Source organism: Vipera berus (assembly GCF_964194415.1).
Source record: "Vipera berus genome assembly, chromosome: Z".
NCBI lineage: Eukaryota > Metazoa > Chordata > Lepidosauria > Squamata > Viperidae > Vipera > Vipera berus.
The window spans coordinates 27,820,618-27,892,706 of NC_138205.1; the positions used below are offsets into that span (position 1 = coordinate 27,820,618).

The window sequence follows — 72,089 nt, forward strand, 5'->3', positions numbered from 1 at the left end:
AATACACTATTGATTCATGATCCTGCAATAGGCTGGAAACAAACTCTATGCTTAATTATTATTATATAATGCAATGGCTTTCAGTTCTGCTTACTTTCCTGAGAGATTCCCATTGAGGTCTAATTTGATGTGTGTCTACTTCAGGTTTTTGTGTTGTTGTTTTTTTCAAATCAGCCAGATCATTTACTTCAGAAAATACCTTTTTTTGAAAAATTTGGTCCATATTTTGAATATTGACTTAAGTTTTCACAAATCATATTTACCAATGGATTGAGGTGCTGTTTTCTTCCCATTTCTCCCTGTAGGAAAATCATGACCTTATTTGCAGTAGAAAGGCAGAATTAGAAGTTGCTAGCTTCATTTAACAGCTTTGCCTCCAAGTTGTGTTATACACAGAAGTGAGAATTTGGGAAGCAATTTATTTCATACCACATATTATAAATTAAAATCAAAAGATGAGCTTCAGGACCCTTAACTGGAAATACTGGGGATCTGCAATTCAGAAGCCCACAGTCCACATTATGAACTTGATGGGTGTTTGGCAGAATCAATATTGCTATTATCCAGAAAAGGTTTGAGGTTGAAAATTCTGGGAATTGTTGATCTAGCAAATAAGAAATGCCACTTTGGTGAATATTTGAACCTAATAAATTGTGACATAGCACTCTTCCCTGAAATCGCTCTTCCCTGAAATTTAAAAATATTAGCTGAATACCAGATGGGCCAAAATTGCATCACATGGTGAGATAAATAGCTTTTCTTCCTTATTCTTATATGCATGCTTGATTTGAATCCAATCCACTCACACATTCCAGTCTGTTTAGAAATGTGATTTGAAGAATTTCAGCTGTTCCATTCCCAAGACATCCAGAAAGTTCCGAGTTGGGGAAGAGTGACCTAGAACAAGACACCAGACTGTCTCCTAAATCTATGTATCCCAGTAATATCTGTTGTTAGTAACACATGTTTTCTGCCTTTGCTGTATTCCCAATAAAAGTAATGTGGAATTTGAAATTATTGTTTTGTGACCAGTTAATTGTTTTTTTGGACTGAATGAATGTCAATGGTTTCATATGAATCATAGGAAATGTGTTGACGATTGCAACAAAGAAATGGGCAAGGAAGAAAAAGGATAAAAAATAAAATAGTTGAGGGCAGAAGTATCCAGACTTTTCTTCTAACAATACATTTTCTTTTTTAAAATTTTCCCTACTTATGTTCTCACATTTCTTTCTAATATGTTCCATAGCACTTCTATTCTCCATTTGAATATTTAGTACTTCAATGGCAATTTTCTTTTAAGAAAACAAGATAAGTTAATATTGGTTCATTAAGTTTGTCAAATACTTATGAAAATGCATTTTAAAAATTTAGAATCTGAATTAAGAAGACTCAATAACACTTTAAATCCAAATTCAGTCTCTGCTAAATATATTTAACAGAGAATGAATTTTGAATTTAAAAATATGGCTAGCCAATAGCATAAACAGGAATAACAGTCCAACAGTATGGTACGTAATTATTTCTGTAGAAGCTTTCAATTTTCTCTCACCATGATCATCAAATTTTCTATAAAATCTTATCTTGATATCTAGATTTAATTCATGACTAATCTTAATATAAGAACTTACTAAAATAAAATCTAACTGACTGCATAAAAAAACCCCTAACTTAGCATTTATCCTGTATGAAAGGACACAGTCCCTGCTATAAAAATTTATATTATCCCAGAGGAAGAGAACCAGTCTTTGGATGATAATGGCCAGGGGAAATCTGAAAACTCCCAGATATTTAAAACTTCTCTCTATATACAATTGCTACTTTAAAGACTAAAAAAAATGTCAATAATGCTCTTTAAGTATAGGAGTGTATATGTGCATGTCATCAAGTGATGCTGAAGTCCTGAAGTTTTTTGGTAAGATTTTGGAAGTGATTTGCCATTGTCTTTTTCCTTAATATTTCATGTAATATTTCATCTCCTACTCTTTCCTATTATTAAGTAAACTGACTTAAATGTTAGGAATTAAATTCTATCTCTAATATATACATTGCATAGTGTGTGTGTGTGTGTGTGTGTGTGTGTGTGTGTGTGTGTGTGTGTGTGAATAGATGTGAAATCAACTGGTACCTACCTGATTGCAACACCTAATGTGAGGTGAAGCTGGTGTTGGGGAAAGAGTTGGATGGTATAACAGAACACCATCAAATTTTATAAGTGTGGGGCTAGTCTACCCCCTATGGTGCACTCTGGATAGCTCATGGGTGTGAACAGAAGGGACTGGCAAATGTCAGCAGCCAAATAACTACTTTGTAAATTACATCTTGAAGAGAAGTTCTATTTCACTTTTAAACACAAGGATTTAACTAATAGGATTATAACTGAAAAAACAATTGCAATGACAACATACTGAGAGAGAATCATTACTATTTGGTATTTCCCCATTTTCTCTAATGGTCAAAAGAGCTCACAGGTGCAAAGCGATGGTCCACCTTCTCTTTTTATTGCCTTGGTTACTCCTTACACCAATCTTCTTTTGAAGTAGTGCAACCAATTTCAGGGGAGTGCCTTAGTTAGTTTATCAGACAGTTCTAATCCCCAAACAACTGGAAACATCAGCTTATGGAACAGCATTGATAGTTTGATAATAAGTAGAGGGCAGAATGATTGGGTAATGACAAAAATAAAAAAATGAAGATTTGCTTCTCTTACTTTTTTAGGAGGATTGGAGATAGAACATGAATATCTCTGTCAATTAAAACAGTGATGTTGCTATTAAAAATTTTATCATTATTTCTAATGCTTTATAGCTAATATTGCATATCTGTGATTATCCATATTAGTAATTATCACAGGGTGACACATAGAATCATAAAAATAGCTATATAATTTATCAAATAGATATTCTTGCCTATCTCATAAGCTATGACTCTGGGTGAAATATATTAAATAAATGTATTATTTATTAAATAAATAAAAAAAACAAATATGTAAACCAAAAATGAAATCAGAAGGCACAAGATGAATTAGACCAAAAAGCATATTTCCAAGTAAATAACATTTAATATTTTTAAATGAAAAATTGTCAACAATGGAAAGTTTTTATAAAGGATAGCCTCTACTAGTCATGATCAATTACCTCAATAAAAGCAGCTTTAGGACTGGTATGAAATTCCCTACTGCTCCTCCCAAACTTCTCCTTGTAAAAGTCAGATATTTAATGGGGAAGGGTCAAACCTCAGCACTGTCAAAGTCACCAGCAATACTACCTCTGCTTCCACCTCTTTGAAGCAGCCATGAATGTATTTACTAAGAATCAAGTGGTTAATCCAGAGAGAAAAAGGCTTTCTGTGAAATTATTTTTTCTTCTGGATTTCAAGCTGCCCCTTTAAAAATAATGAATACATCTCATCAGAATGAACGCTAACAAAATTCACTTAGGTATGCCATTCACCCTGCTTTGGCTGCCTCAGGTGAGGAGGACATAAGCATGGCAGAATTCTTTAATGTCCCTAATACAGTTTTAGAGAAATCCATCGATGTGATTATATTCTCGAGAAGCCCAAATCTTCATTTCAGTGAGGAATAATATAACATGAAAAAAATGTTTGTGCTAATTATGGTGGTACATTCTTCCAATTGTACACAATTTAGCAACCACTTTTATAAGGGCCTCTTTCACCTCCCTGTTTCGTAAGCTGTATATCAGGGGATTGAACAAAGGGGTCAGGACTGTATAAAACAGAGACAACACTTTGTTAATATTACGCAGGCCATCTGTTTTGGGCAAAATGTAGACAATCATTAAGGTGCTATAGAAAATAGACACCACCATGAGGTGTGAGGAGCAGGTTGAGAAAGCCTTTTTCCTCCCACTCATAGATGACATTCTCATTATAGTGGAAATAATGAAGATATAAGATGCCAAAGTCAAAAAGAAAGGAAGCAAGATACACATAGCAGATATGAAAAAAGTTACTACTTCAATAATGTGAGTGTCATTGCATGCTAGCTTTAATATTGGATTCAGTTCACAAAAGAAATGATTGATTTCACTGGGGCCACAGAACTTCAATTGACGCATCAGATATAAAACTATGCTCATAACAAATAAGCCATTGATCCATGATCCAATTATAAACTGGAGACAAATTCTGCCATTCATAAGTATTGTGTAATGCAGAGGCTTACAAATTGCTACACACCTATCATATGACATTGCCCCTAGTAGACAACATTCAGCAACTCCTAAAATAGCAAAAAAGTAATATTGCATCATGCAACCAGTTACAGAAATGTACCTTTTCCTACCATATAAGAGATTATCCAGCATCATTGGAAGGATGTTAGAACTGTAACAGATTTCCAGGCAAGAGAGATTGCTCAGGAAGAAATACATGGGAGTGTGAAGATGGGAATCAATACTAACAAGCAAAATGATCAGGATATTCCCCACCATGGTAATAATGTAGATAATTAAGAAAAGCCAAAAGAGTAGAACCTGTAGATTTCCAAGTCCAACAAATCCCAGCAGATGGAAAGCTATAATATCTGTTTGGTTCTCTTGTTCTGTTTTTGTCATGCCAGCAGGTATGATGCAAAAATTATTTGAGCTGCTTAGAAATTACTTAATGCAGTTCTTAAAAGCCACAGTCACAGCTATGAAGCAGTTTTTCTTTTTTACAATTCCGTAGTTACAAGCCACAGCAGCACAACATATGAGGACCTGAAAAACAAGTCATTTGAGAACAAACAGGTGAACATCATGAGGTCAGGAAAACTAAGTCAGATATTGTAGTAGAAAACAGAAGCTTGTTGGGTTTTCATTTTTATTTGGGGAACATTTCACTTCAACCTTCAGTGAAGGTTAAGTCAATAAAATAACTTTCATCTGAAGATGAACAAAAGTCTCTTGCAATCCATTCATTTTTTCATTAAACCTAGTGCAAATCAGAGGAAATTAGTTTTTTTTTACTAAAGACCTTCCATCTGAAATCCAAGTAACAAGTAGCTTTGCTTACTTTTTTCAGATCAACCAAGTTTAACTTGGTGTTATCACTTAGCTCAGTGAAAATATGTTACATACTTTTTTTATTCCTGATTTAAGCTTCCACAAATATTATGTTTACAGATAAATTGAGGCTGTGTTTCCTTTCTCTCTGTGTTTTAAATAGGAAAATATTTGCTAGATTGCAAAAGAAAAAATTAAATTAGAACTTTCTGGCTCCATTTCAGTTTTTCTTGCACATTACTTTACAAATTGAAATTTCCAGAGGCATTATTTATTTATTTATTTATTTAGTTACATTTATATACCGCCCTATTCCCTGAGGACTCAGGGCGGTTTACAGGAAATTAAAAAATCCACCATACAAAAGTTAAAAAAAACCAAATTAAAAAATATTAAATTGACCCTGTATACTTAAAACCCCAATTAAAATTTCTCCTCAGCCTGGGCCCGAGAGCTCAAAGAGCCAGGTCTTCAGGCCCCGGCGGAATGATCGGAGGTCGGGGGCAGTCCTCAGCTCCACCGGCAGCTGGTTCCAGAGGGCAGGCGCTCCCACTGAGAAGGCCCTATCCCTGGGTGTCACCCGCCGGCAATCTCTCACCGGCGGCACCCTGAGCAGACCCTCCCTGTGGGAGCGCACTGGGCGAAGGGCGTTTGATGCCGGCAGCAGGTGTTCCCTCAAATAGCCCGGACCCAGGCCATGTAGGGCTTTATAGGTAATAACCAGCACCTTGAATTTCACCCGGAGGGCAACCGGATGCCAATGCAGCTCGCGGAGTAGAGGTGTTACATGGGAGTATCGGGAGACCCCCATTACAACTCGCGCGGCCGCATTCTGCACCAGTTGAAGCCTCCGAGTGGTCTTCAAGGGCAGCCCCATGTAGAGAGCGTTACAGTAGTCCAGACGGGAGGTAACAAGCGCATGAGTAACTGTGCGTAGGGCGTCTCGGTCCAGATAGGGACGCAACTGGCGCACCAGGCGAACCTGTGCAAAAGCCCCCCTGGTCACGGCTCCTATGTGGTCTTCAAAATTGAGCCGTGAGTCCAGGAGGACGCCCAGGTTGCGAGCCCTATCAACAGGGGGTAACACCTCACCCCCCATCGTTAGAGGTGGAATAAGTTGGTTAACCCGAGATGCTGATATGCATAGCCACTCAGTCTTGGCGGGATTGAGACGAAGCCTGTTTCTCCCCATCCAGACCTGAACCGCCTCCAGGCACCGGGACATCACGGAGAGGGCATCGCTGGGTTGGTTCGGGGTGGAAAGAAAAAGTTGGGTATCATCAGCGTACTGGTGATACCCCACCCCGAAACCACGAATGATCTCGCCCAGCGGCTTCATATAGATGTTGAACAGGAGAGGCGAGAGGACCGACCCCTGAGGAACTCCACAAATGAGAGACCTCGGGGCGGATCTCTGCCCTCCTGTCAACACCGACTGCGAGCGGCCCTGGAGGTAGGAGGAGAACCACCGTAGAACGGTGCCTCCCACTCCCAACCCCCTGAGACGCCGCAGTAGGATACCATGGTCGATGGTATCGAAAGCCGCTGAGAGATCTAATAGGACCAGGACAGAGGAGCAACCCCTGTCCCTAGCCCTCCAGAGATCATTCACCAGCGCGACCAATGCCGTCTCCGTGCTGTGTCCGGGCCTGAAGCCCGATTGGTACGGGTCCAGATAATCAGTTTCCTCCAGGAACAGAGGGAGCTGATGCGCCACCATACTCTCAACAACCTTCGCCAGAAAGCGAAGGTTGGAGACTGGACGATAGTTGTTTAAAACAGCCGGGTCCAAAGCAGGCTTCTTGAGAAGGGGCCTCACCACCGCCTCCTTCAAGGCGGCAGGGAAGACACCCTCCTTCAAAGAAGCAGTTATTACTGCATGGAACCAGCCTCGTGTTCCCTCCCGAGCCGCATAAGCTAGCCAGGAGGGGCACGGATCCAACAAACAGGTGGTGGTGCTCAGTCTCCCCATGATCCTGTCCACATCATCAGGGGAAACAGGGTCGAACTCAGTCCAGATAACATGCTCAAGACCGCCTGATTCCTCCACGTCAGACTCTGCCCAGTCAGAGTCCAGACCGGTCCGGATCCGAGCGATTTTGTCCGCCAGATGATGACTAAACTCCTCGGCTCGTCCCTGCAAGGGATCCTCTCTCACCTCCTGGTTAAGGAGGGAGCGAGTCACCCTAAACAGGGCGGCCGGGCGATTATCTGCGGACGCGATAAGGGCGGCAAAGTAGTTAGACTTCGCCGTCCTTATCGCCGCAAGATAAGACCTTATAAAGGTTCTTAACTGCAATCGGTCGGATTCGGATCGGCTGGATCTCCAACCGCTCTCTAGACCTCGTCTCCGACGCTTCATCTCCCGGAGCTCCACAGAGAACCATGGGGCCCAACGGGATCTGCGCCGGGTCAGAGGTCGCATGGGTACAACGCAGTCAAGTGCCCTGGTGGCAGCCGTTTCCCAGGCCTCCACCAGAGCATCGACTGGGCTGTGGGTAAGGGTGATAGGTATAGGCCCAAGCGCCCTCTGGAACTGATCCGGGTCCATTAGGCGCCTGGGGCGGAACCACCTGGACGGTTCCGCCACCCAGCGGCGGGGGGTGGCATGACGGAAAACCAGCCTCAGGAGGTGGTGATCTGACCATGACAGAGGGGTGATGGACGGGGAACCCCCTCCCAGATCGTCCAACCACTGTCCAGACAGGAACACCAGGTCGAGAGTATGATCCCCCTCATGAGTCGGGCCCTCAATAACCTGGGTCAGGCCCATGGCTGTCATGGAAGCCATGAACTCCCGAGCCAACTCCGACGACCCTCCCAGTGACGGCAGGTTGAAGTCACCCAGGACTATAAGCCTGGGGAACTCCACTGCCAACCCTGAGAGGGCGTCGAGCAGCTCAGGCAGGGCTGTTGCCACACAGCTGGGCGCCAGGTATGTAAGCAACAAGCCCAACTGAACCCGAGGACCACATCTCAAGAGGAGGGATTCACTCCCGGCCATCTGGACAATGGTGGCCTCCCGGGGACACAAAGTCTCCCGAATAACCACTGCCACTCCACCACCCCTGCCCTGAGCCCGCGGCTGGTGCAGCACCCGGAAACCCGGCGGGCATAACTCGGTGAGAGGCACCCCTCCCTCCGAGCCCAGCCAAGTTTCCGTGATGCACGCTAGATCCGCACATTCCTCCTCGATCAGGTCACGGATGAGGGGAGCTTTGTTGACTACGGATCTAGCGTTAAAATAGACCAACCTGAGCTCAGGGGCCTGATCACCCTCATCCCCGGGTAAGAGGGTGCTAACCGGAAGGTCGGAGCGCGCCACCGCTCGGAGATAGCGGGGGCGCGATCCCAGGTGTTGATATGGCCCTCCGCGCAAACACCTGCTGCCTTTCCCTATCGCCGTGGGGATTTGAAGCCCCACCCCCACATTCCCAGAACCAGCAGCCACCTCCTCCGACCCCGTCCCGTCGGGACCTCTAACAGGTCCAGACTGAGTGCCGGTTAAAGATTCCCTCCCTCCCCTCCCCTCCCTCCCCCTCCCTAACCTTTTAAAATAACCGGCTAAAAATTTTATCAGGGGCCTCTTAGTACGTCTCCACTCGAGGCCCCTAGTTAAGCCCATTCAATCCATTAGATTGAATGGATTAAAGACAACTATTCATTTTTGCAGTTTTTTTAAAGTTACTGTGCTATAGTTTCAAGAATTTCTACCCAAAGAAATAAGATATGAACCATTGCTATATATTAATATTTCATCTATTGTCTCACTGTCTCTTCTATATTTCAGTGACAGTTTTCTTTGCATGGATTAAAGAGAACTATTCATTTTTGTAGTTTTTTAAAGCTACTGTGCTATAGTTCCAAGAATTTCTACCCAAAGAAATAATTTATGAACCATTACAATATATTAATATATTGTCTCACTGTTTCTTCTATATTTCAGTAACAGCTTTCTTTTATCAAAACAGAATAATCAATGCTAGTTCAAAAATTTTGTAAAATGATAATAAAAATATAACTTTTCAAAAAATTTAAAATGAACCTCAGAAAGACTCAAAAGAATCTAAATAAAGTTTCATTTTGTACTAGTAATAATGATATTAAATGGACCGGATCACTGTGAAAAAAGGCCTAGTTGGTCAGAATTAGAAATAGGAAGATGCAATGCTGCAGCATAGTGTTCCCTGTCATGTTGAAGAAGAAAACTGAAGAAAAGCTGTGACATGAAAAGTTTTTGTTTGGAAATGTAAAACACCTTTCTTGTGGTTCTCTAAGTCAGAGGCCCCCAACCTTTTGGGCATCAGAGACCAGTTCCATGGAGAAAGGTTTTTCCACACACCAGAAGGGGTGTGGTTTTGTGTGCTGCCTGCATCCCGTGGATGGGGCTTTGCTTGTTTATACAGCCTGATTTCTCGCGTGCTGCAGCCTGGTACCAGTCCATGGACCAGAGGTTGGGGACCCCTGCTCTAAATAGATGTGGAAAAAATTGAATTAGCTTTACAGGAGTCTGTTATTCAGTAAGAAGGTACTGTATAAGAAGGTATAAGAAAATAAACTTTTCACACCATTAGTGCCAGGTTGTCTATGGAATCTTACCTTGATATCTAGATTTGGCTCAGGACTGATGTAAATAAAAGGAGTAATGGAAGGAAACCTAATTAAACACTGCCTTCAAAAAAGACATCTTCCAGCTTTAAATTAGTTTTATATGAAAGCCCACAGTCCCTGCTGTGCAAATTAACTCAGTTTATCCTAAAGGGGAAAAAAACAGGTCTCTAGATGGTGTTGCATGTGGGAATCCAAAAACTTTCAAACACAGCTCCTAGGAAAATACTAGTGCTACAGATGAAGAGTAGGAAAAATTCCAAAAATGCTCCTTAAGACTACAAGAATGAAAACAAGTATGGTATGTTTATGATAGCCTTCCATAACTTATGAAAACATATAAAAACAAGGAAAGTAGGATCATGATTTTGGTATGGTAACATCATTGCTATTTCTTGTGCAAAGTTTCATTGTTGAAACACATTAGAGAAAAATGTGCAAGGCACAAGGAAATTTGAGACTACTGGTTTTGAACTGGATCCAAAATGCTCCCTCAAATCATTTCTGGCAACCTGTCATCCCAGCTGGTCTTCAATTTTCAGCAAAATTCAAAGGAAAAAAAGAGCTTGAGAAAAATGAGTAGGGAGAAATCAAGTTCTGGAAGAGAAGGGGACAGGCTTAAATTTAAAAAAACCCCAAAGGATATGTTTTTATTAGCCATACCTTAAGCATTAATCTATTTCTGGTCAACCAACTCCTGTCTCTTTTGATTACATTCATTTTCCTTTTTCTTCTAACAAGTTTCAACGTTTCATATGACATGCATTATATCCTTGAAAAATGAACACAGCGGGGCATTCCTTAACTATCCATGAACCATTCAAATATAATAATTTCAAATTCTACTTTACTTTTATTGGATATACACAAGAAGCAGAATATTTGGCAATTTTCTCTCACACTAACAGCAAGAAGCACTAGAATACATATATCAGGTCATAGTCTAGCTCAGACATGTCAAACACAAGGCCTGGGGACCGGATGCGGCCCGCGAAGTGGTTTCATGCGGCCCATGAAGGCATCCTGGAAACAGTGAGGGAACGGCCCCCACTGCCTTGGCCCTGGCCCAGAGACCCTCCTCCTGCCAGAGACCCTCAGATCTGTCCCACTCCTGCCCAGGCCCCCATAGGCACCCTTGATGCGAACGATGTAGAGCTGGCCATGCCCACCCAGTAGGCCATACACACTCTAGCCATGCCCACCCAGTAGGCCACGCCCACCCTGACCATACCCACCCGGCCCCCTGAGGGCAACCGCAATGCTGATGTGGCCCTCAATGAAATTGAGTTTGACACCCCTGGTCTAGCTTCACTATCAGGTCTAATCCTGCCTGAGCAGGGGGTTGAACTACTAGAAGATCTCCAAGGTCTCTTCCTATTATTATTATTATTATTATTATTATTATTATTATTATTATTATTATTATTATTATTATTATTATTATTATTTACATAAACATAAATACGAAACGCTATAGGCTCTTCGCCTCTTTAGACTTGCAAGATTCTGTAACAAGGCTATTACAATAAAAGTAGTACTAATTTACATAGCACTGACTTCTTAGTCTGATCTATCTTATAAGACAAACATCCAATAGATGAATAATTAATGGCACAATAACAATGGCCTCGGATCATAATCTGGATTTTCCAGAATAGGGTTCAATGCATATAACTTGTCTTGGCCTTATAGGTTTGTGCACTGTGGAAGAAATATTTTACTAAACTGCTTGTGATAGGCCATCATTTAAAAAACAGTTTCTTCTGACTTTATCAGAAGAAAATCTAAAATCTTTTAGAAGAGTTTTAGAAGTATCCCCACAACTTAAAAACAATTAAAATAAACATTGCAAATTAAAATTTATAGAGAATTCCTCAATACCTATTAAAAAGACAAGTACATCTAAAGTACTGAAGCTTCCGTGAACTGACATGTGATGTACTGAATGAAGGGAACCATCATAAAGACATTATTACTAAAATTGGTATGTATTTGACTATGAGTATATGTATGAATAAATGTATTTAAAAGTATTTAAAAGAAGATAGAACTTAAAACCAAACTTCCTTTGATAGAAACTTGAAGGTTATAAGTTCTTATCCTAGCTGAGTGATTTTGGGCCAATTACTTTCTCTCAGTTCTAGATAAGAGGCAATGGTAAACCATTCTGAAAAACCTTGCCAAGAAAACTGCAGACTTTGAGAACTGGACACAATTGAAAGGAAGAAAATGATAACACTTAACTCATCAACTCATGAAAAAGAATGATTGATATTCCTTTAATACTTAACCACTATGTTGCCCCCACTTCTTTCTCCACAGGAAGAAGATTATACTTTTACATTACATAAGCAGAAATCAAGTTTCTGTCAAGCAGCTAAGAAATTTATATATGTGTTTATGGAGGCAAAACAGAGAATTGGTGTGCACTTAAATTGTCAGGAATGTAGGGGAGAGGCAGGAACAGAATCCTAAATGAGAGATGAGGAACTATGGGGAAATTTCAAAGTAGTAAAAACTATGACAAAATAGAAAGATTTTGCCAGAAGACAGTAGGTGACTAATATCTTTCACTATCCATCTGAATCATCCATGAGAGTAGCTCTCCACATTCTCCTAAATGCATTTTCATTGGTTCGTTTTTCCATAGATGTCCAGTTTACCAAGTCAATTTTTAAAATTATAATAAAAGTTTATGTACAATTTGATGCAGCTTTCAGTTTTTCAAATCATAAACATGTGTCACTTGTTTCTTATAATTTGCATTTCAAGTAGTCTTCAAACAGAAGAAGATCCATAAGGTGGATGCCACAGCAGCCTGACAAAATGAGTTCCCTAACAGACAGGACCCACATCAAGTTTCTTCTGCTAGATGAGATGGATAGCTGTAATCAGGCAGTCCTAACTAGGCTGTATGCTATGAAGAGGATTAAAAGTCTAAAACAGCACTTGAATTTTTGTGGAAAATGATTTTCCTATACTGCAATATTATGGTTTTTTTTTAATTTATGCACATATCTTCTGATTCTGAAAACAGTTTAATATATTTAGTGGCTAAATAAATGCAAAGTAGCAAAAGACTGACAAAAACTGTGATTTGTTTTGTTTTTGTTGGGGTGTAGTCAGAGTTTGCACTTGACTATGCAATTGTAAGAAAACAACTGTTTTGTACATTCTAATTAGTGGTTTAAATGTTAAGAAATTATGACAATTGCCTATAACTAGTTATGTTGAGCATAATGGTTGCAAAGGGACTTATTTTATTTTTCCTCGTAGGAATTTTGACAGTCCAAATGCGAATCAAAGCAAATAAATGAAAGCTAGACCATTGGTTCAGAAATTAGGCTGTTTTGTAAAGTCCTTAAAAAACAAAAGCATAAAACTTTGTTCATAAGCCACCTTTGTCTGCAGATGAAAAAAAAATTGTCATAGGAATCCTCCAGGACAGGAAATCTTGTCAGTATCATTAAGATCCTTCTTTACATCATCCACATCCACAGTATTTCCAGCAGTAAAGGCTGCAATATTTGAAAGAGTTAGGATATAACTACAATTGTGAAATAATAATAATAATAATAATAATAATAATAATAATAATAATAATAATAATAATAATAATAATAATAATAATAATAATAATAATAATAATAATAATATAAAGTTGGAAGGGACCTTGGAGGTCATCTAGTCCAACCCCCTGCTCAGGCAGGAAACCCTATACCATTTCAGGCAAATGGCTGTCCAGTCTCTTCTTAAAAACCTCCAGTGTTGGAGCATTCACCACCTCTGGAGGCAGGTTGTTCCACCGGTTAATTGTTCTAACTGTCAGGAAGTTTCTCCTTAGTTCTAGGTTGCTTCTCTCCTTGACTAGTTTCCATCCGTTGCTTCTTGTCCTGCTTTCAGGTGCTTTGGAGAATAGCTTGACTCCCTCTTCTTTGTGGTAGCCCCTGAGATACTGGAACACTGCTATCATGTCCCCCCTCGCCCTTCTCTTCATTAAACTACACATACCCAATTCCAGCAACCGTTCCCTATATGTTTTAGCCTCCAGCCCCCTAATCATCTTGGTTGCTCTTCTCTGTACCCTTTCTAGAGTCTCGACATCTTTTTTACATCGTGGTGACCAAAACTGGATGCAGTATTCCAGGTGTGGCCTTACCAAAGCATTGTAAAGTGGTATTAGTACTTCACTTGATCTTGATTCCATCCCTCTGTTAATGCAGCCTAACACTGTGTTGGCTTTTTTGGCAGCTGCAGCACACTGCTGGCTCATATTGAAGTGATTGTCTACTAAGACTCCGAGATCCCTCTCACAGTTACTACTATTGAGCAAGGTACCACCTATACTATACCTATGCATTTGATTTTTCCTGCCTAAATGTAGAACCTTACTTTTTTCACCATTGAATTTCATTTTGTTAGATAGTGCCCAGTGTTCGAGTCTGTCCAGATCCTTCTGTATCTTAAGCCTATCTTCTGGAGTATTGGCTATTCCTGCCAGCTTGGTGTCGTCTGCAAATTTGATGAGTTCCCCATCTATCCCCTCATCCAAATCATTAATGAAGATATTGAAGAGCACTGGGCCCAGAACAGAGCCCTGGGGCACCCCACTACACACTTCCTTCCATGTAGATGCGGTTCCATTGAGGACCACACGCTGAGTACGGCCTGTCAGCCAGCTACAAATCCATCTGGTGGTAATGCTATCTAACCCACATTTTTCTATCTTATCAAGTAGTAGGTTGTGATCTACTTTATCAAATGCCTTACTGAAGTCCAAGTAAATTATATCTACAGCGTTCCTCTGGTCCACTAATTTTGTCACTTGGTCAAAGAATGTAATAAGATTTGTCTGGCATGATCTGTTTTTGACAAACCCATGTTGACTTTTAGTGATGACTTTGTTTGCATCAAGGTGTTCGCTGATTTGTTGTTTGATTATCTTTTCCAGAATCTTCCCAGGTATTGAGGTCAGGCTGATAGGTCTGTAGTTTCCTGGATCTATTTTTTTCCCTTTTTTGAAGATGGGAACTACATCAGCTCTCCTCCAGTCCTCTGGTAGTTCCCCAGTGCTCCAGGATCTTTGAAAAATATAGTTCAGTGGTTCTGAGATCACGTCTGCCAGTTCCTTGAGAACCTTGGGGTGTAATCCATCTGGTCCTGGTGATTTGAACTCGTCTAGGCTGGACAGGTGCTCACTTACCATTTTCTTGCCTATCTTAACTTGCGTTTCTATTCTGTTTTTTATGGCACTGGTTTGGGTAGGTTGGACTGTTTTTTCCCTTTGTGTAAAGACAGATGCAAAAAACGAATTAAATAGTTCTGCTTTCTCCCTATTGCTTGTCACCTTCTTGCCACTTTCCCCCACTAATGGACCAATCATTTCCTTAACTTTTTTCTTGTTTTTTATATGTTGAAAGAAGCTTTTTTTGTTATTTTTTGACTTTGGTCGCAAGCCTTAGTTCATTTTGAGCCTTAGCTTTCCTCACTTCATCTTTGCAGGCACGGGCTATTTGCTGATATTCTGACTTAGTTATGTGCCCCTCTTTCCAATTCTTATACTTGTCCTTTTTATCTTTCAATTTATCAGACAGTTCTTTATGCAGCCATGCTGGTTTCTTTTGAGAGCTGTTATTTTTCTTCTTTGTTGGTATTGTACTAGACTGGGCCTTTATTATCTCACTTTTCAAAATTTCCCAAGCTTCTTGAGTTGTTTTCCCCTTTAGGATTCTCATCCATGGAATTCTTCCCATGGTCTCTCTAAGTTTATTGAAATTAGCTCTTTTAAAGTCCAAGACTCTAGTTTGGCTGTGTTCTATTGCTTGTGCCTCCAGAATGCTGAATTCCAATATTGCATGATCACTTCCCCCCAAGGTTCCTGTGGCTTCGACACCTTCTATCATTTCATCTCTGTTAGTGAGAATTAAATCCAATATGGCTAATCCCCTAGTTCCCTTCTCTACTTTTTGGGAGAGAAAGTTGTCTGCTAGGTTTGACAGGAATCTGTTTGATCTTCCACTTGGTGCAGAGTTTGTCTCCCAGTTGATATCAGGGTAATTAAAGTCCCCCATTACTATTGTGATGTGCTTCTTACATACCTTAAGTTAGCTGACTAGCAAAAAGTTCATCTATTTCCTCTGCTTGGTTGGGCGGCCTATAGTATACACCTATGGCAATGTCGTTTTTTTCCCCTTTTATATTGACCCAAATGCTTTCAGGTTTACAGTTTTCGTCATTGTTGTGCTCTATTTCTGTAGAGATAAGGTTATTTCTTATATAGAGAGCAACTCCTCCTCCTCTTTTGTTTAGTCTGTTTCTTTTAAATAGTTTAAATCCCTCTAGCTGTGTGTTCCATTGGTAGGTTTCGTCCCACCATGTTTCCGTAATGGCAACAATATCATATCTGCCCTCATTTACCTGAATTTCTAGCTCACCCTGCTTACTGTTCATACTCTGCGCATTAGTGTATAGACATTTGAGTCCTTTATGACTGACGCTGTTTTTACTTGCTGCATAACTTGTGTGGTGCCTGGCTTCCCCTATTTTCTTAGATTGCCGGGGACAGTGATGTACTGTATCAATTAACTCACTATCCCCATTATTTAGTTTAAATGTTCCTTTCACTGATACTTAAGCTTTGGGATAAGCCCCATTTGAAAAGAGCATGTCCATTTTAAATTATTAATTAATTATTAATACTCAAAGTCAGCTGGTTGCCAATCAAGTTTTTAAACCATTTTAATTACCACAGGAGTAATTGGGATTGCCTAAAAATGCAGATTGATTGTACATTCATTGAAAGCACCTTTTGATTTCACAATGTGGTCCAGGTGCATCAGCGCATTTGAAAGCCTTGAATTACAATCAACATTATAATGTTTCCTAGATGAGTCTAGAACTACAGTATTTGTTTTTTTTATTGAAAAGTTTTACAGTACATTTTTAAGATAGAAAAAAGAAACAAAAAAGAAAGAAAACCCTTCTCTCCCTCCCCTCTCCCCAACCCACCCCTACCCAACCCTCCCCCCTCCCCGACTTCCCAGAGCTGAATACAGGGTATAGTATTACAAACATTAGCTAAAATATGCTAACAACCCAAAAGTAAAACATTAAATTCTGTCGTACTTTAACTCTCCATAGTCATCATATTGCTAACAAATAACAAATAACTAATTATACATCATATAAAACCACTACTTATTCAAATGCTAAATGAAACTTTTTAGTCCCATATTTATTCTGAATATATTCAATCCATCTTCTCCATTCCACAATATATCTCTGTTGCGACTGTTCTTTCAAATATGCTGAAATCTTTGCCATTTCCGCCAAGTTAGAAACTTTCAAAGTCCACTCTTCTATAGTCAACAGTTCCTCCTTCTTCCAATATTGCACTACTAAAAGTCTTGCTGCCGTAATTAGATTCAACATCAATTTAGTATCTATAACAGTAAAATCTGTAATAATACCCAACAAAAACAACTGCGGAGAAAACTTTATCCTTTTCTTAAATATCTTTTGCATATTCCACCAAATTTTAATCCAAAAAGCTTTAACTTTTTTACAAGTCCACCATATATGAAAATACGTTGCATCCTCACAACCACACCTCCAGCATCTGGGCTGGCAGTTCGGATACATACTTGCTAATTTTTTTTAGGATCTAAATGCCACCTATAAAACATTTATGGGACGCGGTGGCTCAGTGGGTTAGGACGCTGAGCTTGTCGATCAGAAGGTCGGCAGTTTGGCGGGTCGAATCCTGAGTGCCGCTTAACAGAGTGAGCACCTGTTACTCGTCCCAGCTTCTGCCAACCTAGCAGTTCGAAAGCACGTAAAAATGCAAGTAGAAAAACAGGGACCACTACGGTGGGAAGGTAACAGCGTTCCGTGCGCCTTTGGCGTCTAGTCATGCCAGCCACATGACCACAGAGACGTCCTTGGACAAGCGCTGGCTCTTCGGGTTTGAAACGGAGATGAGCACCGGCCCCTAGAGTCGGAAACGACTAGCACGCATGTGTGGGGGAACCTTTACCTTTACCTAAAACATTTTATAAAAATTCTCTCTTAAATTTTGGGCCTGTGTAAATTTTACGTTTCTAACCCAAATCTTTTCCCAAGTATCCATTGTTATAACCTCCTGAAAGTTCTGGGCCCACTTTATCATACAATCTTTAACAAGTTCCATTTCTGAATCAATTTCTATCAATGCATTATATATTCTTCTTATATGTGCTTGACCTTGATCTCTAATTTGTTTTACCAAATTTTCATCCGTTATCGAGAAACCAACTTTCTGATACTCTTTCCATCTTGCCTGTAACTGCCCATATTGGAACCAAGTTTGTACAATCTTTTCTTCTTTTAAAATATTATATGGCTGTTGTGATTCAGGGTCAGCCTGTGGGTTCGGCAGTTGGGTCAGACGACTCAGAGGAGGAGGGGGGTGTTGAAGACCTTGCTGATGATAGCCCTCAGGCAGGCCCCTCCCACTTGGTCACCATGGAGACCCAGCTGTGTGAGCCTGACAGTGTGGATGAAGATGACCCACAGCTGGCCCTGTTCAAGGACACCCGACGCAGGAGGCAGTCAAGTAGGAGTAAACAGAGGAAGGCAATGGGGCTTCTCGGAAGGAGGGAGAGAGAAGCCACGCCCTGAACTCTTTATAAAGGACTTGTGTGGGGAGGGCTGGTTTGCTGAAAGCAACCGCTCAGATAGTGTTTCAAAGCTCCTGTATCTTGGTTCATGTCTTGTTTGTTTTTGTAATAAATTTGGCAGACGTCATTCCAGTCTCTTGCCGTTTGTAAAGAGGTTGCCTTTTCTGCAAGGCCGGTAGCAGGCTGGTACAGAACAGTTTGCTTTCAGCCTCCCACCCCTTACTAATATTATGGAGCAGCTACGTGCTGAGAATGCCCAGCTCACCCAGCAACTCACTTTGCTGGCAGCTCAGGTGGCTCAACTGCAAGCTCAGGTTCATGCTGCACCCCCACCATCACCCCCACCCAGGAGAAAATGCCAAGTTGCAATGCCGGATAAATTTACAGGCACTCCAGAAATGTTTCCTGCTTTCCTGGGACAATGCCAGCTCTTTATCAGCGTGAGAGCAGCTGATTTCCCCACTGACCGGGATAAGGTGGGGTTTGTGTTAAGCCTTCTTTCGGGTGATGCAGCTCGTTGGGGCATGCCTCTGCTGGCTCAACCTAGCCCATTGTTGGACAACTTTGTGGGGTTTTGTGATCATATGCGTCTGATGTATGAGGACCCTATTAAGACGCAGACTGCTACTCGACGCCTGAAAGCTCTGAGGCAGGGTCAACGCCCCCTACAGGGCTATATCAGCAATTTTTGGCTGTTTAGCCAGGATTCTGCCTGGAATGAGGCTGCGCTTGTGGATGCCTTCCAGGATGGATTGTCGGCGGAGATGTTGGATGAGCTGGCCCGTGTGGATATTCCCTCAGACCTGAATGGGCTGATCCATCTCTGCCTGCGGATCGATGCTCAGTTGCAGCAGCGAAGGAGTCGCCGTGCCACCCCACAGACCCCTGCAGCCCCTGTTGTGCGTGAGCCCCCAGTTCAAAGGGAGGAGCCAATGGAGCTGGGTGCCGCCAGGTCTCGTCTATCGGTGACTGAAATGAACAGACGACGATCGGGGGGGTTGTGTTTTTACTGTGGGGACCCTGGGCATTTGGCTGCTTTTTGCCCAAAGAAGCGACAGCGGGCATCAGTGACCGAGCCTGCCCCGAGAAAGTCCCCTACTTTTCTGTCAGGAAACGCCCCGAGCCCGATCTAGATGGTGTGATAGATCGGGCGTCCCACAACAACACTGAGCGACGTCTTTCCGATGCTGCCTGTGGACCTCCACGGCATCTGATTTTGGAGGCACGTCTGATCCTTCCTGGTAAGCCAGAGGGGATTCCAGTCCATGCCTTAATTGACTCTGGGGCCACCACAAATTTTATGGACTCAGCATTTGTGGCCAAATGGGCTGTTCCCCAGTGCCCGGTGGATCCGCCCATGTTAGTGGAGACTATCGATGGTCGAGTGCTCCTGTCTGGGCCAATTACGGCCGCCACGCAACCATTATGTATGGCCATCAGTTCCCATGTGGAGGCCATCCAGTTCTATATCACCTCAGATCTGCATTTCCCCGTGGTCTTGGGACTGGCGTGGCTCCAGGCGCATGACCCACAGATCTATTGGTCACAGAACTTGGTCACCTTCCCAAGCTTGCAGTGCATGGACCACTCCCGCCATATCTGTGCCGGCCAGGTGGAGGGTTCCCCAGGGGTTTCCTTGCCTCCCGAACTGTCCGACTTTGCTGATGTGTTCAGCGAGACAGAGGCGGATCAATTACCCCCGCACAGGCCCTATGACTGCCCCATTGATTTAGTCCCTGATGCGCCTCTCCCAGTGGGGCGTTTGTACTCCATGTCGGACCCCAAGTTGGCTGCATTGCGGGACTTTCTGGAGAAGAATTTGGCTTGTGGTTTCATCCGGCCCTCGTCCTCGCCAGTGTCTGCACCCGTGCTCTTCGTCAAAAAGAAGTCGGGCGAATTGCGGCTTTGCTGTGATTATAGGAAACTCAACGCCATCACGGTGCGCAATCGTTACCCGCTGCTCCTCATCCCCGAACTCTTGGACCGACTCCGGGAGGCTAAGATCTTCACGAAACTGGACCTGCGTGGAGCTTACAACCTCGTCAGGGTTCGGCCGGGTGATGAGTGGAAGACGGCATTTGGTACTTGCTATGGACATTTTGAGTACACGGTGATGCCGTTTGGCCTGACCAATGCCCCCGCCGTGTTTCAGCATTTCATGAATGACATTTTCCAGGATTTGTTGGATCAGTTTGTCGTGATCTATTTGGATGACATCCTGATCTACTCCCCGTCGCGTGAGGTGCACCATCAGCATCTCCATCAGGTCCTGCAGCGACTCCGAGAACATCGGCTGTTTGCCAAGTTGGAGAAGTGCCAGTTCTACCGGGTGAGCATCGATTTCCTGGGTCACCGCATTTCTCCTGAGGGCATCGCCATGGAGCCGAGTAAGGTTGAGTCTTTGCAGAGTTGGCAACCCCCGCGTCGCGTGAAGGATGTTCAGCGACTTCTTGGGTTCGCCAACTATTACCGAACTTTCATCCCTGGGTTTGCTGCCTTGACAGCCCCCCTCACCCGGCTCCTGCAGAAGAAGACTCGGTTCCAGTGGAACGCTCCAGAACAACAGGCTTTCCAGACTTTGAAGGAAGCCTTCATGAAGGAGCCCATCTTGAAGCATCCTGACCCGCAACGGCCGTTTGTCGTGGAGGCGGATGCCTCCGACATTGCCATTGGGGCGGTGTTACTCCAGGCAACAACACCCAGCGGTACCCTCTTCCCTTGTGCGTACCATTCACGAAAACTGAACCCTTCGGAGCACAATTATACAATCTGGGAGAAGGAGCTGCTGGCCATCACAGCGACGTTCGAGGCCTGGAGGCATCATCTGGAGGGAGCGCAGCATCAAATCAAGGTCCGGACGGACCATAAGAATTTGGAAAGCCTGCAGACCGCTCGGAATTTGAACCAACGCCAGATCCGGTGGTCTCTTTTCTTTGCGAGGTTTGACTTCCGGGTTCGGTACATACCTAGCGAGCACAATCAAAGAGCGGATGCTCTGTCCAGGAAGCCCGAATATTCCTGAGTGGAAGACAAGCTTCTGCCCAGGACAGTGATCCCCGTCGAGTCTTTTGCTGCGGTGCGGGAGCCGGTTGATATACGGGCTCGGATCCGGGAGGCACAGCAGCAGGAGGTGTGGGTGGCTCAGCGGAAGGAGGAGGTGGGGCCAGATTCTCCTTGGACGGTCATGGATGGACTCTTGTATTATCGTGACCGGCTCTACGTTCCGGGAGGGCCACTCAGGAGACTCATCCTCAGCCAGTGTCACGATAACCCGGCGGCGGGGCATTTTGGCCTGTTCAAGACCCTGAACCTGGTCTCCCGTACCTTCTGGTGGCCCCAAGTCCGACACGACATCCAGTCCTATGTCACTTCCTGCATCCCAAGTCAGCGACAGGGGCCCCGCCTGGATTACTGCAGCCCTTGCCAACACCCAAAAGACCCTGGGGGGCTGTGCCCATGGACTTTCTGACGGATTTACCCCCATCCTCTGGTTTTACGACAGTGTATGTGGTGGTGGACATGCTGACCAAGATGGCGCACTTCATCCCCTGTCGCGGCTTACCGTCAGCCTGCGCCACTAGTCGTATGTTCATTCAGCAGGTGTTTCGGCTGCACGGCCTCCCTGATAGAGTCGTCTCTGATAGGGGGGCCCAGTTTACAGCCCGCTTCTGGCAGGAGTTGATGCATGCGTTGGATATCAAGATTTGCCTCTCGTCCACGCATCATCCTCAAACTGACGGGGGAACCGAGAAGGTCATTGGTATCCTGGAACAATATCTGCGCTGCTATGTCAATCTGCAGCAAAACAATTGGGTGGACTATCTGGCCATAGCTGAGTTTGCATTTAACAATTCGCAGCACACCTCCACACAGATGACACCGTTCTTGGCCAATGTGGGATATCACCCCCGGTTTTTCCCCCTTTCTCCCGTGGACTCACCGGAGCCGGCAGCGAACGACTTCATGGCAGAGTTACAGGCGATCCATCGACTGGTGCGACGTCAGTTAGAGAAGGCCAAGGCCGATTACAAAAGGTTTGCTGATCGGTCAAGATGGGATACGCCTCCACTATCGGTGGGAGATCGGGTCTAGTTGTCCACCAGGAACCTACCGTCAACACGGCCGGTGAGAAAGTTAGATCACCGATATTTAGGACCGTTCCCAGTCGAGGCTGTCATCAATCCAGTCGCCTATCGCTTAACTCTGCCACGTTCCCTGCGCGTGCACCCAGTCTTTCATCGGTCTCTGTTGGTCCCCGAGCAACCGGCCTGTCCACTCCACCGAGCGGAACCTCCCCCATCAGGACCTCGTGATGGAGGCAGCACCCCCGAGTACGAGGTCACCAGCATCAGGGATTCCCGTTGGCTGAAAGGTCGTTTCCAGTACCTGATTGAATGGAAAGGTTACGGACCAGAGGACTTCACCTGGGAAGACCCGACCGCCGTTCATGCCCCTGCATTGGTGACCGCTTTTCATGAACAATTTCCATCCCGACCGCATCCGGATCGGCAGACCCGGGGGAAGGGCCTTGCGGTGCGGGATAGTGTTGTGATTCAGGGTCAGCCTGTGGGTTTGGCAGTTGGGTCGGACGACTCAGAGGAGGAGGGGGGTGATAGCCCTCAGGCAGGCCCCTCCCACTTGGTCACCATGGAGACCCAGCTGTGTGAGCCTGACAGTGTGGATGAAGATGACCCACAGCTGGCCCTGTTCAAGGACGCCCGACGCAGGAGGCAGTCAAGTAGGAGTAAACAGAGGAAGGCAATGGGGCTTCTCGGAAGGAGGGAGAGAGAAGCCACGCCCTGAACTCTTTATAAAGGACTTGTGTGGGGAGAGCTGGTTTGCTGAAAGCAACCGCTCAGATAGTGTTTCAAAGCTCCTGTATCTTGGTTCGTGTCTTGTTTGTTTTTGTAATAAATTTGGCAGACGTCATTCCAGCCTCTTGCTGTTTGTAAAGGGGTTGCCTTTTCTGCAAGGCCGGTAGCAGGCTGGTACAGAACAATGGCTTTAATTGCCATACATTCCTTTTTAGTCTTAAATTTTCCTTATATGTAGTCGCATCATGTTTAAATCCAACATTTATATTTTTTATTGCATGTTTAGGTATTGTCCAAATTGGTATCTTATAATTTAACTTATGTCTATATTTTTTCCAGACTCGCAACAGAGCATACCTTAATATATGTATCTTAAACACATTATCCACTTTCTTATCATACAATAAGTATGCATGTCAGCCAAATAACAAGTCATAACCCTCAAGATTTAATAATCTCCCTTGTGTTAAATTAAACCAGTCACTTATCGGTGATAAAGCAGCAGCCTCATAATATAATTTAAAATTAGGCATTTTAAGACCACCTCTTTCACGCGTGTCTTGCATTATCTTAAATATAACTCGTGGCTTTTTCCCTGCCCAAACAAATTTATTAATACCTTTTTGCCATTCCTCCAGATTTAAATCCTTTTTAAGTATAGGTATCATTTGAAATAAAAATAAAAATTTTGGCAAAACATTCATTTTCACTGCTGCAATTCTTCCCAATAAAGATAATTGTAGTTATTTCCAACTATCTAATTCTTTTTATGTTTTTACCCATAAGAGTTCACAATTATTCTTATATAACTTCACATTTGAGGCTGACAGATAACTACAGTATTTTTTGAGGTGGCTATCAGTTATTTATAAGAACATTTGAGCAGAATATTCCATGCCTAGGCATTCACTCCTAACCATGCTGGCTTCAAAATGATAACATTAAAATGCAAACTTTGTCCTCTCATACTTGCAGTATAATGTCATGAATAAGTATATAAGGAACATGGTTTGCACTGCAGCATATGCTTCATCACATTCTCCTTGATCCCCAACCCCTTATTAACAATTCAGTGGTTAAGAATAATAAAGTATAGTAGTTATGTATATGAATATGCTTTTGTATGAATGCAAACACAAAAACCCAGGCCCATACCTTGGTGCCAAAAGGCAGATAACAAATTTTAGAAAATGTTGAAATAATTGAGTTAACATTTTAGTTGATTATTTCTACTGCCTTGGATGAAAACTACTGATGTATTTGTTTATTTCAAATGTTGAGCCATTCTTTGTGTTGCAAAATGAAATTGGTAAGGCAGTTTGTTTATTCAATCAACACAGAAGTGGGTCTAACAGCCGCTTGACATCTATTTATACAGACAGCTGCTAGGCGGCAACCAATGAGTTTAAAGCAAACATTCTCACCAAAACACAAGCTTGCAAAACAGTAGACAGACAGCTAAGGGTTTGAATTAACAGTAACAGTTAACCTTTTATAATTGCCCTTATGAAATTATATAAATACATAACACCCCTTCCCCCTAGATAATTCACACATCAAGAAAATATACATAGCCTTGTAAATAAGCAGGCGGCTTCCATAACCGTTCCAATCACACCACTGCTGGAGTCCCTGGTCTACCAGCCCCCTTGACAGGCTGGGTAGACCAGGGCTCTTTGACCCACTCGCTTCAGGTAGACCTGTGTCTGCTCAGCTGAATTGGTTGGGTAGACCTGTGCTCATGTCTATGGACGGTGCAGTTCTGAAAAGATGGGGAAACTGGTCCACCAGCATGTTCTGTTCAGTTGGAGCAGTTCTTTCATTCTGAGGTGACTCAACCTCAGCTAAAACATCCTGCAAGTCTCTGTGAGTCTCGCAAGCACCAGGAGACTCCAGCTGTTGCAGCTATCAGGCAGCTCCTGGCTCTCCTCACTGTTGACAGCCAGGGTTTGATTAGCCTGCCACTGGCACAATTGATCAATGGGGCGGCAAACCACCCGACCATCTTCCAAGACCACTTCGTATGACAGTGGTCCTGACACCTTGCAAACCACAGCTATCACCCACGGTGCCCCTTGTCCATAGTTTGTTGCTCAAACCCAGTCGCCCACTTTCAAGTTCCTTGGGGTCTTGGGCTGCACTGTATCTGATGCAACTTGTCTGGATGGAGATGATGGTCAGCCGATATTCCCATGTCAGTTCTGCTGGGCTGTGGCCTGTTGATGTGCAGGGGGTGGTATGCTGGCAGAGCAAAAAGTCTGCCAGCCAATGATGCCAATCACCAGACACTATTCTTTTTAGTGACTCCTTGGTCATTCTGACCATTTGTTCTGTTTGGCCATTTGAGGCCAGGTGAAAGGGGGCTGATGTGGCACATCTAATCATGTCAGTCCTTAAGAAGGACTGAAACTCAGCAGCAGTAAATTTTGCCCCGTTGTCTGACACTATTATATCAGGTAAGCCATGCATGGCAAAGATTCTGCACAGTTCCTGGATGGTCTTGGCAGTAGTCACAGTAAGGACAGGTGCTACCTCCAGCCATTTGGAGTAACCACTACAATGAGGAACACCTGTCCTTGGAAGGGTACAGCATAGTTAATCCTAGACCAGGGAGTTTGCGTGGTTTCCCAGCGATGTACTAGGGCTTGAGGCATTTGGGGTCTGGACTGCAGGCAAACCTGGCATCCTTTTACTTGAGCCTCTATATCCTTATCCAACCATGGCCACCACAGGTAGCTTCTCGCAAGTGCCTTCATCCTGACTATTCCAGGATGTCCCTCATACAGATATTCTAAGACTTTAGTCCTTAATGTGTGTGGGACTATGACCCAACTTGCCAGCCGATTATAACCTCGAGGAAGGGCCCATTTATTGGGACCCTGAGAGTTGGCTGGGCACGGGTAGGGGCCTTCGACGGAGACCTAATAAGAGGCCCCTGATTATTTTTCTGTCAAAATTTTTTAGGGGGTTAGGGAGGCGGGAGGGTTCTTTTGGTTGTTTGGACAAGGGGGGCTATCCAACAACCGCTGTTCTGGCTAGTGCCGATGTAGATCGCAGGGGGGAGGAGCGGGGGTCGGTTACCTCCGGGGCTCCAGGGCTGGTCGTGGGGCTACCTATTCCCACGACATCAGGGAATGGCAGCAGATGTAGGAGCAGAGGGCCGTATCGATCTCAGGGAAGGCCTCTCCGCTGCTTACAAGCGGTGGGGCACTCCGACCCTCTGGCTCTACCCCAAGGTCCCGGGAGTGAGGGTGTGCAGCCCCCTGAGCTCCGGCTGGTGTATTTGAACGCCAGGTCTGTCTCTAATAAGGCTCCTCTCGTTCGTGATCTGATCGAGGGTGAGCAGGCGGACCTGGCTTGCATCACGGAGACTTGGTTGGGCCCAGAGGGCGGGATTCCTCTGGTTGACCTTTGCCCACCAGGTTTCCGGGTGCTGCACCGGCCTCGGGCTCAGGGTAGGGGTGAGGGTGTGGCTGTTGTTATGAGGGAGACCTTATGTCCGCGGGAGGCCACTGTTCCTCAGATAGTCGGGTGTGAGTCTCTCTTTCTGAGATGCGGCCCTGGTGCGCAGTTGGGCTTGTTGCTGGTGTACCTTTCACCTAGTCACGCAGCAGCAGCCCTGCCTGAGCTGCTCGATGTCCTCTCTGGGCTGGTGGTTGAGTTCCCAAAACTTATAGTTTTGGGGGACTTCAATCTACCATAGCTGGGAGGATCATCTGAGTTGGCTCGGGAGTTCATGGCTTCCATGACGGCCATGGACCTGACGCAAGTAATTTCGGGACCGACTCATGAGGGAGGCCACACCCTTGACCTAGTTTTCTTATCTGGACGGTGGTTAGATGATCTTGGTGGGGGCTCTCCAATTATTATGCCCCTGTCATGGACCGATCATCATCTCCTGCGGCTGGTCTTCCGTTTTGCCACCCCCTGCCGTGGGTGTTTGGAACCAATTAAATGGTACCGCCCCAGACGCTTAATGGATCCCCAGAGGTTCCAGGCAGCGCTGGGGTCCCCACCTGCCTCCCTTGCTCACAGCTCGGCAGATGCCTTAGTGGAAGCCTGGGAAAGGACGGCCACTGAGGCTCTTGACCGGGTTGTACCCCTGCGGCCCCTGACACGGTGCAGATCCCGTCGAGCTCCATGGTTCTCTGCGGAGCTCCGGGAGATGAAGCGTCGGAGACAGGGCCTAGAGAGCGGTTGGAGGTCCAGCCGATCCGAATCCGACCGATTGCGACTAAGAGCCCACATTAGGTCTTATCTCGCTGCGATAAGGGAGGCGAGGTCTAACCACTTCGCCACCCTTATCGCGTCCGCAGATAATCGCCCGGCCGCCCTGTTCAGGGTGACTCGCTCCCTCCTAAATCAGGAGGTGAGGGAGGATCCCTTGCAGGGTCGTGCCGAGGAGTTTAACCAGCATCTGTCGGACAAAATCGCTCGGATTCGGACCGGTCTGGACTCTGACTGGGCAGAGTCTGGCGATCAGGACACGGGCGGTCTTGTCGATACCACCTGGGATGAGTTTGATTCTGTGACTCCGGAGGAAGTGGACAGGATCATGGGGAGGCTGAGCACCACCACATGTTTACTGGACCCGTGCCCTTCCTGGCTGGTCTATGCAGCCCGGGAGAGGACACGCAGCTGGTTCCAGGCAGTTATATCGGCTTCTTTGGGTGAGGGTAGCTTCCCCGCCGTCTTGAAAGAGGCGGTGGTGAGGCCTCTCCTCAAGAAGCCTGCCTTGGACCCAGCTGTATTGAACAACTTTCGTCCTGTCTCCAACCTTCGCTTTCTTGCGAAGGTTGTTGAGAGTGTGGTGGCACATCAGCTCCCTCTGGTCCTGGATGAAGCGGATTATCTAGACCCGTACCAATCGGGTTTCAGGCCCGGGCACAGCACGGAGACGGCATTGGTCGCGCTGGTGAATGATCTCTGGAGGGCTCGGGACAGGGGATATTCCTCTGTTCTAGTCCTATTAGACCTCTCGGCGGCTTTCGATACCATCGACCATGGTATCTTGCTGCGGCGTCTCAGGGGACTGGGAGTGGGAGGCACAGTCTTACAGTGGTTCTCCTCCTATCTCCAGGGACGTTCGCAGTCGGTGTTGGCAGGAGGGCAGAGGTCGACCGCGAGGTCTCTCGTTTGTGGAGTTCCTCAGGGGTCGGTCCTCTCGCCTCTCCTGTTCAACATCTACATGAAACCGCTGGGTGAGATCATTCGTGGTTTTGGAGTTGGGTATCATCAGTACGCGGATGATACCCAACTTTTCTTTTCGACCCCAAACCACCCCAGTGATGCCCTCAACGTGATGTCCCGTTGCCTGGAGGCGGTTCGGGTCTGGATGGGGAGGAACAGACTTCAACTCAACCCCGACAAGACTGAGTGGCTTTGCATATCTTCATCCCGGGTCTATTCGGACATTCCACCTCTTGCTATGGGGGGTGAACTATTACCCCCCGTAGATAGGGCTCGCAACTTGGGAGTCCTCCTAGATTCACGGCTCACCTTGGAAGACCATATAGGAGCTGTGACTAGGGGGGCTTTCGCCCAGGTTCGCCTGGTGCGCCAGTTGCGGCCCTATCTTAGCCGGGATGATTTATGCATGGTCACTCATGCGCTCGTGGCCTCTCGTCTGGACTACTGCAACGCTCTCTACATGGGGCTGCCCTTGAGGACCACCCGGAAGCTCCAACTGGTACAGAATGCAGCCGCGAGAGTTGTGTTGGGAGTCTCCCGATACTCCCACGTTACACCTTTGCTCCGTGAGCTGCATTGGTTGCCAGTTGCCTTCCGGGTGAGATTCAAGGTACTGGTAATGGTGTTCAAAGCCCTTCATGGCATGGGGCCGGAGTACCTTAGGGAACATCTGCTGCCGGCATCAAGCTCCCTGCGCCCTGTGCGTTCCCACAGAGAGGGCCTCCTCAGGGTGCCACCGATCAGAGAATGTCGATTGGTGGCGCCCAGGGGGAGATCCTTCTCTGTGGGCGCTCCGGAGCTGTGGAATCAGTTGCCGGTAGAGCTCCGGATGGCGCCCGATCTTCGCTCCTTTCGTCGCGATCTCAAGACGTTTTTGTTTGTACAAGCCGGCCTAGCCTGATGGGGATTGGTGGGGTTTTTATTTTTTTTGTACTCTTAATTTTATTTTTGGGGTTTTATTATTGTATTAATTGTTTTAACTTGGGCAATTATTTAATCTCTTTTTAATGTTTGTACTTTGTATTTGACTTTTGCCCTGTGAACCGCCCTGAGTCCTCAGGGAGAAGGGCGGTATATAAATATTATTAAATTAAATTAAATTAAATTAAACTTCCCCATAGAATGCAACCCTTGTATGCTGATAGTTCATTTGTTTTCTAATGAAGCTGTAAAATTCTGTCCAGGACTTGCTTCTGGCCACCCCCTCAGCACCCAGTTCAAAACACGACTGTTTTGTCAGTGGCTGTTCCAGCAGCCACATCCCCTGCATGAAGGGGAGACTCTGGCAAATACTGGATTGCCAGGATACGTGTATTATAAATATGAATCAGTTGCCAAGCATCTGAATGTAAATCACAAGACCCTAGAGATGCTGCAATATTCCAGCTGATCGGCACTTCTTCTGGGCTCAGCAGAAGCACTGGGATCAGCACCAAGCTCCAGCTGGAGACTGGCATTGATCCTGGCACTTCCCCAGGATCCATTTAGGTTCCAAGTCTCTATCCTCAAAGTTGTATTCAGTTGTCTGTTTTATCTGTTCCTTCTCTGATGTTGTTTCCTGGGAATTTTGTTGTAAAGTTAAATTGGAGATGAATTGGTTATTTTGGATTTCTTTGTGGTTTGAAATCATTAGTTGCAACATATCATATGTCTCCTTTTCAAAAGTATTTATTTTTTCTTGATAGGTTCTTTCTATAAATCTCTGATTTTCCATGATGACCAAGAATCCAAATTTTCTTTTCTCTGTAAATAGCTTTGGAGTCAGAGTTAAGTAGATACTTGTAATCCAGAAAGTTCAAAAAAGTGTGGTTTTTTTCTTCCCTGAAGTTTATAAGTCTCACTTTGTCTGCAGCCCAGATTGTTTTCTTTTTTTGTCACAGCTGTTCTCTATTGTTAGAACTTTGAAGGTCCAGCATAAGGTCCAGCCTTGGTGGAGCAGTGGGCTAATGCCTCCTTAAGTAACACCAGCTGCCTGCAATTAGTGCAGGTTTGCATCCCACCAGGCTCAAGGTTGACTCAGCCTTCCATCCTTCCCAGGTAGGTAAAATGAGGACCCAGACTGTTGGGGGCAATAAGCTGACTTTGTAATAATGCCGCTTGGGAGGTGTGTGTGAAAGCCCTAATAAGCAGGCATATACATAGAATGAAGGCTACTGCTAAGTTTGTAAGCCGCCCTGAGTCTTCGGAGAAGGGCGGGATATAAATGGAATTTTAAAAAAAATAAAAAAAAATAAAAGCTGTCGTAGTCTTCCTCCACCACTAGATGTCAGCACTGGTGTATTTTTCAAATTTTCAAAATGAACACATTGCCTTTAAAATGAGAATCTTAACCATTCAGTAACTTCAAACTTATCCAAATTTAGGTTTTATAGTAATTTCATTTCATTTTGACACGTTTTGGTCCTCCATAAAAGATTTAATTCACGACTTCTGTTAGTAAAAGGGTGGGGCAAAAATCCCCCTCCACTTTTGGAGGCTTTTTGCTTCCTGGGATTTTTTTTCCCTTCAGGAAAGTTGATAAGTAAGATAGAGAAAATCAATATTCTTACCCAGATTCAAACGCGCCGTTTACAATCAGCGTAAACTAGTGTTTTGACTTTGGTTGCTTTCAGCTTGGGCTAGACTCTGAAGTTAGGCTAGCCTTTCTCCTGTTGGTTTCTAGAAGGCTTCTCCTGGACCGATCAGGTTGATTGCCATCTCTCCGAGGTCCCCAGGACTTCCTTCTTTCTTTACCGCCTCTTTGGGGCAGCTTCCAGCCCGCTTAGGGTCCCCTAACAGGAAGAAACTTAGCCGAAGGGCACAGAATCTCAAACCCTTTGACTGCTGCGCTGCTGCACAGGACCGGAAGTCTGAGAAGTTGTCCTTTCATCGACATTGTCTGCTATGCATAAAGTTTCTCTTGTGTTTCTTAGATAGTAAATCAGTCTTTAGATAATAAGTCTTTACTATCACTATTCTGTTGTAGCATTGCACAGACAGGAATTAGTCATTAGTGAAGCAATGAAGCAATTGTGGCTAAATAAGATATTTAACTAGCATATCATGCTAGCTTATCATGATCTCCCAGAGATCATGATAAGCTAGCATATCATGATCTCTGGGAGATAAGAACAAAATGATAAAAGCTCCAATACTGATCATCTGGATGTTCAAAGGAATAATTGAAGTGAATGCTAAGTATCATTGTTGTTGTTAGTTGTGAAGTCATGTCCGACCCATTGCAACCCCATGGACAACATTCCTCCAGGCCTTCCTGTCCTCTACCATCTTCTGGAGTCCATTTAAGCTCATGCCTACTGCTTCAGTGACTCCATCCAGCCACCTCATTCTCTGTCATCCCCTTTCTTCTATTGCCCTCAACCTTTCCCAACATTAGGCTCTTCTCCAGTGAGTCCTTCCTTCTCATTAAGTGGCCAAAGTATTTGAGTTTCAACTTCAGGATCTGGTCTTCTAAAGAGTAGTCAGGGTTGATCTCCTCTAGGACTGACCAGTTTCAACACCTTGCAGTCCAAGGGACTCGCAGGAGTCTTCTCCAGCACCATAGTTCAAAGGCTTCAATTCTTTGGTGCTCAGCCTTTCTTATGGTCCAACTTTCACAGCCCTACATTGCAACTGGGAAGAGCATAGCCTTTTGTTGGTAGGGTGATGTCTCTGCTTTTAAGTGTGCTGTCTAGATTTGCCATAGCTTTCATCCCCTTTCTTGGCTGCAGTCTCCATCTGCGGTGATCTTGGAGCCCAGGAAAATAAGTATCATTGCTCTTTGCCAAACCTCAAAGCAATGACTCAGTTTCAGAAACATGCTTATGTCATTTTGATTTAGTTACTCTTTGGTGGTCAGCTCATAAAGGGTGCATTCTCTGGGGAAGTAGGGTCATAGTGCCCAACTCTTTAAGGCCCAGAGTTCTTGAGTCTCTGCATGAAGGCCATCCAGGAATAGTCCAGATGAAGGCACTGGTGAGGAGCTACCTTTGGTGGCCAGGGCTAGATAAAGCTATTGAGGCCCAAGTACATGGTTGCTACACATGCCAGATGCCACAGGCCCCTGTCCACTTATGGGAGGACACTCACACACCATGGTCAAGAATCCACATTGACTTTACAAGGCCCTTTCAGGGACAGCTGTTTTTAATAGTGGTCAATAGCCACTCTAAATGGTTAGAGGCTGCACCAGTACCCACTATGACAACTGCCAGGACCATCCAGGAACTGCACAGAATCTTTCCAACACATGGGCTCCCAGACATCTTAGTCTCACACAATGGGGCTCAGTTCACTGCTTCAGAGTTCCAGTCCTCCCTCAGGGCAAATCTCATAAGGCACACCACATCGGCTCCCTTTCACCCAGCCTCGAATGGCCAATGGTGGTTGTAAAGTTTCAGGGCCACTCTCCTATGAGTTGGTCCTGGAAGATGGACACATTGACCATCTGCGTTGGTGGCAGGCAGCTCAGCCACCAGCCCAGGACTGCCAAGAGGGCCACATGCAGGGCCCAGATGACAGCAGTCCAGCAGAAGGCCTTGCGAGCTCCGACAGACTTGCAAGCTCTGACAGAACTCTCCCTCAAGTTAACAGGGAAACGGCCATAGAAGAGCCTTCTCCGGACACAAAGACTGAATCTGCCGAACAAGGCAGGCAAATGGCACTGAGAAACAGCCCTGCAGACTTTGCTGCATGATTGGACTTTGGTTTGGGCCAAACAGGACTGGTCATCCAAAGGTTGACTCATATCAACCCAACTCCATTGAACCTCAGAGTCCTGGTCTACCCAGCCTGGCAGCCAAGCTGATAGACCCCTGCAACCCTTAGACATTCTGAATGGTCAAGAAGGCCACCTAAATACCTGCAAGATTATGTAAAACAATTGAGAGTTTGAGCTATCTAGGGGAAGGAGTATAATGTATTGGCTTTAAACTGTTTTCTTAAATGCCTTGTATCACTTGCTTAAATGTCTGACCTAGATTCCTGTGTTGTAATGGTTGCTGCTACTGAAGCCAAACTTACTGTCTCCAGGCAGATGATTAGGTTTTGGGCAGGAAACTGTTACTTCAAACCCATTGGTCACTGCCTGGAGGCTAACAGAATAAATAGCTGCACAGCAGCTATTAGGGCTGCTTCTGTTCTGAGTTAAATAAACTTGTTGCTGTTTCAACACTCCGTCTCACTTAATGCCTGCAAGAACTGAATATTTAACAGTCAGGACGACCAAGGATTCATTAAAGAGACTAACAACTGGTTATTGGCATCATCGGCTGGCAGACCTTTTGCTCTGCCAGCACACAACTCTATGCACCTCAATGGGCCACAGCCCAGCAGATGGGGACATCAGCTGATCACAAAGCTGGACTGTCTCCATTCTGACCAGGCAGCTGCAGAAACAGTGCAACCCATGGAATCTGCAACTGAGTGAGAAAGTTTGGGTGAGAAACTATGGACAGGGGGCACCATGTGTGGTAGCTGTGATTTGTAAGGTGTCAGGGCCACTGTTGTACAAAGTGGCCCTGGAAGATGGTCATGTGGTTCGGCCCCACATAGACCAACTGCGACGGTGGCAGGCTAATCAAACCCTGGCCACTGACAGAGAGGAGAGCTGGGAGTTGCCTGGTAACCTCCATATGCCTGAGTCTCCTAATCTTGTGAGACTAGCAAAAAGATGCATGGTGACTTAGCCATGTCTGAGTCACCACAGACTTTTGAGATTATGTCCCCTGAACAGGAATTGTTAGCAGACTTGTTCCCCAGACTGTCAGACTCTGCTGCATTTGAAGAAACAGGCACCAATCAATCTGACAGTACTGCACAGGACAGCACCAGTCTACCTAGCCAGAATATTCAGAAAGATACTGGTCTATCCAAGGCGAGCAGGTCTAGGAGCCCCGGTCTACCCAGCCCATCTAAAGGGCTTGTAGATTGAGGGCCTCCAACAATGCTACGGTGATCAGAACGGGTGTGAAACCCACCTGCTTACTTACAAGATTATATTCATTATTTGTGATATGTTGATTTATCTAGGGGGAACGGGTGTTGTGTATTGACCCAATTTGTAATGGCAGTTATAAGCTGTTAGCTGGATATGTTTAAATCAAGTCTCTAACTGTTTTCTTGTTAGCTACAAGCCTGCACTTTGGGTGGCAAATGGTGCTTTAAATTCATTGGCTGTCACCTAGCGGCAGTCTGGTATAAATAGAAGACAAGTGGCTGTTAGACTCACTTCTGTGTTCCTTCAATAAAGAGCTGCCTGATCAATGCCTCATCGAACTCAGTATTTAACATTAATCAAATCCCCCAACTGAATTGATTTTACAAATCAGAATGATGGTTCAGATCAAATAGCTAAATAGAATCATGTACTTGCAAATCAATTTGACAATTTGAAAAATCAATTCATTTTCCTGATTAATTCAAAATGTAAAAGGACAGCAGATCAACTATCAGACATGAAAATTAATCTATTTGTGGAGGTCATCTAGAGAGGTTGTATAAACCAATTCATGCAATTGAAAAGAATACACTCTAGTTTGCTGCTAAAATATTTATTACAAAGAAACAGATATTTAGAAATGATCAGGAGACATCTAGCAATTCAAAGCAAAAAGAGGATATCATAATCACTCATATTTCTATAAGAGTGGGAAAGTGCCATTGGAAAATGGGCATTCAGACTGATTGATCAGTAGTTTAAACATGATCTATAAAATATTTCAAGGGCCAGTATGCTTTTTTCTGCTATACTTTACAATATTGAATGCCATAATAAAAAAAAGCAACATAAGAAATATTTTACTGGCTTTTTAAACGGAACCTCAATTAAAAAGTATCTTTTAAACCTACACTATTCTAAAGATAAAATTTTTAAAGTAGACTTAAAATGGTGGGAAATTAATTGATTACTTACAAATTCTGATGGCACAAATAAAGGTGCCTTGGAACCTACTAAAAATGCCCATATCTGGCAATAAAATGATTTCTTAGGTGATTCTTTCATGCATAATTATAAATACAGAAGGCTCTTAGTAAAATAATGCAAAGTGTGAGCTTCTAGCAGACCTAGATGTGTCTTTTCTGCAGTAATAAGTTTGCAAAAGTAAAGTGACAGATGGCACATAACCATAACTTCCATTCAAAAATTATCATCCCCGGAATCACAAACATCCAATATTGTCTTGATTTTGGTGATCTGGGGAGAAAACAAAATTGATGCAGTTACCAATGTTCAAGAGAGTTCAATATTTCCACTTACAAGAGTCAGGAAGTTATTGTAAGTTAAAATAAGTTTAAAATCCATTTGTGTTCTGTTTTATATTGTGGACACCAAAAATATAGACAATTCATTCAGAAGTGATGAGTATTCTACATAGGTTGCTTTTAGAAAAAAAGAAAGAAACTATGAGCATCCAGTATTATTCAAACCACTCTTCAGTTTCACATATAATTCTTTATCTTTTCTGATTTTGGAAGAAAGAAAGAGCAAAGAGCACTGAAATTTAAGAAACCAAAACATGTTCTTTGAATATTATTCTCTAAAGTAATTAAAGATTTCAGAGCATTCAGATTAAAACATGTAGACATAAATCTACACTTTTTCCTCCCTCTGTCCCTCCTCAGCATTTTCTTGATTTTTTTAAATTATTAATTTATCACAATATAAAATACAAAGAAAATGAAAATAATGGGAAACCAGGACAGGAGAAAAGGAGAAAACATGAAGTAGAAAGGCGGAAAAAATCCTGTGAAGATGGCCATCCTTAAGGAAGCTTATCTCTTTTTCAGCTTACTAATGGAAGGAAAAGACATTCTTTTAGTTTATATTATTTTCCTGGTTTAGGGAGATATTCCATACAGCAGCAGTCTTCATGAAGCCTCAGGAGCTGTGCTTTGGATAAGTTCATGAGTTGTTCAGCTAAGGATGGGGCTGCAAGTATGTTGTGATTCAGGGTCAGCCTGTGGGTTCGGCAGTTGGGTCGGATGACTCAGAGGAGGAGGGGGGGTGTTGAAGAGCTTGCTGAGGGGGTTGAAGATCTTGCTGATGAGAGCCCTCAGCCAGGCCCCTCCCACCTGGTCACCACGGAGACCCAGCTGTGTGAGCCTGACAGCGTGGATGAAGATGACCCACAGCTGGCCCTGTTCAAGGACGCTTGACGCAAGAGGCAGTCAATCAGGAGTAAACAGAGGAAGGCAATGGGGCACCTCGGAAGGAGGCAGAGAGAAGCCACGCCCTGAACTGTATAAAAGGGGAATGCGTGGGAGGGCTGGTTTGCTGCAGGCAACCGCTTGATTTGTTCCTGTTTCATAGCTCCTGTTTCATGGTTGGTGTCTTGTTTTGCTCTGTTTTATCTTAATAAATTTGGCAGGCTTAATTCCAGCCTCTTGCCATTTGTAAAGGGGTTGTCCCTGCCTTTTCTGCAGGGCCGGTAGCAGGCTGGTACAGAACAAAGTATTTCATTGTTGAAAAAGCCAACATTTTGGAATTTATTTTTCAGATGGACAATAAGCCAAGAATTTCACTTCTTAATCATTTGATGGGGTTATTCTCTTCACTAGCTAAAAGAGGTTCTTTTTCAATCTGAAGATTTGTGCCATTTTTGAGACTCTTTTATTGTTAAATGATAAGGAAAAGAATTCCTGCAGGCAAACTAAAAAAAACACACCATGAAATACCTTTTTAAAACTTTGATGATAAACTATTATGAAGATGGTTTAAATACAGTACAACCCTCCCAGAGAAGAGCTCCAAGCAAATCTATAATTCTCAAGAGGACAAGTTTGGGGTTTTTAATTCATAGATACTAAGAAGTTGAGAATTATTTGAGAAAATGAGACTTCATAGACATTCAAGTGAAGAAGATATTTTCTATCTGGATAAGTTGGAGGGAGTGACTTAAATTTAATGAGTTAATTGGAGTTAGGATGGATTTCTACAAGTCTGATATATGTACTTGAAAGAAAGCTTTAATGTAATCTTTTGTTTATAAAAGTGAGTTTGAATTTTTTTTTCATATACAGTGTTTGAGTGATTCCTAAAGCTTGTAAAATATTATTGAAAGTGAATTTAAATATATTAATTTTAAAAGAAAATAAAAAGATGTATTAGAATTTAGAATTCATTGATTTTAGAAATATTTTAAAGAAAAGTTTAGAGTTTTCAAATATATGTTCAAAAATGTTTTTCCCCTTTAAGGTTAAAGAATCTGAAATAGTATAGTAAATGATGTTAACATCAATGATGATAGTCTATAAAGATTAATAAGTGGAAACAAAAACATATATTATTTCCCACAGCAAGAAAGAAGAATGATTTAAATTCTGTGTTATCACAGAAAAGAATAATTTTGTTTCCATTTGGAAACTGCTTCTGGATTTTGTGCTTGTGATAGAAAAAAAGTAAACTTTGAGTTTGGTTTTGCTAATTAGATAAGTCTGTTGTTATAGAAAAGGCTAGTATGTGTCATTGTGTAAAAGTAAAAAGTTGAGGTTGTAATGTTATTATTTTCTATTGTGCTAAAAAAGAAGTCAATACCTATCTTGGTATTTTCTTTTATCAAGAGCATGGAAAAATATATATTGTTTTACACAAGCAGAATCTGTGAACATTCCCTCACCAGGATTTGCATCATTATCCAACCATCACTGCAGAAGTATTAAGCAAGGTCACCATGATGCAAAGTACAAATTGAGCACAACATAATGGTTTTACAAAGCGGAGGTACCAGTTGCAAATTTTTTTGTATTTTTTTTTACTTTTTTTAAGGCAGATAAGTGTACTTGCATGTGCTGGAAGTGAATGTAAACTTTAATAAATTTTGAATATCTACAAAAATAAAATAATTGGATGGCTCAAGGGCAGTGCTATAAATTGCACTGAGTCCATTTTGTACAAATGTCAAGAGATGTTTCAAATTGCTATGGCCTCAAACAGAATCTGAATTATATTTCTGCTATTATGTAGGACAAGAACTGGCCTGTGAATAGACATGAAAAATGCAGGTAAATATTTTTATTATGTTCTGGGCTAAGCTGATCAGATGCATAAATTACTATTTAGTGTTTTCATCAGCTACAATCTTGAGGAGTTTTGGAATGTGCAAAAGGAGACTAGAAACTTGAACAAGCAAGCAGTTACCCATCATATGAGGAAAGAATTGTAGGAGAATATTATAATCATCTGAAAAAAAATTCCATGTCCGGATCCTTTTCCCACATAACCTTAGCATCTCAAGCATTTTGTCCCCCTTTTTCCATTTTTGTCCTACCTGAGGAATTACACATATGGTCTGACAGGCCTTCCTGGTCTATAGTCCTAGAAGAAATGGTAGATGGTCAGTTCTGTAATATACATAGATACAGTTCAGCTGTTTTCAAAGAAAAAAAGAAACATAATAAGTTATCAAATGGCGCATAGCCTGGATACCTATAGGATCACACCTTTCTCCTGTAACTGTCCATCCATTAAAATTTGATAAAGTTGGCAAACTCCAAATCCCAGATATAGAACAGTTTCACCTTGCAGGATCTAGGAGATGGCCCTCCCCTTCAGCTGCATCCACTCTGCAAAAACAGCATTCTTCCTGTACAGCGTTGACTCTGCTGCAATTTCATACATCTTTAAGGACCTGGTTCGTCTGTCAGGCCTTAGGACAAAGTCCTTCATAATCTACTCTAGTATTGGATTTATATTACATAATGAATAACTGGATTCTTTTTTATTAATGTTTTTCTCTGATATGCCATTGGTATCATTAATTCTTTATATTATTAAATTGTTGATTTTAAATCTAACATGTAACGTGCTTAAAGTTGCCGAGAGCTGACATACAAGTTGATTAAATAAATAAAGAGCTACCCTAGATCTCTAACCAAATAGGCTAATAATACCAATAAATTAAGTATTTACTTCCATCCAATTCAGAGATACCTTTTTCTTCTCTTTTAGTTTGCAATAATCACTATGGCACATTTATTTTCCTACATTATATAGACATTATTCCTAGGTATGTCAAATAAAACTTTCTTCCCAGATATTTTAAAGGACTTCTACTTTCTGATTTCTGATTCTTAATACAGCAACTTCTGATTTATCTTACCTATATCAGCACAATAGCTCCATTGACGGTCTTTGTCATAGTTCCTTGTGACAGAACACCAAAATATTCCATTGTCTGAATTTTGATTGGTGCAAGAATAGAATCTTTTCCCATTGTAGATGAATGGAAAGAAACAGCGCTTGCCTTTGGAGTTACCTTCATATTCTGTAGATATTGAAAACAGAAAAATAAAAAAGGAGGTAGCCTTTGTATTGGGATGAACTTTAATCTTATCCATAAACATTTCAACTCTCTGAAATCCTATTCTTTGTCCTATCAAGGACTGAAGGCCTAGGACCCCAAACTCCATTTTTCCAAATGACATCTTTAACCTCTCTTCTTGCAAAATAGTGCATTTCCTGCGCTCCCCCCACCACCTCTCTCCCCTACATTTTTTTTTACCCAGTTCTTTTGGATACTTAGAAAAAAGATTTTGAATCATTGGTGGAGATTAAATGAATCTATTCAACAAAAGAAGATAATTATAAAGGGCTGTAAAAAAAAGAAATTAAATGGATATTTTGACAATAACCTAAATAAAGGGACAAATTTAATGACTGTTTGAGATGCCAGTAAAGTGGTCCTGGGGGCCACTTTATACAGCATAATTGTCTAGAGAAGAAAAGTGTCAGTGGGAAAAGATAAAATCAAGAACTTATATGAAAATACCAGCATGGATTCCAACAATGGAGGCTTTCGTACACCCAAATTTAATTAATTATGAGAAACTTGTGACTTACAAATATATCTTGAATACTGATGGAAAACTACAAACTAAACAAGAATTGGAAGAACAGGGCATGGTGGCCACATCTGCAAATGCAAATGAGATATGAGAAAGATGCAAAAATATATGGTTTTTACAAAGACCCGACAGCATTAGGCCAGATACTATTGCCATCAGATGACAAATTGATTAAGATAGTGTACAGATTTCTGTTAAATTTAAAGATGGAAGATGAACAAGTTAAAGAAACAATGATAACTTGGGCAAAAAACTTTGGGCACAATGTAGTTAGAAAAATGGCAAAACCTATGGGAACGAAACTGCAAAATAACAAGGGCAGCTACTTATAAAGAAAATTTATGTAAAATGTTCTATAGATGCAAGACTAGCAAAAATGTTTAAAAATATGTCTAACAATTGTTGGACATGCAGACAAAATCCAGGCACGTATTATCATCTTTGGTGGACATGACCTAAAGCCAGTGGTGGGATTCAGCTGGTTTGCACCACTTCGGTAGAACCGGTAGCTAATTTTTTGTTGCCCAGGCCCAGAATGGACTTCCGGAAGCAGCATCCACACAGAGAACCAGTTGTTCACATATTTGAATCCCACAACTGCCTAAAGCAAAGAACTATTGGTCATAAATACATAGGTGGCTAGAAAAGATGATAGGAGCGTATGTAGACTATAAACTGGAATTATTTCTTTTAGGTATAATTTCAGAAAATTATGATAAAAATGTGTATACTTAATATCATATATATTAACAGCAGCAAGAATTACATTTGCTCAATACTGGAAAAATGAAGAAATACCATCTGAAGAAGACATAATTAAGAAAATTTTGGACTGTGCAGAAATGGATAGGCTCACATTGAAAATGAAGGGGAAGCAAGATTCAGAATACTTTCAAACATGGGAAAAATTTATAAATGGTTAGAGAAATGGAATAAAGAGTAGGAATAGGTATTATATGATATTAATGTCAAACATATAAACCAGACAACGTCTTGCTTACAAAATACTAAAGATTGTTACTGTAAAAATCAATAAAATATACATTAAAAAGTGTCAGGAAAAGATGGAAAAAATATTGTATGAAATTTGAAAGAAAAAAATTGAATTGCAAAGATGCCAATGAACTTTAAAATTTTACATCAAGTTAAACTGTTATGTCCAACTTGTCCACATTAACACTTCAGGAAATAGAAACTAAACTGAAATTATGTGAAACAAAAACACTTTTAGTTTCTAATAAAACAGGAAGATGGCTGGCATATAAATTAAGAAAGGAAGGACAAAATAAGTCTGATAATGAAAATCCATGAAGGCCGCAAGGTAATAACAGATAATAATCTCATTATAAAGCCCCTTCACAACTTATATTGCAACCATTACAGGAAGCAGGAACTTGACATACAAGAAATAGATTATCTGCAGAGACAACACTTACCTAAACTTTCACAAGCTCAGAGACATCTTATGAATGAGGAACACTATAAAGGCTGAAGCTGAGGCAAAGAGCCTCAGACCATAAGACAAGCATGGAATGAATGTGTCCTCTCCACATTCCAACTCCCTGTAAAACTCTCATCTAACCATGGCAAGTCCATGAAGATTCTACAAATCAACCTCAATTTACAACCATTCATGTAATAACCGTTTGAAATTGTAATGGCACTGAAAAATAATGACTTACAACCGGTTCATGTACTTATGACCATCATATCATCCCTAAATCTGAGCGCTTAGCAAGCAGTATGTATTTATGATAATTGCAACATCTCTGGATAATGTGATCAGTATTTACAGCCTTCCCAGCTGATTTCTGACAAGTTCAGTAAATCAGAACTCACAGTCACATAATTTCATGCCTAACAACCATGGGTAATTGATAGTCAACTAGGAAGGTCACAAACCCACAAACTCAGGCCTATGACATGTGATCCTGATTCAGCACTTCACAATTAGCATGCATTTATAATGATTGCAGTGTCCCACAGTGAGATGGTTGCTAATTGCGAGCTTCACAAATGGCTTCCAACAAGCAGAATCAATGGAGAAACTGGCAGTAAGTTGACAATCATAGTCTCATGATGTCATGCATAACAACCACATGCAGTTCACTTAACAAACAACCCAGAACTGCTATAAATCCTGTATGGTCATGTGATCTTTCACTTAATTACCACATCACTAAGCAACAGAGTTGTTGCCCCCCATTGCAGTTTTTAACTGGGGACTACCTGTATTTCCTTCTCCAGCATTTGCGGCAGACACACTGCCTTCCATTTAAATCCTGCTCGGATGCCTTGTCAGAATGTGCAATATATAGGTTATGCTCATATCCTATTTTATTTATTTATTTTGCCGCTGCTGCTGTAAAGAAGGGTGGGACTCTGTCCTTTATTGTGCTAGTTGTCTGAAAACTGAACAGAATAAAAACAAATTGGGCATGGAAAGAGAAGGCAGCAAAAGAAAGATCAAATCTAAAACAGATTGGATGAAGCATGGCAGCAGAAAAAAAATAAATTTGAAATCTCCCTGGAGGAATTCCTACGGTAGAAACAGTTGAGGAGAAGCTTGGAATATGGCTGGTTGCTCCTGTCTAAGCCTAATCCTTCATCATGTAACCCAGTTCTGATCACACATAGCCCACCTTATATTTTCCTAATTCACACATGCACAGAAACATGTGGCCACTGCAGTAAAAGAGTTGGAAAGAATTCCACAAGCCATGCTCTGCATCTTTTTCTCTACACTGCTTTTTTAAAAAACCCTGGGATTTTTTACCTTGCCATCAACAATATTTGTTGTTTACTCCATGTCAATTAATCTTATTGCTGTCCCTCACCAAGAATGCATTCTTTCACTCCAGTACTTTCATTTTCCCTATATATTTTCTTTTCCATTTCCACTTTCACATCCACTTTCACATCCATCCACTGCAAATATTTCAGTTGACTCACACGGACCTGTTTTCCCATCCTTAATCTGGATTTCATTTTTATCTGTAATTGAAGATCTTGATTTGCACATCTCATGTTGCATGAAAATTCCCCTCTGACAGGACATTTATTTGTTCCATTGAAATATCACTGTAGCCATTCAGAGTCTCTGGATTTTGAGGGGAAAGGGGAAAACAGGTGCCTATACCACACTGTAGTTTCTCCTACCTTCAGTGGCACATGCTCTCCATTTCCTGTCCTTGTCATAGTTTGCGGTTGTGGCACACCAAAACTGGCCATCATAAGCACCATCTTTTGTGCAATGATGGTAATCTTTGTTGTTGAATCTGAAGGGAAACTTGCAAGAAAGGAGTACTGAAAAGGAAATATAATGGGAGAATAAATTAAGCAGGACTCCTAAAAGACTTCTATGGACTAAGCTCACTTTCATTCAATTATTCCCCCTCCCCCTTGACTTCCACGTTTATTCCCACTTGCCATTACTTCTTCCTAAATCCTCTAACAAAAGAATAACTTAGTAGCTGAAGATTAATTTCTATAGTCGCAAAAGGTTATCAGATAGCATTCTGAGGGCATTTTGAGGAAAACACTTTTTTTCCTTGATGAACTCATGGCCAGTGATGGCTCCACAGCTGCTAAGTGTCTCCTCACTCACTATCCTAAATAGGGAGGGCTTAAATCAAAAGTCAAAAAGGTGTTTTAGAGCAGGCCTAGGCATGCAGACTGCATATGGCTGCATGCCTTCACCTCTTTAACCCTAAACATGCATTTTCCTTGCATTCCAGAGAAATCTTCAACTTCTTACTTATTCCAAAGCACATTATCAACTTTGAATCCAAAGCACTGCACTTCCTTATGTCCTGATACCTTTGTGAGCTTCACACTACTAAAGACACCATCAAATTGGCCCAGCAAATACTTTCAATTTAAATAGTTACAATTTGATTTTAATTTGAAATATTAAAACTATTTTTTCAATTCAATTGGTTATTTGCCCAATGGCTCCTACTAATCCTTCCCTATGTAAAGGTGGACTAAGAAAATAAAAATGTACAAACATGTAATACAAATGCAAGCTAAGGTACTATCTAATCATAGTCTTTTCTGTACAGTAACACATCTTATAATTTTTCCATCCATAGGAATTGATGTATCAATCTTCTGTTATCTGACCTTCAGTTGACCTTCTGCTTTCACCTTCAGCTACAACTGCAAACTATTAGGCATCTTCTTTCTGCTTCAAATAGCCCAAGTAAATTGTTTACTTAGTGACTTTTTTCAATGCACTTCTACCACTTCTTCTTATTAGAGGTGTGTTAAACTGAACAGGTACCGTATATACTTGAGTATAAGCCGACTCGAGTATAAGCCGAGACCCCCAATTTCACCCCCAAAAACTGGAAAAAGTTGGTGACTTGAGTATAAGCCGATCCGCCGTTCTGCAAGCCTCCGCCGCCGGCTGCTTCGTTCCGCAGCGGAAAGAAGCAGGCAGGCTGCTTCGTTCCGCAGCGGAAAGAAGCAGGCAGGCTGCTTCGTTCCGCAGTGGAAAGAAGCAGCCTGCTTCGTTCAGGCTGCTTCGTTCCACAGCGGAAAGAAGCAGGCAGGCAGGGGGCGGAGGAACGGAGACCCGGCGATGTTTGGGGAGGTTTGGGCGCCTCTCCAAATATCCCCAAACGTCGCCGGGTCTCCGTTCCTCTGTGCCCTGCCTGCCTGCTTCTTTCCACAGCGGAAAGAAGCAGGCAGGCAGGGGGCGGAGGAACGGAGACCCGGCGACGTTTGGGGAGGTTTGGGCGCCTCTCCAAATATCCCCAAACGTCGCCGGGTCTCCGTTCCTCTGTGCCCTGCCTGCCTGCTTCTTTCCACAGCGGAAAGAAGCAGGCAGGCAGGGGGCGGAGGAACGGAGACCCGGCGACGTTTGGGGAGGTTTGGGCGCCTCTCCAAATATCCCCAAACGTCGCCGGGTCTCCGTTCCTCCGCCCCCTGCCTGCCTGCTTCTTTCTGCTGTGGAAAGAAGCAGGCAGGCAGGGCGCAGAGGAACGGAGACCCGGCTTCGTTTGGGGAGGTCTCCGGACGGCGGTGGCTTGGGAGAGGTGAGCGCGATCCCGGAAGCTCCAAAGCCTCGGCCGCGCACAAGTCCTCGGTAAGTTTTTTTGTTGACTGGAGTATAAGCCGAAGTGGAATTTTTCAGCCCAAAAAGTGGGCTGAAAAATTCGGCTTATACTCAAGTATATACGGTAACTTCTGGCTATCACTGGAGATGGTGATCAATAAGAAATCTCATGTTTATAGAGAAATAGAAAACATATCCCTGAATGGCAAATCAGTTCTAGTTTGTTGCCAAAAAACCCAACATGGATATATTCTTGTAGTCCTCAAGAATCAATTTCTAAGATAAAAATGACTTTATTTACTCTTGTATTGCCTTACTTTAGATATATAACATCTCTTTATGCTTTGTTCATCAATGTTATTCCCAGTATACTACTCAGAGATAAATTGGATTGATAAATGGTAACTGTTAGAAAGTGGTCTCTAGAGTTTTTGCAACTTAGTGTGGATTTGTACATGATTCTCCCCTCTTCCAGTCTAATAATTAGCAGAGCTAGTTAGCAGGAATGTCCAAAGTATTTCCTTCTATTATGTGTTTTTCCATACCTGAGGGTGTACAGTAAGTCCATTTTGGGTCTGTATCATAGTTTCCAGTTAAAGAGCACCAGAGCTTTCCACTAGAAGATCCAGCTTTTGTGCAAAATGAGTAGGATTGTCCCTTGTAGATAAAAGGAAACACACATGCCCCCTGTGAATTTGTAGCTAGTCCTGAACAGTGATGAAAATGTGAATAAGAGAGTCATTAACCACTGGTTTTGGGGTTCAGCATTTAAGTTAATGTATTTTGGCTCAACTGCAATATATCATACATCATACTAAAAACAAATCTATTTGAAAAGGTGAATCACGTTACTTAATCTCATATGACTATTCAAATTGGAGATACTAATATAATAAACTAGAATTGGGCATTTTATGGCCCCCAATCACATCCAGCTCTTTGGCTGTCCCTTCAGGCCTGTATGAGGTCAATTGGAAAATAGAAATCAAATGTAAATACAGTAAGTGCTCTGCAGGGGGGGCAGGAAAAGAAGCCCATATTAGGCTCTGCACAGTGATCAGGTGCTCTGTCACTTGGCTGGCAGTCACAGGAAGGCAAGGAGAGAAGGCCCTTTTCTGCACCTGCACAGTGCTCATTCCTCACCTGTAGCAACCGGAAGAGGCAGCAGTGGTCATCATATAAGGGGATGGGCTCAGACACCCAATGCCATATCCTCAAAGCACAGCTTTGCAGGTGAGTGGGTAGTGGGTGGAGTTCAGTCAGGAGTTATTGGTTTGGCCTTCCACAGCAGCCCCAGTTCCTCAATGGCTCTTTGGGGAAATTAATTGTCCACCCCTAATTCAACCATTATTTGTGTTTTAATTGAACATTATCAGCTTCCATGACCATTAACTTATTTCTCAAGATTTAAGAGACTGAATCAAGGACCTTGGCTATATGCCCTGCTTCTAAACTATATAGTATCATTTCTCCCTTCCTCCAAAATGTATTCATTTCTGTGCCACTCTCAACTTTATTTATCCATTTTTTTATCAATTAAAAGGTCTTCTTACTTTCCTTTATGTACAATACCCTAGACATACCAATTACACCAAATAAGCTAATACCACACAGTTATCTTACTGGTATCAGCACAGTAGCTCCATTGTCCATCATTATCATAACTTCCAGTTGTTGCACACCAGAATCTTCCCATTTCTGCATCTTCATTGGTGCAAGTGTAATAAGTACGTTTCTTGTACATATAGGGGAACACACATCGTTTTCCACCAGAATTACCACCATATTCTAAGCATAACAGAAAGGAATAAAACATATTATTTTAATAGTGTTCTGTATGATATTATTCCCCTTCATGGATTACTGCCTTGTCGTGGCGAAGGGGCTTGCATAATTCAATGAAGCTATGAGCTATGCCATGCAGGGCCACCCAAGACGGAAAGGTCATAGCAGAGACTTCTGACAAAATGTGATACACTGGAGAAGGAAATGGCTACCCATTCCAGTATCTTTGCCATGAAAACCCTATGGACAATACCAAAAGGCAAAAAGATATGACGCTGGAAGATGAGCCCCTCAGGTTGGAAGGTGTCCAATATGCTACTGGGGAAGAGCAAAGAACTAGTATTAGTAGCACCAGAAAGAATGAAGCGACTGGGCCAAAGCCGAAAGGACGCTCAGCTGTGGATGTGTCTGGTGGTGAAAGGAAAGTCCGATGCTGTAAAGATTTTTTCTCCATAGGAACCTGGAATGTAAGATCCATGAATCAAGGCAAGCTGGACGTGGTCAAACAAGAGATGACACGACTGGAGTAGCCTTCATAGTCAATAAAAGAGTAGGAAAAGCAATACTAGGATACAATCCCCAAAATGATAGAATGATCTCAATTCGAATCCAAGGCAAACCATTCAATATCACAGTAGTCCAAGTCTATGCTGTTAGATGTTTTGTGCCAGCCATGGCAGTTCCCCAAAAAGGTCATCAGATGGGAGCAAAGAGGCTTCTTTGCTCCCACTGGTGGGTCAGGGGTCCCCGGCCCCTGAAGCCCCATTGGCAAGAGAGTTTTATGGTAAGGGAGTGCCTGAGACCCCCCATAAAAACCTCTGCTCAAGGGGCTGCTCTTTGTCTGTCCATGCTATGCTTGCTTGCTCTCTCTTTGTTCTCTCTTCTGCTAGCTTACAATCCAGGCATGGAGGCCTCCATGCCAGGAAACTCTTTCTATTTACTTTATCGTTAAATAAAGCTTTGAATGATCACATTCCTGTGTGATGCCTTTTACTTGGAAGCACCTTAACGATCCATCGACCTCGTGAGACCATCTCACAAGTTGGAAGCAGAGGATGGTTTAAGGCAACGCTTCCAAGCCACGCAAGATGCCTGGAGGTTCAAAGAACCCATTTGAAACGGATTGCAGGAGGTCCCCGATTGTGACAAGGAGTCTTCAATCAAAGACGGCAGCCCTGCATCCAGCCCCTGACGCAAGCTCCGCTCCAGGTGAGAGCACAGATGACCTCTATTCCCCCAGAGGACCCAGCGGAGCGCCAGGGACCCCTTCGCATGCCTCCCTACAGCTGCAAGCCACAGAGGGAAGCATGGAAGGCTTGCAGTCCACCCAAGACTGCCCAGACACAGCGGAAATGGCCCGGGCCCAAGACAGGCACCGCGTGGACCAAATGACTGACCAGGAACGCAAGGAGTTGCTTCTAAAGTTCCTTGCAACACAAAGGATGCCACAAGCCTCTCCACGGGGGATGCCAGTACAGGAGGCCTCTGGACACCGGGTGAGTCCTTCCCCAGCTCCCACGAGGCCCCCTAACATGGCGCCAGCCACCTTGAGTGACCCCGGGACCCCAGAGCTTTTGGCACGAAATTTCCCGCCAAACACTAATCTGCAACTTCCGCCCCCAACCGGAAACAAGATGGCGGCCCCCAGGACACCCACATGGTCTGATAAAGATAGGCCTCAACCAAGCCTGGAGGCCCAGCAATCTGGAGCATCCAGCCAAAGCAGCATGGAAACCCCCTGGTCCTCCCCACCAGAAAGCCTCAAGGCCTATGATGGCAGTGAAGCCTGCCCAGCCAAGCCTACTGCAGCACAGATTGGAGCAAATATCCGGACCTCTGGAGGCTAAAACAACTGCAGCCTCAACATCGGGGGTAGCCAGCCTCCCTCGCCAACCCCAGGGGGCTCCCGGAAGAGTTCCAAGGCCTCCAACCCTCTCCCTGGGTCCTAACTGCTGGGAGGCGTCCAGCCTGGAGCCTCCCAACTACGTCCTGCAACCCCAGAGGACCCCCAGTGAACCCCCGGGGCCCCCAGCCTACTTTTTGCCACCGCCCAGTCGCCCTGCTTGCCAGATGGTCTTCAGGGGGGCTCCGGAAGAGGCCCCCCCCTCCAGAGCCGTTTTCAGCTGCTCCCAGGTTCTTCAGGACCAGCGATGGCTTCAGGCAATCCGGGCAATCCATGTGCCATCCAGCCTCCATCCTGCGATCTTCGCCCCCCCGGTGAGTATTCCAATGCCAGGGGGGCTTCAGGAGGAATCTTCGGAGCTTTTGCGGCCCTCAGTCCCTTTTCAGGCCCAAATTCCAGCCTACAGACCCAGGGCTGGGCCTAGTACAGAGGCAGGAAGTGCTCCCTCTGCCTCATGGGCTCAAATGAACCCCGAGCATGCCCAGTCGGGCCCCCCAACTCCGAGCATGCTCAGTCGGAGCCATCCAAAAATCAGAGAAAAATACCACCACCTACCAGCAGAGGGATCCCTCTTCCATTCACCTCAATAGAGAGCTCTCACATGGATAGAAATGGACAAAGGACTGGAAAAAAAATTCTTTTTCATTCCCAGATCTCTTCACCTGTTTCTGCGCTCTCAAATAATTTTGAAAAACTGCAACTTGGGGGGGGGGAATTTCAGCAGATGGAATAAAGAAGTGCAGGTATATCTATTAGAGCAAGGGACTCTAGAGATGGTTCTGGACCCCCCACCTCTTCCCTGGAGACCCCAAGAAGAGTGGTATCATAGGAAAGCATATACCACTCTACTGAGTTCACTGGATACTAACTTGTACTCCAGCATTCCAGATGGACTCACAGCTGGTGAACTTTGGCGGTTATTATACAATTTATTCAACAGTGACACCATAGGTTCGATCACCAGACTCACAACTGAGTTTTACACCACCACACTGAAGTTTGGGGCTAGCATGCCTGAACACCTGGGAAAATTGAAGACACTCAGGGCAGAACTGATGTCCAGAGACTACCCTGTAACTGATGCGAACATGGTCGCTGTCATTCTGGCTTCCCTGGACAGAAGTTGGAGCAGCTTCATTGTTTCACTGGAGGGGACAATGAAGGAAGCCATGACTGTATCCTACCTCACAGGCAGACTCATTGAGGAAGATAAGAGATGAAGAGATGCAGGAGAATACGCCAAAGTTATCACCCAGCGAACCAGCAGGAGGCACCACAGCTCAGAGCAGGTTAATGCTCTACTTAAGTGTTTCATCTGTGGCTCTGAGGGGCATCTGAAGAAAGACTGCCCCCATCAACAACAAGGCCCCAAACTTGGTCCCAATCAAGTAAGGGGCAAGGGGCAAGGAAGGGGGCGTGGCGGGGGCAAAGGTAGTGCCAAGGGCATTTTGTGTGTACTTGTGCTCTCACCCCCACCACAAAAGCTGATAGCCCCACTGACTTATGGTTACTGGACTCTGGAGCTTCATCTCACATTACCAATATGAAACAAGGGTTTAAAAGGTTAAAGAAAATTAACTCATCTGTCAAGGTGGCCAATGGTGATAAGGTTTTAGTTGTTGAGGAGGGCACTGTTTCTGTACCCGGGCTGAAGGGGTATTGCATGCTCCCTCCATTGCTAACAACTTATTAAGCATTATCAAATTATGTGACGATGACAAGGTGGAAGTTTTATTTCGCAAAGGGGGAGGTCATGTCACCCAGAACCAGAGGGTCATTGGAAGTATTGCCATCATAAATGGTTTGCCATACTTCTCCCCTGAGAACCCAGCCACCTCAGAAGGAGCCCCACAGCCAGCCCCAAGGCTGTTTAAGGAGCACAAGGCCGAAGCGGTTGTACCCAAGCGACCTCAGCCAGCCCCACGGCTTTCCAAGGGCAGTGTGGACAAGAAACCCGAACCTCAGCAAGCACCTAAAGCACCGCTCAAGGCAACCAGAGCCAAGAGGGTGTCAGTGGGGAAGCCGCTCCACAATAAGTGTGCCCATCTCTTACACCGAAGATTAGGTCATGTGAGCTTCCCTGTAGTTAAAAAGATGGTAGAGTTTGCTGAGGGAGTCCAGCTCAAGGATTGTAAGGTATTCCTGGACTGTGCTATCTGTAAGAGGGCCAAGAGGAAGTCTGCCCCCATCCCTAAGGTGTCACTGCGTAAGACCCAATACCCGTACCAACTAGTACATGCTGATTTGGTTGGGCCTTTCACACCATCCCTAGGGAAAAGTCAGTATTTTCTCACTGCCGTTGACGATTTTTCACGGTACGGCCACGTGTATACCCTCATAGAAAAATCCGAAGCCTTTGATGCTATAAAATCACTGTACAACTTTGTAGAGACCCAGTAGAAGACCAAGATCGCACAACTGCAGAGCGACCGCAGGGCTGAGTTCATGTCCTGAAAATTCCAGGACTGGGTAAGGCGTAAGGGCATCCACCATTTTCTTACTGCGCCATTCACCCCTGCTCAAAATGGCATAGCAGAGAAAAGAAATGGAATCCTGCAAACTATGGTGCGTAGTCTGATTGCGGACGCTGGGGTCGCAGAATCATACTGGGCAGAGGCGGTGAAATATGCCAATTACACCTTAAACCGCACCTGGAGCAGTGTTGTGAACCAGACCCCATATTTCCTGGTCCACGGTAGGAAACCAAGTCTGGGACACTTGCGAGTGTTTGGCTCCTACGCTTGGGTGCACATCCCCAAGCAGCTGCGGAAGAAGGGGAGATCTGTCTCCCAGAGACTGAGGCTCTTGTGCTACGCTCCTGGCTCCAAGGCCTACCATTTCCTGGGAGAAGGGGGCAGGGATTGTGACTTCCCAAATGATCTGAGCCCATATATCAACCGACCCAGCAAGGACACACCGACCATGACATCACCTGAGAAGACCACATACCCTGCCACCGACGAAAGTGAGGAACAAGACGAAGATGTCATCCTACCTGGATCAGATGGGGAGGATGAGCCGTCCAGTCCCCCAGCGATGCCTCAGAGACCCGCGGAAGAAAAGGGTGGTGAGTGGCAGAAGGTAAGGAGGTCAAAGCGGTCCAACAAAGGGATCCCGCCAAAGAGAATCGACATTGGGCACATCACGTCTGTCAACAGCGTTGTGGTCACCCCAAAATCCTTCTCTGACATCCAGGAGCTGCCCATCAAAGAACAGGAGAAATGGCAGCTCGCGATGGAGAAGGAAATGCAGAGCCTAAGAAAACTCAAGGTCTTCACCCCCCAGCAACCACCAAAGGAGAGGAAAGTCATTGGCACAAGGTGGGTTTACAAGGCCAAACCACTTGCCAATGGCCTCTACCTGTATAAGGCCCGTTTGGTAGCTCAGGGGTTCGCCCAGCGCTACATGGAGGACTACGGGGAGACTTACTCTCCAACCGTCTGGGCAGAGAGCGTCAAGGCCACCCTCGTAACTACAGCCGCTCTGGGGGAGGAAGTCTTCCAATTCGACATCCAGATGGCTTACCTCCACATCAACTTGGACCGGCAGATCTACGTGAGGGCCCCTCCTGGCTACCAGCAAAAAGGGGGAAATAGATGGTTGCTCCACAAAGGGTTATATGGTCTCAAGCAGTCAAGGAAACTATGGTACGACTGCCTTAGAAAAAGTTTAGAACGAGTTGGTTTCACTGCATCCCATGCAGATGAATGTGTTTTCACATGCAACTCCAAGGGTACCACAGAACGGGTGTTAGTTTATGTGGATGACCTACTATATGTAGGGCCTGACAAGGAAGGGTGTGATGAATTTGCCAAGACCCTGGAGGAAACGTTTACCCTGAAGTCTTTGGGGTGGGTTGACAAGTACTTGGGTGTGCACATCTTGGCCACTAAGGGGGGGTTCGCCCTATCTCAGGAAGAAAAGATGGAGGAGCTATTGGCCAAATGCAAAATGGCAGAATCTAACCCAACGCGTAGCCCAATACAAAGTGACTATTACAATCACACTCACAAAGACGGTCCTGAGTTCACAGATAATACGCTTTACAGATCTGTGATCAGCTCCTTGCTATATATCAGCAATTGGAGCAGGCCTGACATAGCTTTAGCTGTGAATCTCCTGTCCAGGCATGTGGAACACCCAAAGGAATTCCACTGGACTGCTGTTAAAAGGGTACTTAGGTACCTCAGGGGCATGACCGATGCTCTCCTTGTGCTGGAACCAGAGAAGGGGAAGACGGCCTAGCTCTCCACTTACTCAGAACCAAACTGGGCTGGCGACACCAAGAGTAGACGGAGCACCTATGGTTTCCTCATATTGCTAAATGGCTGTCCTATCCATTGGCATGTTAGGCAGCAAAAATATGTTTCTTGCTCCACTGCTGAGGCTGAATATGCCAGCCTGTCAGACATGGCCAATGATTTGATTTGGTTCGATGCTCTGATAACGAGCATCTGGGCACCTCCTCCTCTGCCCATCCAAATTCAAGAGGATAATACAGCTGCAATTGCAATCTCGGGGGCATATGCAGTGGGCTCTAGGTCCCGCCACATAGACATACGCTATAAAAATGTCAGGCAGCTTGCCAAAGAGGGTTTTATACATGTTGAGCATTGTAACACAACTGACCAGATAGTTGATCTGTTCACCAAACCTGTTCCCATTGACCGGCACAAAATTCTGTGTAAGCGTTTGGGTTTGGTCCTCTGAACATGAATATACATGTCTATGACACCTTCTCGCCCCCTCACACACATTCACTGGTCCCTGTCATTGGCTGGCAAGAAGGGGAATTGTTAGATGTTTTGTGCCAGCCATGGCAGTTCCCCAAAAAGGTCATCAGATGGGAGCAAAGAGGCTTCTTTGCTCCCACTGGTGGGTCAGGGGTCCCCGGCCCCTGCATCCCCATTGGCGAGAGAGTTTTATGGTAAGGGAGGGCCTGAGACCCACCATAAAAACCTCTGCTCAAGGGGCTGCTCTTTGTCTGTCAATGCTATGCTTGCTTGCTCTCTCTTTGTTCTCTCTTCGGCTAGCTTACAATCCAGGCATGGAGGCCTCCATGCCAGGAAACTCTTTCTATTTACTTTATCGTTAAATAAAGCTTTGAATGATCACATTCCTGCGTGATGCCTTTTACTTGGAAGCACCTTAACGATCCATCGACCTCGTGAGACCATCTCACATATGCCCCAACCACCAGTGCTGAAGAGGATGAAATTGACCAGTTCTATGAAGCCCTACAGCACCTTACAGAACTAACACCAAAAAATGATGTTCTTATCATTATGGCGGACTGGAATGCTAAAGTAGGAAGCCAAAAGATAACCAGAATAACAGGCATGTTTGGCCTTGGAGTACAAAATGAAGCAGGGCACAGGCTGATAGAATTTTGTCAAGAGAATACAATGGTCATAGCAAACACTCTTTTCCAACAACCCAAGAGACGACTTTACACATGGACATCACCAGACGGTCAACACAGAAATCAGATTGACTATATGCTCTGCAGCCAAAGATGGAGAAGCTCTATACAGTCAGTAAAAACAAGACCAGGAGCTGACTTTGGCTCAGACCATGAGCTTCTCATTGCAAAGTTTAGGCTTAAACTGAAGAAAGTAGGGAAAAGCACTAGACCACTCAGGAATGAATTAAATCATATCCTTATTGAATATACAATAGATTTAAGGAATTAGATCTGATAGACAGAGTGCCTGAAGAACTATGGACAGAGGTTTGCAACATTGTACAACAGGTAGCAACCAAAACCATCCCAAAGAAAAAGAAATGCAAGAAAGCAAAATAGCTGTCTGAGGAAGCTTTGCAAATAGCTGAGGAAAGGAGGCAAAGGAGAAAAAGAAAGATACGCCCAATTGAATGCAGATTCCAGAGAATAGTTAGAAGAGATAAGAATGCCTTCTTTAATGAACAGTGCAAAGAAAAAGAAGAAAACAATAGAATAGGGAGGACCAGAGATCTCTTCAAGAAAATTGGACAGATGGAATGTTTCATGGAAAAATGGGCATGATAAAGGACAAAATGGCAGGGACCTAACAGAGGCAGAAGAGATTAAGAAGAGGTGGCAAAATTACACAGAAGAACTGTACAAGAACAAGCTTAATGTCCCTGATAATCACAATGAGGTGGTCACTGACCTCAAACCAGACATCCTAGAATGTGAAGTGAAATGGGCCTTAGAAAAGCTGAGCAACAACAAAGCTAGTGGAGGTGACAGTATTCCAGCTGAGCTATTCAAAATCTTAAAAGACGATGCAGTAAAAGTGCTACACTCAATTTGCCAGCAAATTTGGAAAACTCAACAGTAGCCACAGGATTGGAAAAGATCAGTTTACATTCCAGTCCCAAAGAAAGGCAGTGCCAAAGAATGTTCAAACTATCACACCATTGCACTCATTTCTCATGCTAGTAAAGTTATACTTAAAAACCTACAAGCTAGACTCCAGCAGTATGTGGATCAAGAACTACCAGAAGTACAGGCAGGATTTCAAAGAGGCAGAGGAACTAGAGATCAAATTGCCAACGTACGCTGGATCATGGAGAAAGCTAGAGAGTTCCAGAAAAACATCTACTTCTGCTTCATTGACTATGCTAAAGCCTTTGATTGTGTGGATCATAACAAACTGTGGCAAGTTCTTAAAGAGATGGGCGTACCAGACCATCTTATTTGTCTCTTGAGAAACCTATATGTGGGCTAAGAAGCAACAGTGACAACTGGACACAGAACCACTGATTGGTTCAAAATTGGGAAAGGAGTCCAGCAAGGCTGTATATTGTCACCCTGCCTACTTAACTTATATGCAGAGCACATTATGAGAAAGGCAGGGCTAGATGAATCAAAAGTTGGAATTAAGATTGCCGGAAGAAATATCAACAACCTAAGATATACAGATGATACCACTCTAATGGCAGAAAGTGAAGAAGAACTAAAGAGCCTCTTGTTGCGGGTGAAGAAGGAGAGTGCAAAACTTGGGTTGAAACTTAACATTAAGAAAACCAAGATCATGGCATCCGGCCCTCTCAATTCCTGGCAAATAGATGGGGAAGAAATGGAGGTAGTGACAGATTTTATTTTTCTGGGCTCAAAGATCACTGCAGATGGGGACTGTAGCCAAGAATTGAGGCCTTTGAACTATTGTGCTGGAGAAGACTCCTGCGAGTCCCTTGGACTGCAAGGCGATCAAACCGGTCAGTCCTAGAGGAGATCAACCCTGACTGCTCTTTAGAAGGCCAGATCCTGAAGCTAAAACTCAAATACTTTGGCCACCTAATGAGAAGGAAGGACTCACTGGAGAAGAGCCTAATGGTGGGAAAGATTGAGGGCAATAGAAGAAAGGGATGACAGAGAATGAGGTGGCTGGATAGAGTCACTGAAGCAGTAGGTGTGAGCTTAAATGGACTCCAGAAGATGGTAGAGGACAGGAAGGCCTGGAGGAACATTGTCCATAGGGTTGCGAAGGGTCAGACACGACTTCGCAGCTAACAACAACAACATGATATTATTTCAGATTTTTGTTTCATATTATTGAGCCCTTTGTCATGTGTGCATTCGAAGAGTCATATATCTTATGAACCATGGTGGCACAGTGGTTAGAATGCAGTATTGCAGGCTAGTTCAATTCTCATCAGCTCAAGTTTGACTCACCCTTCCACCCTTCTGAAATCAGTAAAATGAGGGCCCAAATTGTTGGGGGCAATATGTAAACTGCTTAGAGAGGCTGCAAAGCAGTATATACCGTATTTTCCGGCGTATAAGACGACTGGGCATATAAGACGACCCCCTACATTTCCTGTTAAATTATAGGGTTTGGGCTATACTCGCCGTATAAGACTACCCCTCTTCCAACGCACACCAAATAAAAATTAAAAAACATCAGATTTGATTTTAATATGGTAATTTTAATTCAAATACTTATGACATGCAGGTACTTAGTACGAAAACTGTCACTTATAAACATAAAGCTGTTTGTCATCAAACATGTAAACATAAAACAGTGCAAGTGGATTAAACTTTTCCTAATTCACTCTAAAGCTTTCCCTGTGCAGAGCCTTAAGTAACACCAGCTGCCTGCAATTAGTGCAGGTTCGCATCCCACCAGGCTCAAGGATGAATCAGCCTTCCATCCTTCCGAGGTAGGTAAAATGAGGACCCAGATTGTTGGGGGCAATAAGCTGACTTTTAATAATGCTGCTGGGGGGGGGGCGAAAGCCCTAATAAGCAGGCATATACATAGAATGAAGGCTATTGCTAAGCACATTGATTTGTGCTTTAAATTGTAAGCCGCCCTGGGTCTTCGGAGAAGGGCGGGATATAAATGGGATTACAAAAAAAAAAGACCAAATGGGAGATCTGCTCCAGATTTTCCAGCCAGCCCGCCCATTTCCTGAGTCAAATGTGTCCTTAGAGCTAAGCAGCTGCTTTCACTGCAGCATTCCCCACCTGCCTTTCAAGTTGGAATAGACTACAGCTGCTCTTCAACTTTAGAAGGAAAGACGCCCAGACCCCAGCCTGTAAAAAATCACAGACTGCAGCTTCTTCTCCAATTGGTCCTGCTTTCCCTGCGCAGACAAAATGGGAGATCCGCTCCAGGTTTTCCAGCCAGCCTTGTCCCTAAAGTTTCAGCACCCGGCGTATAAGACAACCCCTGACTTTTGAGAAGATTTTCATGGATTAAAAAGTCATCTTATATGCCTGAAAATACGGTAAGTCTAAGTGCTATTGCTATTATGTTTCAAGCACAATGTTTAAAAACAAGTATCCAGTTTCCAAAATAGACTGAAAATTGAAAGTTGCTTTGGAATAGTCTTACCCTAATGTGGGTTTAGAATTATGGAAGAAATTTCTCTGCCCACCCAACAAACCAATTTCCTTGGTAAAAAGGAAAAGGGTAAAAGAGACTATCATGAAACAAGATTTATAAATAAGATTCACAAGGAGTGAGTTCACATATCATGATAAATCAGAAATGTTATTATCATGTACCCAAACCATAGGCACTTTTCTAAAATACATTAATGCTTTTTATGTAATTTGAGCCATTTGAACCATTTCTGGTAGTCTTGTATAATAAAGATGCACATTGATGGGCAGTTACATTGTTGTTGTGGAGCTAGGTTAAGCTTACAAAAGTGCAGACAAACTTCCTATAATGCCTGTTTTAATTATATACCAGATTAGGCCTAGAAGCATTATAAAAGGAATCAGTTGGCTGTTTCAGGATAATTGTTATATTTCCTACCCCTAGCTAGTAATGTAGCTCAAAAATGTAAATATGTCAAACCTTCAGTAGCACAATTCTTCCATTGTGGAGATATATCATAGTTTGGAGTTGTAGCACACCATGGGCGATTGTCGTTTGCAACTTTAGTGCAAGAATTGTAGGTTTCTCCTTTGTAAATAAATGGGAAGACACAAGGAGGAGGAACTAAAATGGAAAAAGAAGACAATATCAGGATTTAAGAAATTCCCTGCTAAGCATTCATTCCTTGATTTAGAAGTAAGAAACGAGTCATGCAACAGAACTAAACACTATATACCGTAAATTACCTAAATAAACACTTCCTGAAAATCAAACACTCCCTGAAAAGCAAAGATCAACATATTCTATCCCAGGTAAAATGAATCAACACATTTTCTTTACCTGCTGCAAGGAGTGCTTGAAGAAGAGTACTGAATAAAATAAATGCTATTATTGTGGCCATTTTCTCTCTAAATGCACCTGACAACCCTGGAGAGCTGTGCGTCCTTCAAGACTATGTGATGAAACTAAATTGAACACACTAAGATGAAGATCGAAGCAATATTTCTTTATTCTGCACAGGACACAGGGAGACTTCCCTAAAAGCCTGTGTGTTATTGTTGAATTCAGCCAACTCTTTTATACTCCCAAACCACAAAACTCACAATCCTGAATGCTGTCATTTCCTTTGCCTTATATGGCTAAAAACTCCTACAGGAGTTACAAATATATCTATGTACATAAACTGACCACAGGTTTTCACAATGTAACTCTTTCAGCAAGCTCTATGCTTTATATATTCTTTCTGGAAATAATTGAGGATATTTGCAACATCTGCAAGTCTAAGATTTTCATTTCAACTTGTGCAACTTGTCTTAAAATATATTTGAGAGTTGCAAAAAAATTTTTTAAAAAAATTCAAGCCTCTGGCCTTCTACTTAGCCAAACTATAAAACACATGGAGTTATTTTATTTCAGCAAAGTTGATTAATAATATGAGTTTTTATCTAGATGTCCATCTTTTTCTAATTTTTCCTATCAAGAGTACCATGTTTTTTATATGTTCCATAATGCATCTCAGTGGTCATCAATTGTTGATATCTGCATGATCATCAAGAACAGAATAGGTGCTTTGGCAACTATTTATTTCTTCCAACACCATCAGTTCCTCCCAAATTTATTCAAGGTGGTATGAGGGGTCCTTGACGCTCTCTGAGCTTGGTTGTTTTCTTGCAGAGGTTTCATTACCCAAGCTAGGTAATATTGTCAGTGCTGATCCTGATAATGTTGATGAGAAACCCCCTTCAACCCAATAAAAAATATAATTTAATTAAATGAAATACATTAGCCAATGGGGGGGGAATCCAATGCAAAGAAAATCAGTCTGACTCAGGCCCATGTTAAACAGCCCCAGGCAAACAAACACTTAACATACCAATACAAACTGTCAGCTTAAACATTTAAAATAAGCTAAACCCCCAGAATGCTGTCTATCAACAATTAAGACTGACAAGGTTAGAACAAGGACACAAAAAGAACCTATAAAGCCCTACATGGCTTGGGTCCGGGATATCTGAGGGAACACCTGCTGCCGGCATCAAGTTCCCTTCGTCCAGTGTGCTCCCACAGGGAGGGTCTTCTCAGGGTGCCACCGGTAAGAGATTGCCGGCGGGTAACACCCAGGGATAGGGCCTTCTCAGTGGGGGCGCCTGCCCTTTGGAACCAGCTGCCAGTGGAGCTGAGGACTGCCCCCGACCTCCGTTCATTCCGCCGGGACCTGAAGACTTGGCTCTTCGAGCTCTCTGGCCCAGGCTGAGGATTAATTTATTTTAATTGGGGTTTTATTTATACAGGGATAAATTTAATCTTTTTTAAACTTGGTTTTTAACTTTTGTATTTTTGGTTTTTAATTACCCTGTAAACCGCCCTGAGTCCTTCGGGAAAGGGCGGTATATAAATGTAAATAAATAAATAAATAAATAAATAAATAAATAAATAAATAAATAAATAAATAAATAAATAAATAATAACAAATAGGTAACAAATAGAAACACATCAGATCCTCTCCTGAGGTAAGGATTAACTTTTTACCTCAGCAATATCTGATAAATTAACCCCTGAAAAGACACTGCTCCACAAATCAGAAATGATAGTTTTAAAATGACAAATCAGAAATAACCGTTTTGAAAACCGTGAAAAGGTATAAAAACTCATGCTTGGGGACCCCTCTTTCTAGCTAGCCAAGGATTCATGCTGAATTGTCACTCAACTTTAATCTCTGTGATTAACTGTCTTTCCAGTAGCTAGCTTCACATTCTATTTATTCTTCTAGCACCGTTTGTGGAAATCCCAGCTGGAAGAGCCTAAACAGGGAATTCCCCCAACAATGTCTAGCACTGATGATGTTATCAAGCTTGAACTAAATGTCTGCAAGAAAATAACCAACCTTAGAGAACATCAAGAAACCCTCATTTCAACCCTGAACTACAAATATTCTCCTTGGTATCAAGGTGGAATCCTGTGCAAATTTCTTTATTACATAGAACCAGAAACCTCTAAGCTGGTACTCTCCAGATATGTTGGAGTACACTTCCACAGTTTAGCCTAAAGTCTGCAAGAGAACCTAGAAAGTTGCAGTATAAGTGGATAATGGTTAAATCTGCTACAATCAATCAATCAATCAATCAGAATAGAGCTGCAACAGGCTTTGAAGTTCTTCTAGTCCAATGCCCTGCTCAAACAGGAGATCCTATACAAGTGGCTGCCCAGTCTCTTCTTAAAAACCTCCAGTGATGAAGCACCTACAACTTCTGAATGCAAACTGTTCCATTGGTTACTTGTTCTCACTGTTAGGAAGTTTCTCCTTAGTTCCATGTTGCTTGTCTCCTTGATTAATTTCCACCCATTGTTTCTTGCTTTGCCTTCTGGTGCTTTGGAAAATAAGTCTTTGTGGCACCCCTTCAAATACTGGAATACTGCTATCAAGTCATCCCAGTCCTTCTATTCTTTAGACTAGTCTTGCCCAATTCCTGCAACTGTTATTCATATTAATAGTCATCATGCCTGTAATCATCTTAGTTACTCTTCTGTGCACTTTTTCCAAAATCTCAACATCTTTTTTGTAATATAGTAACCAAAACTGGATGCAGTGTTCCAGGTATGGGCTCACTAAGGATTTATAAAGCAGTAATAATACTTCACATCATTTGTATTCTATGCCTCTGTTTGTGTTAGCTTTTTTGGCTGCTGCCACATATTGCTAGCTCATATTTAAGTGATCATCTGCTAGGACTCCAAGGTTTCTCTCACAGTTATGGTTTTTGAGCCAGGTTTCATCAGGTTACAGTTTTTGAGCCAGGTTTTTGCTGCCTAAGTGTAAAACCTTGCTTTTCTCCACATTTCTTTGTTCCAGTCTGTCAAGATCTTTTTGGATTCTGAGCTTGTCTCCTGTAGTTATCCCAGACTCCAAAAGACCCTTTTAATTTCTATATTAAAAGTTATACAGTTTTGCATTCTTGAGTTGTAGTGATAAATCTCTTTACACTTGTATGTAACAAGACTTGTTTTTTATAATTGTCCTTGCTTCAAGATAATACCTCTGCCTTTCCCCAATTATAATTATGAAGTCTGCATTCCTGTGATAAACCTTTGTCCCCTGCTTCATTTATAACAAGACTTGTCTTTTATAATTGTCCATGTTTCAAGTTATGTTTCAAGTTATGTTTCAAGTTATGTTTCAAGTCATGCCTTTCAAGTCATGCCTTTCAAGTTAAGATATGCCTTCTTGACTGATGACAACCCTTGTATTCTCTGTTAGCATTTGTAATATGATAAGCTATGCTTTATTGTTTCCTGTGATGATCTTTGCTCTCTTCATTAGCAGATGTATGCAATGAGTTATGTTTTCCCTTTGACCTTTCATGAGTGTGTTTTCCCCTCCCAAATGAAACAGCATAATAAAAGGAGGGTGTGCGGAGCTGTTCGGGGGCAGACCATCCACCCCGGGCACTCTGTGCTCTCTCACCTTGAGCAAACTTGTGTTGGTGCCTCAGTTTGTCCTGGGACTCTGCTCCTGAACCATCGCAGTTCCCAAGTGTGACCGTTGGAACGTCCGGCACACTGGGTCGGTGGCAAAGGGCAAGATCCTTCCATATTCAAGGTGTTCACCCTTGCGAGGGTCCCTCTAAATTCTCACCCCTGTCAGGCCAGAACCCTGATCAACCGCTCAGCGCAACAACTGGGGGCTCGTCCGTTGGATCGCGGCTTCAACTCCACAGTACGACTCCTGTCCAGGGGTGTGCTGCCTGCATTCCTGTTCTCACGCACCTCGGAGAAGGCTTTTACTCGTGAGTAACGGGCTCCCCACTTTTCAAAGTTTCGTCAGGTCATAGGGACAAACTTTTTAATATAGTGCAGAAGGCTAATTTTGTTCAAAAACACAATGGCACCATGGTCCATCTTGCAGGAAAGAGACTTTTAACAAAACGTTTACAATATATTAACAAAAATTGTCCGGCTTATCCGGAATCAGGCACTTTGTCTGTTATAACCTGGGAAAAGCTAGGTAAATATCTTCACAATCATCCCAGGGCGCCTGCTGACATTTTGTCCGCATGGCAAGCAATGATGGCAGCATTAAAACTCTTGCCATCTCCTTTAGATCTGACATCTTCTACCTCTAAACCTCTTGATCACTCTTCTGATCTTCTGCCTTCATCCGTGCCGCCCCCACCCTATGAAAAATCAGAGAAACTTCCTCCTATTGCTGTGCATGTCCCCCCCTCTGCTCTGCCTCCGGAGAATCTTCCTTTTGCCTTTTCTCTTTGCCCTGCTGTGCCTGTCTCTCCCTCTGACAAAGAGGAAAAAGCCTCTGAGCTTGTTGCCATTAAACCCCCCCCTCCCCCCTTCCCTCCTCCTCCTTCTCCAAATCTCTCTCCTCACTCAAGAGGCACCTTTTGTTCACTTTATGCTTGTAGCTCATGCCTCTGGGACATTTCTTTTCCTCTTAATGCTTCTAACCCCTCTGAACTTTTCACTGAATCTCTTTTTCATTAAGACTTTTCAGTTTCTCCGGCTCCCCCTCCTTATGAGGATTCAGCCGGGAGAATCTCAGCACAATTGAACATGGAAGATTTGTCATCTTGTTATCCTGATAAGTATAGGTAAGCTAACATGGTTTTGACTCTATCACAATATCTTGTTTGGGAATCTGAATATAAATAAAAAAGAAATAGAGAAAAAATTCTTGCTGGATTACCTCAAGGAGTAAATAGGGATCAATTATTTGGCACGGGACAATTCATTACTAATGACCAACAGGCTCAAAGCCCAAGGGAGGCTTTTAATTTGATACAGGAAGGGGCTTTAGCAGCTTTCCACAAGATATCCTCACGGAAAAGCTAAAATGTCTTTTGCAAAAGTTTATCAAGATCCCAATCAGGCTTATTCAGACTTTGTGGATAACTCCTGTTAAAATTGGCTTATGTGGGGCTTGAAAGAGCCTCTTGGGGTGAGCTGTTCTCAGTAAAGTCCAGGGGCGCGCCTGTTGATTTCAACTGCCTGGACCTGTCTGGGATCTAGCTTCCCATAGCAGGCTCCGAGCCAAGCTAAATTGTTGTTCTGTTTTAAATAAATGTTGTTTTATATGTGTGTTTTGTTCTGTTTTAAATAAATGTTGTTTTAATAGTATGTGTGTATATATGTCTGTCTGTGTTGTTCTGTGTTATTTCCAAGACTTGGAAGAGGGTCAAAATCCTCTCTGATAACACCAAACAAAAAGGCCTTATTTAACAATGTATGGTTTGTCTGAAGAAAGTATGAAATGAAATTTTTGTATGTGAAATTGTTTATGCAGGCAGTTGGAATGGAAGTGAATGAGTTAATTTGCTGATATGTAAATGTGTGTGTTAGTCTTCAAACATCACCCACCCCCATCCCGTCCCAGGCTGTGAAAGAAACAGTAAATTGCAGAAAGTAATTGAAAAAACAAAAAAACCAATGAGACAAGTTTCATGGACAATGTGTGTGAGAATTTATAGAAAATGCATGTAAAGGAGAGCAAACTATTTTTTTTAGTGGTGAGATTTTTGTAAAGTTTCTTTTACTCACTCCCCCCCAACCCAGCTGTGTTACTTTAAGAGTGAGAAAGGGAGAGACAGCCAGAAGAGGGGGGGTGGCTGGTCCTTTTAACCATTTTTTTTTCCTCTGCTTAGAATTCCAGTCTGAGAAAGGGGGGTGGATGTGAAACTTGATGCCCACTCTTGCAGTTTCAGCTTGCAATTTTTTTTACTCGAAAGAGGAGAGATTCTTTGTTGGAGAAGTTTTTGGAATTCTTTGAGTTTTAGTTAAACATCACCCAAAAGAAGTTTTGGAATTCTTTGAGTTTTAGTTAAACATCACCCAAAAGAAATTACTCTGATCTTTTTGTGGAGTTGTTTTTTTTTTGTTTTTGATGTTTTTGTGTCTGTGTGCAGGACACATTGATAGAAGGTGATATCTGGGAGAATTTCCCTCCCTTAATCAGCACTAGCCTGTGGATTTTATACCTTACAACAGGCTCTGAGATTGTTAATACAGGAAAGGAGGAACATATACACTGACTCCAAATATGATTATTGAATCTTCAATACTTTTGGAGAAGAGAAATGTAGAGGATTGATTAATAGCTAAGGAAAACAGTCGGCTCATGCAAAAGTTGAGAAGCTGCAGAAGTTAGGCCAGAATGGCAGAAGGGCAGTGAATGAATAGATAATAGAAGGGAGAAACAGAAAAGTGGTTTTTAAGTTGGTTTGCACAGATTTGTGAATTGCATGCATGAATTGTATGCCTTAACACAAGCCTTAGAATGCTGAAGGAACAAGAATGTACTATAGAAATAGAAAGAGGTGGATGTTGCATGATGTGAGTCTGTTCCTTTTGCTGCTATTATTTTAAACACGCCTGGACTATTTACTGCTGCTATTGTTCAATGTGCTAACCAATTGAAAATTTTGGAGTGGATTCATTTATCCCACACGCCCAAAGTTTCTGTTTTAACCAGAGAAGCACAATTGGCTCAATTGATTTTTAAAATCCGTCACCGAACGAAAGCCTTGATTGGGCTGGAGATAGACACTCTTTTTGTGCCTATGTCTTTGCAAATTTGGGAATCATTTTTTCAAACCTCGAGTGAAGTGCAATTTTCCTTAGCTGATTGGCATGGCAAGGTTTCTTGCCACCCACCACCCGATTATCGTTTGCAATGCAAATTGTTTGCACTAACCAAGCAAACAACACCCCAGTGGTCAGCTCAAAAAGCTGAACTGGCTGCTTCAATTTTTGCTTGTCAACTTTTTTCCTTTCAACCTTTGAATCTTATTGTGGATAGCTTTTATGTTTATCACACAATTCAAGTGATTTATGGATCTTATTTATCCCCCTCCATTCAACCAGATTTGTTACAACTTTTTTTTAACCTTGCAAAATTTGCTTTTTGAACACCAACATCCTATTTTTGTTGCTCACATTCATAGTCATCAGCCTTTTCCAGGTTTTTTGCAAGAGGGAAACAATGTTGCAGATCAGGCTGCCTCCGGACCTTCAGCCTGTTCTTTGCAACCCCTCACCCCCTGGGAAAGTCATTCATATTTTCATCAAAATTCCAAAGCTTTGCAGAAGCAGTTTATTTGCATGTTTCAATTGATACCTTTTCAGGATTCATCATGGCCACCCCCCTAAGGGGTGAAGCCACTAAACATGTAATTAATCATTGTATTCGGACCTTTGCAGTGCTGGGATGTCCAAAAGAACTCAAAACAGATAATGGCCCTGCCTACAGCAGTCAAGCCATGGCAAAATTTTGTCATCATTGGCAAATAACACACAAATTTAGATCGCTATAAAAATCAGAACAGGGGAAAACGAAACCCCAACCTCCCAGCAATGCAAGAAAGTCTTAATCTTTGCCTCTACACTCTAAACTTTTCCAACTTGACTGGCTATCCCTTAACCACAGCTGCAGAGCAGCATTTTTCTTCTTCTTCTTCTTCAGACCTCCCTAAGCCACAGGTGTGGTATCGCCAACTTCCAGACCTAACTTGGAAAGGCCCTGCAGACCTTCTCACTTGGGGAAGAGGCTACGCAGCTGCTCAACTGCCAGACAGAGTGCTGTGGATCCCAGGTCGCCACGTTCGCCCGTATCATGCCTCCACAAACACAACTGCAGAACCCATTAAAGATGACAGCATGGTTTGTGACTTTTTTCAGCTTTGTTCCTACACCACTGACTGATGCCACTAAAACACAATTCCATCTGAAAGCTAACCCCAGATGTCAAAGTCTTGCCGCCTCTCACACCTTTGACATTGCTTCCAGTCAAAAATGACTCTTTTCACACTGTTTTTGCCCATCGCATGGACCCAGAAGGAACAACCTGTTGTTAACAACGAGTCTACCATCATCATCTATGTGAACTCTGTAGCTCATGTTCCTGTCCAAACTTGAAATGGTTTCAACTTTCAGGAATTACTTGGCTCCTGGTTTCCCAAATTACCTGGTTTATAAGCTATTGTAGCTTTTATTAGTATGATTGTATTAGGATGTATTATTTTACCTTGTGTCTTGCCTATTTTTATCAGAAGTATTACTAACAGTATTTCTTTGACTGTGCTTGACTCCATGGCAGAATTAAACAAACGATTAAAAGACAGAGAAGGGGAACGCTCCCAGCATTATACTTGGTATTAAGGAATGTTTAACTTTTCTCCCTGGCTGACCACCCTTTTCTCAGCCATAGCTGGTCCTTTAATTTTATTATTACTTGCATGTGCAATTGGCCCATGCGTTATGGGTAAACTTTTAGATTTTCTACAACGAAGGCTGAGCAGCATTAGCGATGACATTCTGTTGATGAAACACACTGTTGACAGTGAATACAAACATCCTCTTTTAGAATTCACTTCTGACCCAGAGACTGATGCACCCTCACACCAACACTCTTTGAAAGGAACACTGGCGCAGGCACAGGAGGTATCGAAGGATTTCTCTTTTTCCCGCGTAAGTATCCTAGAAGAGAAAGTTCTGGACATTGAGGGGCCTTCTCAGTAATTGGCTTTAAAAAACAGAAAAGGAGGAGTTGTAGTTATCCCAGACTCCAAAAGACCCTTTTAATTTCTATATTAAAAGTTATACAGTTTTGCATTCTTGAGTTGTAGTGATAAATCTCTTTACACTTGTATGTAACAAGACTTGTTTTTTATAATTGTCCTTGCTTCAAGATAATACCTCTGCCTTTCCCCAATTATAATTATGAAGTCTGCATTCCTGTGATAAACCTTTGTCCCCTGCTTCATTTATAACAAGACTTGTCTTTTATAATTGTCCATGTTTCAAGTTATGTTTCAAGTTATGTTTCAAGTTATGTTTCAAGTCATGCCTTTCAAGTCATGCCTTTCAAGTTAAGATATGCCTTCTTGACTGATGACAACCCTTGTATTCTCTGTTAGCATTTGTAATATGATAAGCTATGCTTTATTGTTTCCTGTGATGATCTTTGCTCTCTTCATTAGCAGATGTATGCAATGAGTTATGTTTTCCCTTTGACCTTTCATGAGTGTGTTTTCCCCTCCCAAATGAAACAGCATAATAAAAGGAGGGTGTGCGGAGCTGTTCGGGGGCAGACCATCCACCCCAGGCACTCTGTGCTCTCTCACCTTGAGCAAACTTGTGTTGGTGCCTCAGTTTGTCCTGGGACTCTGCTCCTGAACCATCGCAGTTCCCAAGTGTGACCGTTGGAACGTCCGGCACACTGGGTCGGTGGCAAAGGGCAAGATCCTTCCATATTCAAGGTGTTCACCCTTGCGAGGGTCCCTCTAAATTCTCACCCCTGTTACGGGGCTCTAAGAGTTGAAGCCAGAACCCTGATCAGTCGCTCAGCGCAACAGTCTCCTGGGGTGTTAGCTATTCCAGGCAACTTAGTGTCATCTGCAAATTTCATGAGTTCCCCTTCTATTCCCTCATCTAAGTCATTTATAAAGATATTAAAGAATACTGGGCCTGCGATGAAACCTTGTAGTACCCCACTGCTCATTTCCCTCCATGTAGATGTAGTTCCATTAAGGACTACTTGTTGAGTACAGTCTGTCAGTCTGTTACAAATCCATCTGGTGGTGATGCTGTCTATTCTATATTTTCCAAGCTTACCAAAAAGTAGGTTGCAGTCTACATTGTCAAATGCCTTACTGAGGTCTAAGGATACTATGTCCACAGCATTTCGTTGGTCTACTAATTTAGTCACTTTGTCAAAGAATGAAATAAGATTGGTTTGGCATGTTCTGTTTCTAATTTTCAGGAGAAATAATTGAATGCTAATGAACTGGTTGTATAAGATGATAAGTTAGAAGAGGAAATAAGATTTTTGATTGGGAAGGGGGTGGATATCAAAATTGGTAAATTGGAAGATACAGCATTATGTTCTACTAATTCTTGTACATGTACAAAAGGGACCGGCCTTGTTTTACAATACTCTATCAATCATTTTGCTGATTTTGACCTTTATTGTTGACACTGCTGCTTATATGCAAATAAAGATTGAGATTATTGGTAGAGGGCTTCTTGGCAGACTGTGGAGCCCAAACAGAAATCAGATTTGAGAATCTCTAGAATGGAGAGTAATTTCTTGACTGCCTCAGAATGTTGCAAAATGAGGAATATTTTGTCAGTTTCACCAATAAACATTTTCTATTAGCAGTATCAAGGATCCCAGTGTATTTTGTTGAACTTGCAATGACCTTTTGGGACTTTCTCCACAGGTTCATCAGATGGTAATCACAAATTGGCCTGCCTTTAATGGGAGGTGCAAATAATTCAGACAGAGATTTGTGTTCATCTATATCCATAAAAGTTGTCCATGGTACAAGGGATGATAAAGTTAAAAAGTGGAACAAGCTGTACTTTCAACTGAAAAGGAAGTACAAAGTACATGCCATTTTCTTTAGTAAAAAATATGAAGGAAAGGAGTTTGACACTTGACATGTACATCTCATCTTACAGCCAAAAGCTATTAGATTTTGTGTTACCCACATATCAGCTGGGGCTCTTTCTAGTGATGTCTGTCTGTATGTGTGCGTGCGTGCGTGCGTGCGTGCATGCTCTGGACCTAATGGAAGCCTTCTTGCAAGTGGTAGTGCCATGACATCACTAGAGGAATCTTGGAATGGTTGCCCATTGGTGTGATTGATACTGCTACAATGCATCTTCATTGAAGGTAAATTAGCCCCTGTTTAATGACCAAAATTGGCACCAGCAATGTGGCTATTAAGTGATGGGTCACTAAGTGGAAAATCAGGTGACCACAACTTCTGTGTCTGTGTTTGCCCACTCCCTCATGCTTTGTAATGCTTACCCAGTTTTAAGAAATTTGCAGGAAGAGAAATTAATGTTTCATAGGTGAGGAAGGGATTATGAGAGATTGCAACACACACACTCAACAGAATGCATTAACACAAACTGTTTGCCTAATGTATTACTGGCCCTAATCCCCAGCTGCTTAGGAGACAAACAAAAGTAGATTAAAATCAGTTTGCTTGGAAAACACTCAGAGTTAGTTACAAGATTGATGGCTATATAAATATTTTAAATAAATAAAATAAATAAAGGGGTGTAGTAGCTACCATTCAGTTAATTAAGGATGAAAGACTTTCGCTTTTTAACTTGCAGTTAGCACTTTTTTTTTTAGGAAAGTCGTGCATTCTAAGAAAATTATTTGTGTTTATGGAAGACCAGAATTAAGGGCTTTGTAGAAACATCCTGGAATAAGGCAATTGCAAAGCTCTTGCGTATGTTGACAGAAAAATTACATATCCATATTTGTGAAGTTCTATAGAGTTTGGTTCAATTGATAATTAGCTCATGTGAAGTAACTGAAAAAAAGCCGGTCTCTGCTTGCTTGTTTCCTAGTCCGTTTCAACTCATAATTAATACTTTTCATCTATTGGTAACTGATTAATCCCTGTTCCCTCAAATCAGATAAGGCAATAAAAATAGAGAAGAAGCCACCTGTCCTCTTAATTGGAAGTGCCAGAAACTCTTTTAAAGCAACAGTCTGGGTCATAGCAAAGAAAATGATGCAAATTGGAGAAGGCCATAACAAAATTGCCCCAAACTAGCAGAGTGAGCGCCTGTTACTCGTCCCAGCTTCTGCCAACCTAGCAGTTCGAAAGCACGTAAAAATGCAAGTAGAAAAATAGGGACCACTACGGTGGGAAGGTAACAGCGTTCCGTGCGCCTTTGGCGTCTAGTCATGCTGGCCACATGACCATGGAGACGTCCTCGGACAAGCGCTGGCTCTTCGGCTTTGAAACGGAGATGAGCACTGGCCCCTAGAGTCGGAAACGACTAGCACGCATGTGCGGGGGAACCTTTACCTTTACCTTTTTTTAGAAGTACATTGAGTTCTAGATTCCACTGGCTTTTCTTTATTTCTTGTCTCAAAATAGTAAAACCTTGCCATAAATATTCAGCTTTTATAACTGGAGGTGCCTCCTAAGACCACAGGAAAAGAATTTGAGGCTATTCATCTTTTAGGGCAATATTTCCCAACCTTGTCAACTTTAAGATGCCTGAATTTTCAACCAGTTGACAAAATTAAGAAACACTTTTTCTGACTAAACTTTATGTAATCCTTGCCTCGAAGAAATCAAATCCTGCTACAACAACTTAATTGCCAGTCTGATCCAGTTCCTCAGCTATGCCATAATAGCTCCCCCTCTGCCCCACAGGAGGTTCCACTGATTTTCCACATTCTTTCATTTAAAATGTCAAATGAAGTAAAATTCATAATTGCAATAGGAAAAAAAAATCTGCTATTGATCTTGCAAAGAGTGTCCTGAGTGAACTCTTTCATAAGGAGCTGTGGGTACATCCTGCACGCAGGATATTTGGATTCCATCCTGATGGTAAAACATTCTTCAGGGAATTAAGGAGACAAATGTAAAAAACATTGATTTATGTAAAAAGCATTGATTTATGGGTCCTACTTGTCTTGCTGTATTCTTCAGAAGCAATTGCTTTTATATTTTTATGCCTCTTTTTGCATCAAGTGATTTCACATGATTATTGGACATATTCTTAGCAAGATTGCTTCACTTACTTGTCCCAGTTTAGTTTTAAGGAATTAAATAACATTAACTCCAGTGGAACTTTTTTCTGATGAAATCCTGGAAAACTTTGATAGTAATATTAGTTTAATAAAATATTCAGTTTCATGAAATGTCAAGCATTTTTCCAAGATAACAATACCCAAGTAAATGTTTCTAATGCCCAGGTAAATCCCTTCTTCTAGGTAGAACCACTTATTTATACAAAAGAAAAGATATAGATTCAAGAAGAAGGCACTGATGGAAATATGCAAGAACTATCCTATGGTGTTGTTTCAAGATCTGCTCTATTTAAAAAGGCTGATAAAATCATCAATTTAAATGTATTCTTCTAATGACTCAACAGTAATTACCTTTTTTTGCATTCTTGCTGCAATCTAATATAGCTAGAAAATCATTTAGGGAGCCGATTATAATCTACTACTTGCCAAAGTCCAGCTGAAACTAAAAAGGATGAAAAACCCAAATAGTGCTAAACCAAGAATTGACAGAGGTAAGATAATTAAACATGAAGGTAAGATAAAAGAAGAACTAGAAATTCATTTAAGAGAAACCAACAACCTGAATGAGGAAGCTGTAGAAGTGAACTGGAATAAATTTAAAAATGCAATAGTAGAGGTAATAAATTCAAAACAGAGAGAGGAGTATCACAAGAAACAACAGTGGATGACGGAAGAAATTCTTCATCTCATGGATGAATTGGTACATGGAATCTGACAAACCTATATGAAGCTGGAAAAACACACAACACTACCCAAGAAATGTCCAAATACATTTATGTCCAAAAACATAAGTATTGTGCTGGTCTGCAAATGGAATGTGTAGAATAGGAGATTATACTCTCTACTACT

At 42.8% G+C, this 72,089-nt stretch overlaps 2 protein-coding genes across 2 annotated transcripts; both read right to left on the minus strand.

Moving 5' to 3' along the window:
- Window positions 1–3,611: 3,611 nt before the first annotated feature.
- Window positions 3,612–4,580, minus strand: LOC308678923 (olfactory receptor 8H2-like; the record flags this gene model as incomplete). The annotated part of the gene is made up of 1 exon (XM_081346153.1): window positions 3,612–4,580. One exon carries the CDS (start codon window positions 4,578–4,580, stop codon window positions 3,612–3,614), a length of 969 nt encoding a protein of 322 aa, XP_081202279.1.
- Window positions 4,581–34,800: 30,220 nt separating this feature from the next.
- On the minus strand, window positions 34,801–58,674 carry LOC308677478 (epididymal sperm-binding protein 1-like). The gene is made up of 8 exons (XM_081343922.1): window positions 58,508–58,674; window positions 58,148–58,291; window positions 46,787–46,951; window positions 45,709–45,870; window positions 43,261–43,407; window positions 39,357–39,521; window positions 38,526–38,572; window positions 34,801–35,452 (listed from the first exon to the last, which is right to left on the minus strand). The coding sequence occupies exons 1-7, from the start codon at window positions 58,566–58,568 to the stop codon at window positions 38,565–38,567; spliced, it is 852 nt and encodes a 283-aa protein (XP_081200048.1). The 5' UTR covers window positions 58,569–58,674; the 3' UTR covers window positions 34,801–35,452; window positions 38,526–38,564.
- Between the last annotated feature and the right edge of the window lie 13,415 nt (window positions 58,675–72,089).

Excerpts from the sequence above, each read along its gene's own strand:
- LOC308677478 (XM_081343922.1), bottom strand. The coding sequence starts at position 58,568 with ATGGCCACAATAATAGCATTTATTTTATTCAGTACTCTTCTTCAAGCA. Across the intron at positions 58,292-58,507 it reads TCAAGCACTCCTTGCAGCAG|TTCCTCCTCCTTGTGTCTTC; the intron begins GTAAAGAAAATG and ends TTTCCATTTTAG. Across the intron at positions 39,522-43,260 it reads GAGAGCATGTGCCACTGAAG|AATATGAAGGTAACTCCAAA; the intron begins GTAGGAGAAACT and ends CAATATCTACAG.